Source organism: Xyrauchen texanus, chromosome 16, assembly GCF_025860055.1.
Source record: "Xyrauchen texanus isolate HMW12.3.18 chromosome 16, RBS_HiC_50CHRs, whole genome shotgun sequence".
In the NCBI taxonomy this organism is placed as follows: Eukaryota; Metazoa; Chordata; class Actinopteri; order Cypriniformes; family Catostomidae; genus Xyrauchen; species Xyrauchen texanus.
The window spans coordinates 12716219-12788307 of NC_068291.1; the positions used below are offsets into that span (position 1 = coordinate 12716219).

A 72089-nucleotide genomic window follows, 5' to 3' on the forward strand; every position below is an offset into this window, starting at 1 on the left:
GGCCCACACGGACTTGGTTCTCAGATCTCACGTTCCTTACGACAGCCCCTCCCCCAAGGGGAGGCTGTCCCACTCCACCTTGAAGGTTTGTGTTGCCGCCATATCGGCTCAACACGACGCAGTGGACTGTAAGTCCCCAGGGACTCACCATCTGATTATCAGATTCCATAGGTGCCCGGAGGCTGAACCCTCCCTGGCCATGCCTGTTCCCCTCATGGGATCTCTCTGTGGTCCTTTCAGGCCTTCAGAGACCCCCCTTTGAGCCGCTAGAATCAGTCTGTAAGCGACACTTGCCTGGAGTTTGGTCCGGCAGACACCCATGTCGTCTTAAGATCCACCCTTTCGTTGCTGTGTCCAGTGCATGCTTTGCGTACCTATGTAGACCGCACGCAGAGCTGTAGATGTTCTGAGCAGCTCTTTGTCTGCTTTGGTGGCAGTGGAAAGGGAACGCTTTCTCCAAACAGAGGCTTTCCCACTGGGTCGTTGACACAATTGCATTGGCCTATCACACCCAGGCCGTGCCCGCCCCCTTGCGGGTTCGAGCACACTTGATGAGAAGTGTGGCACCCTTGTGGGCACTGGCAAACGGCACCTCAGAGCAGCGGGCTGGGCAATACCCAATACCTTCACGAGATTTTACAATCTAAGTATTGAGTTGGTCTTGTCCCGTGTTCTCTCAGGTCCGAGCATGTAGAACTCGGGAATGCGGAACGTCTGACCGGGTGTTCCGCTTGCACATAGTGCGGTTCTCCACTGAGGTGATCACGTGCGCTCTTTTTGCCCAGGAGAGTCCACTCACGTTCCCTGGATGTTCTTCCTCCCTAGACCTCTGGTCCATGAATTCAGCAAAGTAATTCCCCGACCAGACCCACTATGGGTACTACAATTACTCTGTACTGGAATAGGTGCTCCACAGGATGGGCCTTTGTGGATTCATCCCCCTGTGTGTATTTTCTGTCTCCCTTGGGCAGTCCCTGCGTGTTTGTAGCAACTCTTCCCTCGCCGCAGCTAGAATCTACCACCGCACCATTTTCACATGTGGCCTGAAAACCCATGTGACTTATCTCGCCACACTTTACCTCCCCCTAGCCTGGGCAGGTTGTGGTCTCCACGGGGTCTTTTCCCCCTGAGAGCATAAGAGTTGGAAAAGAATGTGTGATTTTCGCCTATGCGAGAAACATAGAGAGAGAAAAGGCGCGGCTGGCATGGAATGCTCCCATGCTTGGCACATCCCTACAGGATGCTGGGAACCTAAAAAGTTTATGACAATTTTTTATGGGGCGTTGGGGAAGGGAACATGCAGTCTGACGCAGCCTGTTGCTTTGGCACGCAACTGCCTGCCCGCACTTGCGTCAGCAGCTCACGTACATGGTTCAGCGTATGGCTTGATTGAATAGGGACCCCTAGTGTCACTTCATTCGACACAACGTCAAAGTAAGCGACAGACGAAGAATGCCTAGGTTACTGTTGTAACCTCCGTTCCCTGATGGAGGGAACGAGACGTTGTGTCCCCCCGGCCACAATGCTGAACCGAGCCACTGTAATGGCCGAACCTTATTCTCGGCTCCTCAGTGCAAATCCTGAATTAACAGATGAACGATTCCCTCCTTTTATACCCATATGTCCGGTGGAGGGACATGCAAATTCTGTCTGCCAAATTCTCATTCATGCCTTTTCTCAAGTTCAGAGGTAACCAAGGCGTTCAAGAAAGTCCCCTAGTGTCGCTTCATTCGACACAATGTCTCGTTCCCACCATCAGGGAACGGAGGTTACAACAGTAACCTAGACAATTTTCACACACAACCATCTCTAGGGTTTACTAGAGATGGTTTACTAGCCAAAAACAAAAATCATCCAGTGAGCGGAAATTCTGCAGATGGAAGCACCTTGTTGATGAGAGAGGTCGACGGAGAATGGCCAGACAGGTTTGAGCTGACAGAAAGGCTACGGTAACTCATATAACCACTCTGTACAATTAAAGTGAGCAGAATAGCATCTCAGAATGCACAACAAGTTGAACCTTGAGGTGGATAGGCTCCAACAGCAGAAGGCCATGTCGGGTTTCACTTCTGTCTGCCAAGAACAGGAAACTGAATCTGCAGTGGGTACAGGCTCACCAAAACTGGACATTAAAGACTGGAAAAACATACTGGTCTGATGAATCTGGATTTATGCTGAGGTACACAGATGGAAGGCCCACTGCAGCCTCAGTTTTTTGTACACCTTTACACCTACTTATTAATGCGATATTGAACATGCAATAGAGAACAAAATATCGAACAAATGGCATTTATTGTAAAAGAAAATAACATAAGCAACATTTTCGGTGGATTTTAAGTGGATGTATAAAGTGAAGTTCACACAGGTGTCCAAGCAAAGTACCACAGATTTAGTTCATCACATGTTCCACTTACATTGTATTTTTAGACAATTTTTGTTTGTCAACAGTTTATCTATTGTTTTTTCCTTCCATTTAAAACCTAACAAACTTCTTTTTGTGAAATGTTTTGCATTAAATGTGTGCTCATGCAAACTTTCTTTACAATAAATGACACTTTGTTTGATATTTTGTTCTCTAGATCAATGGAAATCATATATGTATAAAATTTCATATTGTTGCAGTTTACAAATTTATTTCCTAACTGTGATTTCTAACAATGCTTCAAAGTCTTTAGATAGTTCCTAATTGTGATATATATGAAGAAATTGGCAGTCAGCACCCTGTGATTTCCTATTGAAAAAAATAAAATACAAATATGTTCACTCTGTAGGGATGTATAAAAAAACGGGTCGCATAATGGTCTGTCCTCTCTGTTGTTTGCAACACCAGGGCGTAACCTTCAGAGACCAAAGAATTGTGGGGTGATCTGAATAGTAACTAAGGGTGCATGAGGTCATGCAGGCAGATGGGGTTAGTTTCCAGTCCTTCTGAGCAAATGACTGACAGGTCGTTCAGCCACCAAACAAATTTGAGCTGTATGCAAGTTTTGCATAAGATGTGGACTAGCCACAAAATGTAAACAAAATTGCAGTTGATTTAGCAGATTCTCAGGGGCCAAGCCTCTAAAAAACAATGTAAACTTAGCTCAGGGCAATTTTGAATCTATCCAGCAACACCACCCTCACATTGCATGCCTTGTACTCAAGTTAGTTGCCGGCTTCCCAGCCGGTCATTTCTTTTAAGTTTTTTGATGAAACTGGAGTGTATCCATAAAACAATCCACATGCAGGACAAGGCAAAAGAACATATGTCAAAATGTCAGGGTGTAGCTAGTGTAATCTTATAGCGGCTCTTGGCTTTAGGTTCATGTATGGTGTTAGGCAACTAAATTTAAAGCTAATTGCTATGACAGAGATGAAAGCAGGCATCCCCCCATCCCTCACCATATACAAATAAACATGAATATTTTCAAGCTGTCATTATCATCAAAACTGTAATTACAAGGTTTCAGTCTCTTTAATAGGAGATCTTGGGCAGGACCCCACAAAAATGGCATTCCTGTGGCATGCTGTTTTAATGTATTTGTAAGATTACTTCACAAAGACAGGGAGTCATGCTATGTGTAAATGTAACAACAACATGCAGTCTTTATTATCTTTGGGAAATGTGTGTATTGCATTGAACAAAAGGCATTAACTGATATTTACATATACAACCCTTTATTAAAAATGTTTATTAGTATATGTTGAAATTAACATTGACCAATATTAATAAACGCTGTGAAAGTATTATTCTTTGCTAGCTAATATTAATGAACACAACCTTATTGTATAGTGTTAAAAAATAATAAATAACACATTTAATTTCAGTTCATTTTGAGCATGGTCAAACCTCATAGTTTTGTTGTCATTTTTGTTTTATGCACTGGAAAAGTAGTCTATTTTTTTCTAACTGTTTGTTTCGCTATAAAGTAGATTAAAGGATACATTGTACATTTGAATGGGTTGGCAACAAATTCTTTCGTTGTGGCGAAAAATGTTAGGCTATATTGCACAAATGGTTTTAAATGTGTCAGGATTTGACTCTCATCCTGGGTCATTTTGCATTGCATCAGTTAAGCAGTGTACTGTAATTGCCTTGCGTTATGCCATAAATACTGTTTATGATGTATTGTGATAATCCCATGGATGTACAAACTGCCTTGTCAGTAATTGTCTCCAGTTATGTGTGAACATAATTATATATTTTCATTCTTTCATAACAAAAGGGTATTTAAAACAAGGCAGCATTTTACTGCAGCACTAACATACCACCATATTATCTAGTGCCATATAGACCTGTCCAATCTGCATACAATCTGCAAAATAGAAATCCACATGAAGAATTCCAGACTGGATATAATGATCCTTTGCAACAGGGTGAGTAATTGTTTATGACACTTGAGTAGCCAGCCATTTTTTAAATTAGCTCATTGACAGTGCAAAACACTGTTGCTATGGCACAGCTGAAAGTGTTCTCTTAAATTGTCAGAAGTCAATATGAGGGCCTGCACATGCATGCTTGGCACAGGAGAAAAGACCATAATGGGGTACCGCATTTTGAAAAAAGAGGAAAGAACGTGTAATATTTTTAGTTCCAAATTACAATGTTGGAACTGTTGCTTTGCTCAGCCGACTGTCCGGGGACTGGAATGGCATGATGGGAGCTGCCAAACTCCACCCAGGCTCCGTCCCTCTGCCCTCTCCATGCTTCTTGTCTCCGCTCTCTGCACTAAAATCGCAGACTGGTCTCCACCACCCCTTATTTCTGCTCTTCCCTATGCCTGAGCTGGGTCTCACCAGCAGTGGCAGAGAGAGCCATTCTTAACTCAATGTGTGGCAAACCACTTTCATTAGTTACAAATGAGAGAGAAAAGATATGTCATGGTAATGAAACCCCTCTATTAGCACTACATTTTTGTGAATTACACAAAAGCAACCCTCTTCTAGTTGCATGGCCAACGCTCACAGAGTGGAGAAAACTCCTCTCTAACTGTTCACCGTTCAAATTCATATTAGGTCTTCAACAGTGTCTGCTCCTTGCAATACTGATCACCTACGTGCTTTTCATATGTCAAAACCAACAAAGAAAATGCTGATTGAAGCCAAATAGTTGGTTAAAAATTCTACCTCTCATGAAGAGTGAAAATACAACCACTCATAGTACAACCACACATGCTTTCGTCGTTTATAATCCTAAAAACATGTCCTGCCTAGATGAAAATCTAATAGTCTTTGCAGAGATGTAATGTTTCACTTGCCTTCAGCTCATATTAAAGCATTTAAAATGTTACATTTTACTTTAAAAATAAACTTTTACATTTTTACAAGCCAATTTATTCATTTACTTAACAAGAACTGTGCAACAGTTGGAGTCCAAAGTCTGACACCACGTGTCCAGGGTACAGGATCTTCCACTACTCTGTGGTCACCAAAAGTACACGGACACTGGAGTTTACAATCAGCTGTGCCAAAATATCTGGCGACTGATGCGAAAACAACCCAAGTGATCGCTTGTCCTAATTCGTACTCCGTTATTCAGCTCTGAAGTTTTTAATGACAATAATGCCCTTTTATATCCTAGCCACAAAGTCCTACAATAAATTAGATAATGTCTACATCTCTTTACACCTCTTTTAAAAAGAACAAAGAAGGGAAAAGCCCTATATTAAAAGTTAAGACATAAATAACTCATATTAACTACAGGACAATTAGCTGTTGTAACATGTAATACCAAATCTCAAGATTCCCTTTAAATGGTCATTTAAGATTCTTTTGGAGCCAGTTCATGATATCACTACTATACTTGGAGAGGAAGCTAGCTTGCAGCAATTGGAAGCTTGCATGAGTAAGTTTAAATGCTTGTTAGGAAAAAGAAAAAGTGGTGAAGTAACAAGACTGGCTTTAAGTAGAAAGTAAAGCTGTAAGTTTTAATTAAGTGCACTCATAAAATGTATTTTTAAACCAATGCATGAACTCTTAGCAATCCCTCTGGTTTTGAAGTCTTAATATATACTCTCTTTTGTTCTTCTGAAGACATTTTTGCTGCAGTTAAGCCACTTCATATGATCGGGGAGGGTACAAGGGGCTTTTGCCAGTTAGACCGTCTTGTATGTAATTGAAGAGTAGAAAACTGCACGGTTTAGCAGGTATTCCATGTCCATTTTTATAAGCAAGGGGAGGGGATGGTGGAGGATGGATTTTAGAGGGCTTGCAATGGAAAGGCTCAGGATTGGTGGATGGCCTTGTTTGAGATGGCTCTCAGCCAAGCACTTATGTCTTTATATACTGTAAACAGATGACCAACCAGTCCCGAGTGTGTCTCTGCATTCACCCTCTCTTTCTGGCTCTGTCCTCCATCACTATCTTCCCTTCTTCATCTCTTGTGTAGATCTCCACATCTGCATCTTTACATCCTCAAGACTTTCTCTCAACAAGACCAGGCAAAATCAGCAAACACATCCTCTTCCATAAAAAGTCTTGAGTAATTTTTTAGAGAAACCACCAGTCAAGCCTTCAGCTTTTCGCAGTGCCGGCGTGGGAGAAAGAAAGCATGTCTCAGCAGATGTTGCACTTGACGGTGGTGTCCATGTGGCTTTTTGCCGGGTACTTCCTGGGAGAGGCAACGTATTACAACCACCATATGTACAACCGCTACCGAGCTTTCAATTACCATGCCAATCAGAATGCCAACATGGACAATCAGCTTCCTCCAGAGGTACCTGTCACATCGAAGGTAGTGGTCCCTCACCCAGTCAACTTCAGTCGCACCTTTTATGGGATCATGTTTGACGCTGGCAGCTCTGGCACACGAATCCATATCTACAGGTTCATTCAAAAAGACCCAGGTAAGTGTCTTCATGTTCTGTTTCCATGTCCCTTTCTTTGAATTAACATACACAAAATGTGCCACGCAGATGCCTGGATAACTTACTTAGTTTCTTCTTTAGCCAAATTTTCATTATATATCAGCTGCTCCACTAGTCCTGACATCCATGCTTCAGTGTAGCCTACACCATGAACTCAAAATTATCTTGAAGAGTCCCGCCTTGTTCACTTTGTGAATGGCTGCCCTCTCCATCTCTCTCTCTCTCTCTCTCTCTCTCCCTCTTTCTCTGGCTCACAGCACCGTCTGCTTAGTGTGTCTGTGTTTGCCGAGGGTTCATTCACTGCTTGGTGTAAAGGCAAACAGAAACACAGGGGTGGTCATAGAAAAGAAGGAAGAGGATTAAAAGACAGCTGCAGTTTCAATAAAAAATGGCAACCATGAGCAATCTGTTAAAGATTATGGGTTTGAGTTGATAATGCAGTAATCGGTCCTCCTAAATACACATCAAATGGAGACATGGCATAATTCCTGATGAGGTAAACTCTGAGCCTGGAGAAACTCTTAATTTTACTGTCTGGAAAAATGTTGGTGCTCACCATTTGTGGTAAACACACAATAAACAAATGTTTCTGCTCATGCACTATAACTTTTGAGGAGATGGAGTCAAACTGCCCACAACCCATCGCTAATGTGCATCTTCTAATGGAAGACATCTTCAATTGTCCCCTCATTTCTGGCTGACTTTTGTCCCACAGTTGAGCTGCCAGTGCTCGACAATGAGATGTACCATGCAGTGAAGCCTGGATTGTCAGCGTATGCGGATATGCCTGAAGTGGTAAGCCATTGATTTTCTCATAACATCATCAAGGAACATGCTATTTCTATTAAATTATAATGGCTTTGACATTTTCCAGAGTCTCGTCTTAATTTGCAGCATATACTTTTAATGATATTTCCACTGAAGTTATTATGGTGAACACCAGTAATACCATACTCAGTAATATGGAATTTGAATTCCAGACTGTGCAATGATACATTACTTTTGTGTGTTACCATATAGTTTTTTCCATCTTGGCATATGTAATTTTAAAGTTTGCTGTTATCCTTTTTAAGAGCAAACATATTTGCTTTATGCCAGTAGTTAACTGGTATGTTAGTTGCCCTGTCCTCAACTGTGTAGCTCTTTGTCAAGACACATTGAACTCAACACAGTTAACAATTCTCCTCTTCGTTGACATTCTCCTCTAGTTGTTGGTAGACTAATCAAATGCAAATTCAGCTGTTCAAAGATCATACTAATGTCATATAATCTTCATTTATTATAATTGTTTGACTAGGAATAGGACAAGGGTGGTTCCCATGAGTTCACTTTGAGGAATTGTTCTATACGTGTAATTAATATGTACCATTTTTCATTTCTAGGGTGGAGAATCCATTAGGCAGCTGCTGAAGGTGGCAAAGAAGACCATTCCTAAAGAGGAATGGATACAGACACCTGTGGTTCTGAAAGCCACCGCCGGCTTGCGCGCGCTACCTCAAGAAAAAGCCAAAGCCTTGCTGGATGAGGTAAGGCTTGCTCTCTTTCTCACATCGTTGCTTTCTTTCTCAGAAAAGTTGGTAGAGAAACCAACATCCCAAAGGGATACAAACCACGTTGTGTGGAAGACAGTGAAATGAAATGACAGGAAGTTAGAGAGAAGAGAAACCAATACTGTGCAAAAGCAGTTGTTCTGAGGCTGTCTGGAGTAGAAGGGACCCAAATGGCTTCTGAATTATCGTATTTTACGCCACCACACCAGCCAAGCGTGTGGTTTTTAGCTTTCCCAGTTTCAGACAAATTTGCCGAAGACTGATTCAGTGCACCTCCCATTGACTCCAGATAAAAAAAGAGCCATCTTGAATTTTCATGTTGTAACAACCAAATGCCCCCCCCATTTTTATGTTGTCTATATTACAGAGGAACACATGACTCATTAACTTTTAGAACGTGTTATGTTTTTTTTGTTGTTGTTCTGAAACTGAAATTGTACAATTGTACAATGACATTTCTGTTTTTTGTTCGTAGGTGAAAGAAGTTTTTGATGACTCTCCTTTCTTTGTGCCAAACAACAGTGTCACTATCATGAATGGAAGCAATGAGGGTAACCTAAAATTTCTCAAGCAAGTCAAACAAGTTAATGAAGCCCAAATGAGAATTAAATCTATGATGTATTGCATAGAGAGTGAATCATACCTTTTGAAACCAGTTTTTTGAGTGGTTCTTTGTGTGTCTTTAATATGGCAGTCTAAATTCACCTTGTCTAGAAGCATCCCACGCTCAATATAAAATAATCCACCACATTTTTAATTTAAGTTGACATTGGCTTTCATGCAAACTCAGACATTCACATCTTTTTCATGTGGGTTTATGAGGTGTGACTAATTCAACATCTCAGACATGTCTAATTACCTGGGCTTGTCCTTGAAGATCTATATTTCTCAAGATTAGAAATTACATCATAAAAAAAGAAACAAGCAGTACGTTGTCTGCCTTGCTCCTAGGAGCAATGCAAAGAATTTTCAGGTGTCAGAGTTATAAAAAGTGCAACAGTTTCATATACTGGATAATATTCTTAGTCTGATTGGTTATTGATGTTTAATAAAAGCATTATTGTGACTTCTGCATCTAACAATGGACTTTCTCTCATACAGGGGTCTTGGCATGGGTCACAGTAAACTTCCTAACAGGTAAAGTATTGCTCATTTTGAAAAGGATTTGTTCAACAGTTCTGATTAACCTATTTAAGAACCATTTACCCTAAGTGCAAGCTAGGACTTAACCCCTACCATGTGCTCACAGATTGTGCTAACCTAAATTTTTGGTGTAACTCTAATGTTTAAGGTCAAGCCCTCTTTTTATAGAAGCAGAAATGTATTTGCTGTAAGACTTAATTAATGTACTAAATAAGTTCATGCAGCAATAAGACAATAAAATAGGCCATATTGGCATAAATAAAATGTTATGAATGAATTAATATTACTGATTAATAATAAAACTATACATTTGTATTGCAGGTCATTTGTATGCTAGAACAAGGAAAACCGTTGGGATCTTGGATTTGGGTGGAGGTTCAACTCAGATTACTTTCCTCCCAAAATATAAGGTTGGCACATGACAAAAATGTAAAACCACATTTGATATACTGGGCAATATTTCCAACATTGAAACTGTTGAACTCTCTTTTACAGAAAACTGTAATGACCGCTCCTCCAAATCACATTGCCAAAATCAACATGTTTAACAGCACTTATGAGCTGTACACTCACAGGTAACACAATTTGATAAAACACCTGCTGTTGTGTCCCTATTCAAAGATCTATAATGTGTTCAGGGAAAATATGCCTTTTCTACACCTCTTGTCATTTGTAGTTACCTTGGAAATGGACTTTTTGCAGCCCGACTGGCAACTCTTGGCGCTCATTATACTGATGGTAATGACAGTTAAAATGCATATAGATTTTCTATAAAGATAAATATATTTAATAATGGATGATAATTGATTGTAATGGATGTTAAAGTATCCTAATGGTCTTTTAATCTTTCATTCCAGGTCTTGACTGGAAAGTTTTCAGAAGTTCTTGCTTACCCAAAAAATTCAAAGATGACTGGACCTTTGATGGACACACCTACAAAGTCAGTGGAATCCCAGATGGTGAGTATTTTGACATTGGGAATAGAACATATCAAGCTACAAATTTACAGTCTGAAGAAACTGGCTTGAAGATGTTTATTTAACTGTACGCTAGCTAACTCTTTACAGTCTTGCCTATTTTGCACAATTCTCAGCTCCCTAGTAATAATAACATAACAAACACAGTATTTAAGAGAGAAAATAGTCAGTTCACTCTTCAAATGATTCAACACTGTTTTACCACAGACGTGTAGGCAAAAGAAAGTAGATTAGTCACACGCTTGGCATTAAGCCTACTCCTTTCTGCGTGTTGCTTCTATCTTGATCTTGGGGCTTTGTTAGTCCACATGGTTTCCAACTGGTAAACCTGAGCAGCCAGTTAGTTTGCCCAGGTGAAAGTTGCCTATTTGGAGTTTCCTGTTAGGAAACCTCTCCCTGAAGAGTTTGTGGCAAACCCTAAATCTGACCTCATTATGTAGCAAGGAGACACTCTCCTGAAATGCACTTTCCCATTCAACATGCCAAAGATATTAGTTTGCTTGAGAAAAGTTAGACATTTCTAACTGTAAATCTAGAAATAGCAACATGCACAAAAACTATAGGTTAAGGGTTAGGTTTGACTAAAAGAGTACACCCATGGACCGCCCACTGTATGATGCATATTGCACACATAAATGGCAAGTTCCAGTCAGATTGGCTGGTGCTACGCAACTTTCAGGAGTTGGGAGGGGCACTAGTCCAACTGGAAATGTTGTATTTACAAGAACTGGGTTAACATGGGCCCAGCACTGGGGTGGTCTATTGTTCTTGTATCAACTATTTCACATAAACCCACACCTATACGGCATTTAAAAACAAAAAAAAACTGATTGGCCATGTTACAAGTTAGGCAGACCTAGTAGCGGTGTTAATTGCATGGGGCCCCAGATGTTGGACTGCAACATTTTCAAAAGTCAGACCCCCTCCCCTAGTCAGCAAACCTTTCAGGGGGCCCTTTGGGCGGATGTTAAATCGTAACATCACCCCTTGCCAGATAGACCCTTCCAGTCTAAGTGGTCAGTTATTGGCTAGAATAGCTGCAAAGTAGAACAGACCTAAAGCTAGCTTTAGTCTGGCTAAACAAAATGATTGTTAGGTTTAAAGGCAATAGAAAATTACTGCAGTTGCTTTCTAAGCGGCCAATAAGATGAGTAGCCTGTAAATAAAGCTGCTCTTCTATTCTCAGGTTTTGCAGGGTACAAGCTGTGCTACCATGAGGTGATGCGGGTGGTGAAAGGGATTGTGCACCAGCCCTTTGAGGTGAAAGGAAGCAGCATCTTCTATGCCGTCTCCTATTACTATGACAGAGCTGTGGAGTCTGGCCTCATTGGTGAGTGGGGTACTTCCTTTTCACCCTCTAAAGTTCTGATAACTCAATGACAAATTGTTAACAAGAGCACTGTTATCTCTTAGATGGATCCCGTAGTGGTACTGTGGAGGTCAGGGATTTCAAAAAGAGAGCTAAAGAAGGTAAGTCTTTGGATGTTCTCCCATTCTTCAAAGCACATTCAGGTCAAAGTCCTGCCGCACACATTGAACAAACATAAACCCTTGATGCTTATTTGCAGTTGAGGCTTTCAACAATCACACTGGCTTCATAAAATGATAGCTCTGCCACCACAAAAACACAGGTTTCACTTCTCCCACATAAATACTTTTGACTGTGTGTGTCCATCTTTTTTTGCACCTCTCCAAACCGCTATCTCAGCTTTTCCATGCCCTTTGGTTAGAAGATGTTGTCGTATTGTATAGAACGTGATGCAAATGCTTCTCAATGCAATGACCACATATTGGTCAGTTTGACACCTGAGACTGATTCATGGAATCTGGCTCACTTGGTAGATTGTGTCAAACAATAAATGTCTGCAGAGATTAATTACTAAGGGGAATGAGTTGGTGTCCTCTTTAAGACTTTTATTTGTATGATGAGACTGTCGCATGGTCTCGATGAACCACAGTTGGCACATTGATTATCCCTGGCAGCAGCCCTGTGGGCACCCCCTCCTCTCCAACTGTGAGACAACACCTAATGCCCAATATCTAACTGGAGGCAGGCAGGGATAATGTCACACCCTTTGCGGGAACACTTGGCATTGCTTGTCCCCCCTCGTGGTTTGGCGCACAATCAGCACATGTGCACAACCTTGGTTATGAAATAGTTCTTTCACACTTTCCCCCTTTCCTTCCCCTCTTCCCAAACTTTCACAAATCACTTTGTCAGCTAGAGGAAAAACAAAACATTGTGAAGGCCTGTTTCGCAAAGGTGTGGCAGACGGTTGTAGCAAACAAAGTACTGGTGCCTCAATGTCTTACGTAATTTTCCTAGACTCTGACACACCGTGGCCTGACAATCAACAGTTTGACAATCTGGACCTCACTGGATAATGTGTACACTATGCTTATCTTCTCACTTCCAAATGACTTGTGTCAAGACTTCAAGCACTGCTTTGACCTCATGATTGGCCTTCAAAAACTTGATGCATCTGCTTACATACAGTATCAGTATTTTTTCATCTCATTTTGATTATTGCACAGACACCATTTGCCATGCAAATTGTCTGGTAATGACTGGCTGTGCTTTCAAAGGTCAGCAACACAAGGGGCCAAGTCTAAATTGTTTGAAATTTGAGCATCACAGTACAATGTTTGACCTGCGCCAAATGCAGAACCAGTAGTGATGCTATAGCTTAACGCTTTGCTCCATAGAGTGAAATGGATTGGGGAATATTGACATGACTCAAGTGAAAAGGCTTTAATAGCGAAGACACTCTGGGAAACTTTAATCTTGATTGTCTTTTATGATTGTCTTGTTTAATTCAATACAAAATACAGGATTTAAAATGATTTCCTTTTTATATTCAAGTGTGCAACAAGATGACCAAATACCGACCCATCAGCCCATTCTTGTGCATGGACATGACCTACATCACATGCCTACTGAAAGAGGGATTCGGCTTCAAGGACAGCACCGTTCTGCTGGTGAGTGGGAAATTTGTAGATAAAACTAGACAATTTAAGAAACTGCAGGGGAGGATCTAAATTGGTCTCATTCCTGTTTGCTATTTTTTGTGTACATAAGTAAATTATGGGCCTAAATTAATATCCCCTGGCAGATGAAGGTCAATATTTATGGCCCGGTACAGTACTACAAATTAGACAGCATAATGACTTAATAGACTACTGATCTAACTTGTTTCTCCGCAGCTTACTAAAAAGGTGAATAACGTGGAGACAAGCTGGGCACTTGGTGCCATCTTCGATCACTTCCACAATTTTAACATTAATTAAGTCTTCAGTTTTAATTGTACCAGCATGAGGAGCCAGACAGGTAGAAATCTCACCTGATCAAGCAGCCCCTCTTTTTCCTCCACCCCCAAACTCTTTTGAGTTTCAGACCTGCCCATCACTGCAGCCCTGTACCACCACACTCCCCAACCAAACGGCCAAAGAACTACTCACAAAGAAATCACTATATTTTTGTAAAGACCATGCCAGCCTGCTATTTCTACTGTATGTTTACATTTTTCAGCTCTCGTCTCACCTGAGACGCTGTCTGTCTACTTTGGCAGTTATAAAGATTTTAATGTTTAATGCAACCATTCAGAGCTCTCTAAGAAGCTTGATTCAAGCAGTTGTGCAGGATATTGTGCAGTGGGATGCTTTTAAAACATTGTTTTGAATAGTGTAGCTTCCGAATACTCTCGATTGTGGTATTTGCTTTAGGTTATGGTAAATTATATAATAAATTCACAATGCGTTAAGTGGCCCTCAATCTAGCACGTAACACTTTAATGTAGCTGGTAGAACTACAGCCATCTGTATGTTTTGAAATGTGGTTTGGGTCTACCAGCTCAAAATGGGAATGACTGGATCAGTAAGGATAGGAGCAAATTATGGTGTCACTGAAATTGATGACTATTTGAAAGTTTTTGTATGTATTAATGAATGCATTTATTTACGTATGTCTAGTTGTATATTGAGAAGGTTTGCATAGTTAAGCAGTAGAGTTGGAACATTTTCAGAAGGACATTGCTCTTGGTGAAATGCTACAGATGCTTTTTTAAACCAAGGTCTATCAAGCCATGTTTTTTTTTTTCCACACTGAATGGCATGCAGTTATCAAATAATTCAACAGGTATATAAACACTTACCTTACATGGCTAGATCCTATCAAAATATAACTCAAAGAACTACTGGTTGGAAGTTAATAAGACTTTGTTACTGTATCTTATGCTAAATTCACATTGTCAAAAGCCATTCGGCAACATAGAAACAATACCTTCAACCTCATATGTCTTAAAACTTTGGTTTGGTTTTTGTGGATGTTATTCAATAGTTTTTATGGAGTTCTTATGTGGAGCAGAGGTAAAGCATTACTGTTAAGTGTAGGCAAAGATGCTCAGGTGCAAAGTTTAGCGATCTATTAGGCAATTCAGAGATTTTAACGCAATATTGAAGGGTAACTTGTTACAGGTTAATACTGCTACAGATAACCTGACCGATCAGACATTTTTTGCGAATTATTGTACAAATATTTATTACAAAAAGATACTTACAGTATATGTAGTGTTACATTGTTGTTAGATTTATTTTTAATCCAACAGCTTCTTTAAACCATCTTCAGTATACCTTTACATGTATATTTACTATGACTGTATATATCAGTAAACAACTTTGCTACCAGTTGCCACCATAGACAAACTTATGATCTGAAAAAAATGACTATGTATTGCTTTGTCATTTTTTAGCTTTTCTTTGCAGCAAATGCTATAAATATGCTTTGCAAATTATGTGATTTTATTGTATATGTATAAATAAATAAATAAAAAAACAAAAACATCTGTTGTTAAATAGCTTCACTTGACACAAAGTGGATATTGAAGATAGAATACATTTACAAACTTACTTTTCTCTTAAAGCTTTCACCTCAACTACTGATGATCTAAGAGACATGTAGATAGATTTATCTTGAGATATCCTTGAGCTCTCAATGTTTCTATTATTCTTATCTCAAACATTTAAATTAGAATCATGTCCAGCCTAATGATAAAAGCAAAATGGAAAATCTTATATGTAAATGGATTAACGACTACCAAAAACAACTTGTGTTCATGAATGTTGTGTATCAGAAACACAACTTTTAACGGTCGGCACAATTCAAGTATATGGCTGGTGCTGCTTATCTCCTCATAGAGATGAAGGGTCTTAAATGCTTGTTTTCCAGAATTAGGAGTAATGGACATTTTAACTATTAAGTCCTGCTTATTTTATCATCAATTTTCTTGAGTGACTCGATATCTAATGCAGGCTAAATAACTGTCGGATCAATTCTGAAAATATGCAGAGCTAATTCACGATCATCGCTTGTGTTCGTAGATTATCGCAAGATGATAGGGTTGATAATTTGGTGCTGTTGTTTGATCAGTTGATTTTATTTTATTGCCTCCCATCTGTATAAAATAGTTTAAAATTCTGACAGGATTAATTCACAAATAAACTTTTTTCTCTCTCTTTAAGATTAGAAAATGCAGCTTTGAACACTAATCACAATAATTTTCCAGAATAGGTCACATTTTGTACTCCTGAAAAATCAATTAAGTGTCTCAGTTTTTATATACAAAGTTCAAGATAGACTTCTCTAAGATTAATAAGATACAATGTTCTACCTGAAATGTATTTGGTGATAAATAGACATTTCATAGGAGTAGGTTTATATATTTGGCCAACCATTATGCAAAGGCATGTGCTGTATAAAGGTAGAAGTTTCCTATAAACATACAGGAAATATATTTTTGTTCCCATTACAATGCCTACATTGTTCTTATAATAGTTACATAGAAATCATACAGGTCTGTATTTATCTTTTACAGGTTACATGCCTTGAAATGGGCAGCTTTCATAGAATGAAGCCTACAATAAATGAAATATCAAGGCATAGAAAAGACTGCCAGTGTAGAATAAGAGATAAAATATTTATTAATTTACAATTTTACATTGCATGACCACAGTTTTGACATGTCTAAAGAGATCCTGCGAACATCCAGTATGCAGCTAGTCATCACTTGCTAGCATAAGCCATGATCTGCTCCTGTTGATACAAAACAAAATATAACTAAAAAGGCAAGTATGGCTGGTGAACAACATTCATAAGCCATTCATAAACAGTGATTTTCGAAGATTTGACCATGAAGGGTGACATTAGTTCTCCTTGTAGTTCTCTTATATCTGAGAAATGCACACAAGACCATCTATAATAGAAACGGAATGTAGGAGATATTCCTCCAGGCTATGAAGACAGTGAAAACCCTTTTTAGTTATGGGCCCTCTGGTCAGAATCGCTTAGTTAAGGAATGAAGCCATTTCTTAAGAGTGGCCTGTAATAAAAGGAGTGTGAAAACACAAGCCAACACCACCATGGGCAGCCCTACAACCCCACCCACACACTTTCGGTAACAGTAAATTTAGGACTAAACATAGCCATAGTAGTAGCTCCTGACCATGTAAATTACAGGCACGGAGAAGAGTAGAAAGGCATGTAATCAGAGGACAAGATGGGGGGATGGGGTTGAAGAGTGAAAGAGGGAGCAAAAGTTGGAGATGTAAAAGAAGGTTAAGGGAAGCTGGAAGTAGAACAGAGAGAAGAGGAAGGCATGGATGACGGGGAGGAAGGAGTGCACGAGAGGACTGCTATTGTGCTGAGGAAAAGAACATGATGCATCGGAAGGAAATATGGTTGAATAAGGTAACAAAATGGCAATAATTTCAGAGTGGCAAATAAAACGAAATGTTTACATTCTCTAAGAAAATGTGTGCGGTGCTTGCTTATGCAAAATAAAGCCACCACGCTGCTAACACCCTATCTACACAAGACGCGAGTGAAACATCGCGTCAAAAGCTCTGGAACCCATTATGATCAATGATGCCGTCTACACTGGAAGCATCCATTGTGGCGCATTGCGTCGTGTAGACAGGGTGTAAGGTGTTGAGGGTGGTTGCCAAGGCAATGTCATGCAGTTGCTAAGGTGTTCCGAGTGTTTTTTTAGGCAAGTTGTTATGCAATTGCTAGGCTATTCTGAGTGGTTGCTAACTGGCCAATGTCAAAAGAGCCCACCTCCAAGAGTCTATGATATTTTACTTCCTGATCCCTCTTTCAATATAAGTCTAAGGTAGCTTTATCGTCTGAGATTCAAATATCGCAAGTCTGATCACTTACAATAAGTAAAAGCAAGTACAACTCATTTGAAATAATGGAATTAAAAAACATCCACAGGAGTAGCAGCTAAAAAGCAGAAGGTGTGAAGAGATGTGATAAGTACTTTAAGAGGTGGCAGTGCATTTGTAGCTTGAAGGCCAAGGGTACGAAGCAGAACCATGGGTGCAGCATTAGTTGAGTAGAGCCGCTTCATGAGGTCAATGGCTGCCATCATGGGAAGATTGTGTCGTTGGCGCTCAGTCTCAAACTCCAACAGGTGCTGCATGGCTCCTAGAGTTTAAAGCGCAAACGGTTAAACTATATGGATTTAAAGTACATTTCCAATGCATCGTTATTTTCTTTAAAAAGCTGCCCTTTGTGATCTAAAAAGTACATTTTATATATATATATATATATATATATATATATATATATATATATATAAAAACATATACATACAGTATCTCACCAAAGTGAGTACACCCCTCACATTTTTGTAAATATTTGATTATATCTTTGCATGTGACAACACTGAAGAAATAACACTTTGCTACAATGTAAAGTAGTGAGTGTACAGCTTGTATAACAGTGTACATTTTCTGTCCCCTCAAAATAACTCAACACACAGCCATTAATGTCTAAACCGCTGGCAACAAAAGTGAGTACACCCCATAAGTGAAAATGTCCAAATTGGGCCCAAAGTGTCAATATTTTGTGTGGCCACCATTATTTTCCAGCACTGCTTTAACCCTCTTGGGCATGGAGTTCACCAGAGCTTCACAGGTTGCCACTGGAGTCCTCTTCCACTCCTCCATGACGACATCACGGAGCTGGTGGATGTTAGAGACCTTGTGCTCAGATGCTCAGTAGGGTTTAGGTCTGGAGACATGCTTGGCCAGTCCATCACCTTCACCCTCAGCTTCTTTAGCAAGGCAGTGGTCATCTTGGAGGTGTGATTAGGGTCGTTATCATGCTGGAATACTGCCCTGCGGCCCAGTCTCCAAAGGGAGGGGATCATGCTCTGCTTCAGTATGTCACAGTACATGTTGGCATTCATGGTTCCCTCAATGAACTGTAGTTCCCCAGTGCTGGCAGCACTCATGCAGCCCCAGACCATGACACTCACACCACCATACTTGACTGCAGGCAAGACACACTTGTCTTTGTACTCCTCACCTGGTTTCCGCCACACACGCTTGACACCATCTGAACCAAATAAGTTTATCTTTATATCTATAAGTTATTACTTATTCCAGTAATCCATATCCTTAGTCTGCTTGTCTTCAGCAAACGGTTTGAGGGCTTTCTTGTGCATCATCTTTAGAAGAGGCTTCCTTCTGGGACGACAGCCGTGCAGACCAATGTACACTGTTATACAAGCTGTACACTCACTACTTTACTTTGTAGCAAAGTGTCATTTCTTCATTGTTGTCACATGAAAAGATATAATCAAATATTTACAAAAATGTGAGGGGTGTACTCACTTTTGTGAGATGCTGTATGTATATATATATATATATATATATATATATATATATATATATATATATATAAAACATTCACTGAAAGTAAATAGTGACTCAGGCAAACATTCTGTCTAATATCTCCTTATTGTGTTGCATGGAAGAAAGAAAGTCATACAGGTTTGGAACAAAATGATGGTGAATGATGACAGAATTTCCATTAATAATAATAACAATAATAATTCTGTAGTACATGTTCAATGTGTATTATGTAATGGAATATAGGGGAGTAAACGTATATTATGTAATTTGTGAAAGTAACGAGTTACTCACTACTGTTACTTTTAATTGGATACTTTCTTACTCAAGTAATTATTTATGTTAGTACTTTTACTTCTACTTGAGTAATTATGTTTTTGAAGTAATTGTGCTTTTAATTGAATACAGTTTTTGGCTACTCTACCCACCTCTGCTGCAATGTCATCTATTGAATATTTTGGTTAATCTGAAAATGCTTTCAGTTGTTCAGATTTCCCCCAAATCAGTGCAGAACATGCAAAAAGTATGCCGATTCTGTGTAGGTTACAAAAAATGTCCACGGCATAGGAAAAATATAATTTCACTTTTTTACAAGATTGGATTTTCTATTAAACTGATGTCAACCATTCATAATAATGTAATTTCCATTTGTGGTTGCCAAAATATATGTGGGCAGTTCTTGGCAGGGAGTGACAGTCAAAAACATTGCATACTGTATATGGTTATTTGTATAATAAAGATAAACCCAGTTAGACGTGGTTAGGGAAATGGAAAACATGTCATGAAAAATAAAAGTGGCTTCAATGAGATCTAAACAACAACAAGCCCGGTACCCTCAGGTATGAAATAAGACATTTAGGATCCTTCAAGTTTCTTAAACGTGAGGTGGTTCTTCACAATTTGGCTTATATGTGAGTGTCTGAATATGATCCTCTTGTCAACATTTGATTACCCACAGTATTCCAAGTATTAGCTTAAATATTCACCCCATCCATGAAGCTGTGACAAAATACAATTTGCTTATGCTTATTAAATGAAAATATTTGATGTCTATATTTAAAAATGTGCATATAAGACAACACATCTTATGTATGGGTCCATTCAGTTAACTGTTCTTGAATTTGGAATGCTTACCAAGGTCTTTTCCATTAAATGCTGCTTGGCTAAGAACTTGCGTGAGACAAGCAACATCGCCAAAGCCTAGATTGGCACCTTGGCCTGCTAACGGATGGACTCTGTGTGCAGCATCTCTGAAATTAGAAAGATCAGAAAACAAAGAGAGGAAACCTTGAGTCCGGAGCCATATTTCAATAAACTGACCAAACCTGGGGGAATTTCCTCCATATGGATACTATATTACCTTAGATCCACAGAAATATCTCCAAGAAAAATAAACCTAAATACATCATCACTCCTTCAGTGGATGATTGTAAAGCCTCAGAAAACCACAAACATTATGGCTGCACTAAAAACTTAGCATATTGAGAGATTTCTCCTTTATACATACATAAACCTCTTTATTTACTGACATATGGAAAAACAGTAAATTCTGAATCAAAAATTGTCACAAAACCAAAAACTGGTTTATACACCAAGTTCAATATAGACCCTTTCTATATACCTGACCTACCCAATAAGGGCCACTCTGTGGCGGATGTACTCTGTGGCATGACCCATACCCAGCGGAAACATGACCCTGCTTTTTGGGCCAATTCCTGACACACTAGGTGGAAGCTGACGTGCAGAGCCGCTGTCGGGCATGAGGACAGACAGGGCAGTCCGGAACAAAGAGCCGGCAGTCTCCACCAGCTCAGAATGGTTCTCATTACTCCACTAAAGAAAAAGCAAAACAAGGAGAACTGAACAGAGGTGTTGATGGCAACAGACGACTGAACAGATGGTGTTGATGGCAAGAAACTACACATAATAGAGTTGTTAAGTTCAAAGTGGATGGAAAGACAGCCAGAGTAGAAATAAAAAATGACATAAGTGGAGAGGCCTGTTAAATTATTTCATCATTTACTCACCCCCATGTCATTCCAAACCCATATGACTTTCTTTATGTGGAACATGAAAGGACATATTTTGAAGAACTCAGCTCTTTACCATCCACTGAAATAGGGCTGCATGATATGTAGGGAAAATGCTGTAGGCAATAAGTTGTTGGATAATGCTATAATTTCATAACTGCATACAGACTGTGTACTATATATACACTTTTACCAATAGCTACATTTCCACCAATGTGAAGGGCTTCATCATTTGAGTCGGAATTAGTTTTTGGAGAAACACAATTTTAGCCTCAGCTTTGAAATTATGCAAATTTCTCTCTAACGCTTTCTGTGACTGATCACGGTGGCTGCTAGGGATATTATCTTGCTGCATGTCACGTCTTGTCCGCATTATAGAAGAACCACAATCATTGTGGGTCATGTCTAGAAGGGATCCCTCTTCAACTTCTCGCGCATGCGCAGTCGGTTATAAGTATATAAGTAACGGTCTAAGTGTGCATAATTTCGTTCATCAGTTCACCGTTTATCAAAAGAACAACATATAAAGTTAAAGATCAGTTCAAGATGGCTAGCAAAATAACAACGGTATGCTCATGAACTGCTTTTAATTTTGAAATGGCATAAGCGTTAATTATACAGTATTAAGAAGATAGCAACATATGTGCCGCAGCGAAGTACTTGAGGAATCGAGAATGGGTGGCAATCCCGCCTCGTTGCTGCGAGTTACCCGGGCTTCTGCTCTTTTGCAGTCGAATCCCACAGAAAAATGCAAACAAATGTGTGCTTACTCAAGATATACATTCACTGCGGTGCGGATGCAAACTTTGTAAAATAAAATATAAACTTTCTTATGGGTGGATTAGAACCCTAATGGTGCATTCAGACCAGAGGCGTCGAGAGCGTCAAATCGACAGGAAGTCATTCATTTTCTATTGAAGCCACGTCTCTCGGCGGTGAGGAGCGTTTTGGGCGTCAAAGGAAAGTTCAAGTTTGGGCAACATTACGGTAATGAGCTTTGACGCGGTTCAGTGACAACCTATTGGAATATAGAAGTGCTCCACTCTAGCAAAATCTAGAGAACACAACAGTGTAAACTTTGGTTCCTACCAAACAATATAGTTCCAAAGGCAATGCTTACAGGGATATATGTATTTTATTTTGTTTATTTTAGTAACAAAAAAACATAATTTTTATTACTTTCTGCCAATCAATCAATTTCTTACTTTCACATTTAAAAGATTTCATGAGGATATGCTACTTGTGATAGGTCACAAAAAGATACCGTTCGACATGTCTGGATGTTTTGCGGCCCCTTTAAATATAGTTCACAAAACCAAGCATTCCGAACGAACGATGCCGCCTATTTCAACTACAACAGAGCATCCACGAATCTTTGATAACGTTGTTGGCAGGGCAGCAAGAGCAAATTTTTATGCTCTTGCCTCCTCTGGTCTGAACGCATGGTTAGCCTCTTATGCACGGGGCAAATTAGTTAACACTAGACCACCCAGATGGGCTCCTACTACCAGCGCTGATTGATGTACTTCTCCAATGACTTACAATATCTCATGACTGACAGTAGTACAAATAGAGATGAAGTTATAAAATTTATTAAGTGAAATATTTATTTTAGAGCTTAAATTGATCATCAGAAATGACTATTTATCCAACAGACAATTGAAAATAATCTTTTCCTAGTGCTCATTGCTGCTATGTGAATCTGTAGAACCTCGCAAGATTGACGAAAAAGGGATCCCTTCTAGAAACGACCATCAGTGTGAGACTTCTATAAATAAACATTATGTTTGCTGCCTACACTGTGATAGCGTGTTCAACATAACAAACGTGCTGATCTTTTTCTTTTTAAACAAAACTGGGGATATAGAATACCATCTTCCTTTATACACTTAAGCCTTTGAGAAAGAACATTTATTTAAGCAGAGATGCAATAAGCATACCTAATTAAAGTAAAATGCTGACCAGGCCACAAATTTGCCTTTGGTCTGCAGAAAAAACATTCCATAGAGTAATGACCAACAGTGGCAAACCTTGGGTTTAATTAGAAAACCATTTTTCATGGCAAGCGTGACTCAGATGCAAAGGCCTGTGACCAGTAAGGCCATTAAAAATAGCCAGCTTGGGAAAAGAGGTGTTTTTGACGGAAACGCAAACTAAAAGAAAAAAGGGTGTGAGGGTCAGTATGAGGCCACTCAGTCAAAATGAAGAGACATCAGGGCAAAAATATGATATTTAAATAAAAAAACCAATGCTTTATAATGTTCTACTTACATAATTATATGGACTTGTGCTAACAGATAATTTAATAATCATGTGTATGCAACTACTTGACAGTAAAACCTAACAAATTCCGATTCATCTATATTATTATGCTATTATTATTAATTATTCAGTGCAATTAAATATATAAAAATAATGCTTTAAAAAAGTTAACGCAATTAATGTCTCCGGACATATTTAAGAAAATTACTACCATCTGAGCGATTCAAGCTAGAAGTACCACCTGTTTACAGAAGGGGGAAGTAAGCAAAACTCCAGCTGTATAGGCAATGGGCAGCTCTACAGAGAACAAACCAGCCACAGGCTTGCTTAACCGAGCGACAGCACAAGATGAGGAAGTGTTTTTGCATTCAAACATAAAGCACAATTTTGAATGTAGTGATCTTGAAATGTGTTTACCTAAGTTTCAAGGTATATTTAAGTTGGCACAGTGGCCTAGAAATGCAATGTTTATGACGCAACACAACCAAAGTGAGATGTCCCAAAGCGTCTGTCTGACGCATGTGTATATTGACACTTAGTGTCCTTATAATACATCTATCTCAGACAGATTCAATTGCAAAATGGATGGCTGTGGACTGTAGGCCAATGATAGGCTTATGTTTAGGAATATGGAAATAAACAATATATTGCCATATAAAGCCACTTTTGTATTGCCTTATCAATGCTTTACTCATCTGCTGCAATTTTGTAATTCATTTTAATTATCCATCCATCCATCAATCCATCTTCAACCGCTTATCCGAAGTCGGGTCACGGGGGCAGCTGCTCCAGCAGGGGGCCCCAAACTTCCCTATCCCGAGCCATATTAACCAGCTCTGACTGGGGGACCCCGAGGCGTTCCCAGGCCAGTGTGGAGATGTAATCTCTCCACCTAATCCTGGGTCTTCCCCGAGGCCTCCTCCCAGCTGGACGTACCTGAAACACCTCCCTAGGGAGGTGGCCAGGTGGCATCCTTACCAGATGCCCAAACCACCTCAACTAACTCAATTTTAATTATCTGCATTATAATTGTTATAATATATATTATATTTATAATTATTTATTAATTATATAATGAATTATATAATCATTTTGATATTATTTGAGGGGCTTTCTTAGCAAATATTTATATATGATATTAATTGGATTTATGAATTGGCACATCATGTAATTCATTTGATTAAATTCGATTGACATCCCAAATTATTATATTATATACAACAATATTATCATTAGCAATTGAATAACTAAATGACCCCACAATAAGTCATCAAAAATTATGTCCGTTACAGCCTGATCTGGGTTCTTCATTAAAATGCAGCCAATTACGTGAAGTCTAGGGCTACATAAAAAGTGTTTATAGTGTTTCAAGTGGTTTTGAGAACAGTAAACTTCCCTTTACTCAAAGATCTTGTCAGGCGAGATCGCAATTTTAGAGAGTGCAAGGATAACGGCAAAGAGTGACGAAAGGCTGTACAGTGGAAGTTGTGGAAAAAGTCCTTACTTAGGCAAGGGCGGGTTTACAAATTCTGAAGCCCCAAGCAACCGAACAACCTCGGGCCCCATTTTTAAATGTATGTTCAATCATCATTTTAAATTCATCCTATCAGCCATTGTAGCCAAGTACAATCAAAATGTTTATTGACATAAAAATCTAGTACAAAACAATGAAAAACAGAGCAGACACATGCAAAAACACTTTTGGCGTGAACGGCCCCCAACTCATCTGTTTGTGCGTATCTGTATGAGTGAAAGCATGTTGGCGAAACACGTTTGGTTGTCCTGTATATTTTTGTGTCGATGTCAGGGGCCCCATGCAATTGCATGGTGGTTAAAACCGCTACTGTATATAGGGACAGTTTGGGTGTGTTTTATGCAAATTACTAACAGCGGACACACTCTAACATTATTAACATACTCATTAACATTAGAATGAAAGTGAGAAAAAATGTAGCAGCTGCTGTGAATCTGACAGAAATTTTGTGTGAGCTCTTTTTCTGCACAACTTGTATGCAATTATTAATGAATGAGATGTGACAGCACAGCACTATAAAGGTGTGTAGTTGCTCATAGCCCATGCTAAAGAACAAAGACCAGAAGTGTGGAAACAGTCTTAGTGTTTACTCACAAATGCAGAGTTAATGGCATCCACAAAGCTCTCCTCATCCAGCTCTAGAAGTTCTTCAGCATGCTGTAGACTGGTTGACCAGACCAGTGAGCTCTCAGTGTCTGACAACTGCACAGCAGACACATAACATAGACGGGCTTTGAGTACCATTACAAACACATTTGACCACTAAGCGATATCACAATAAGACAATGAAAATAATTACGAAAAAATGACATAATTTACAACACTGAAGGTCAGCTCACAGGAAGCATTGCAATGGGTCCAGTTGGGAGGAACCTCTGCCAGGCCACGTTATTTTCTGTGGGCTAAAAAAACAGAAATGCAAGTTAACAAAATCAAAGCACTGAAATGGCATTTGCGAGCCATTGTACTTCCATAATGTTCTCCAAATGTCTTTCAGAATATAAAAAAAAAATCGACAGGAAGTTGTTGGGTGGTACTTCATTTATCAATCGGGAACTGATTGGATCATGAAAAGTTTTACTTTTGGAAGTGGCTTTTTGAATGGTAGGTCGATGTTTCTTTATTACATTAACGTTAACCAGTATTAAATTACTGTTTAACTATTGGCAAGTGGTTTAAAAGGCTGCATTACTTACAACAGTATCTTAAAACAATGCCAAACTGCTATTTGGCTAGCAGTAAAGTAATTTCACAGTCAGAGCAAGTTATTACATTTTGATAAAAGATTACAAAAATAAAACTTTTTGTTTTCTTTAGAATAATGTGCAATGATGAATCATATGCAATAAAAACAGGAATGTCTATAAAAAAGTCAATGGGGTCAGTTTCTATTTCATGTTGACTTAACAAGAACTCACAATAAGACACAGTATCATGTGAACTTTGTCATCAGGATCACCATACCTCAGATAAATGCAAAATGGCAACAACAGCTGATTGGTTGTAATTCCATTTAACAGTAGGGATGCCGGACTCTCTTCGCACCATTGAGTTCGGCCCATCAGCTCCAATCTGAAAGAGTCCCTTTAGGTTTTAGTGAACTCCTTGTTTGAGCTGCATTATAAGCATTACAGAATGATGCACTGAATACATTCTACTTACTAAAAGTTTGGTGTGGAGAGTCTTTCCATTACCCAGTGTCACTTCAACCCAAGGGATGGACTCTGCAACGTGGTATGGCCTGGGCCAGGTATATTTCAGCACTTTTGTTTGGTACTGCACGTCAACACGGTCTGGTTGAGGAATGACAGGTAATAATCACAGACAACTTTTGTTAAAATCAAAGAACACAAGCAGCATGGCAAGATCTTGTTCTACTTGGAAAAATGGCCTGGGGGGTTGTGGTTGGCTGTGATAAAGTCCAAAATTATGGATCTGCAAACCACCGAGTAAAACACAAGCTGTTTCCCTTTCTCTAGTTGAGGCCTGCTAACATTGACAATTCTCTTAACGGCTTTGGCAAGCCTCCCAGGTCTGACAAATACGGTTTATCTACAAGCAAACCATGCAATACATATGACGAGCTGCCAGTACCCTACACACAACAAAGAAAGTAGAAAGTCAACTTTTCTTAGAATCACTGGTGGTCAGTCATCTAGCAAATGAAAAGATCCGGAATTACGCCTACGTTTGCAGACTTGGGAGACCATTCTGTCCACAAAATTGAACACTAGTACATGAAGAAGGGTGAGACTTGAATATTGTCATGCATGTGCGTTATTTGCATGTTCTTTTAGTCTAGTCCTTCGGCAGAAGATCGAAAGAAAGAAAAACATGTTAAAGCCTAACGCTCACGTGAATATGCATGTGCTACCACACATCTGTTAAATGCAAGATGTTTTAAAAATGGCTTTTTAAAAAAAAATATGCACTTTTACAGAGCATGGCATGGAAAAGACTAAGATTTCAAACACGGAGCCTTAGAATGGTTTAGTTAATTACAACAACAAAATGTTAAAGTAAAACACTGTCCGGGCTTGTGCACCCAGAGCAAGAAGGTTTGGCTGGAAAGGAATGTGGTTTTCTTAAATGGGTCAATAGACCAATGCACGTGTCCGAACAGGGTGGCAATTCTCGTGGGGCTTCTAACTCCCACCAAAAGTAATCTGCCAGATGATCGAAATAGCAGGAAAAACATGGATGTATCCAAAGAAGTGGAATCTCTAAAAAAAGGGGGAAGAAAGATATTCAAAAGGAGCGAGTACAAATAAACAAAACACCAAGACAGGAAGGAATGGCTTGTGGTGACATAATTTGCCAAGCCATCCCTAAAACTAATTAGCTGAGTGTCCGAGTGTACAGTCCACTGCTGGGAAGAGCAGAGCAAAAGCAGCAGCAAATGAAATATAACTGAATGATAAATTAATCCATACATCAAACATTAAAGTGTGTCCTTTACCAGAGAGGGTCTGCAGCTGTTTAGTAAGGGAGGCCAAAATGATATCGTTCTCAACGATGTAAGCCATCTCATCCTGCAGATTCTCCTTATCAAATGTAATCAGGGCATCTGAACAAGCATCCCAAACCTAAAGGAAAGGGACAAATTATTGCTGTGGTTTACAACTCTATCCTTAAGTCACCGCTCAAGCTCTACTTACGGATTTCCAAAAGAGCATGTGCCTCACTGAACTTGAACACATCAAAGCTGTTCTACTGAGCAAAGAGTTTTGCCAGATACTCTAACCAAAAATCAAACTAGGTTCGGCAAAAGCTACTAACTGCTCTTGAGGTTGCACGGTTGACTTTGTAAATGCATTGGGGCGAGGGAGAAATGCCATTCTTTGTGGCGATTTATGCCTGTTTTTATAGTTAAGCCCAGGGACTAAAAAGGTTTTCGTTCTGGTTCTACAGTTCCTACAAAATATAAGAACGGTTAAAAGCGTTCCTTTTTAAATTACAGTACTCTGCGCTAAGGGGTGGGTGAAATACCAATTTCAGCATTGCCAGATCTCACAAGAGGTCTGGAAAAGGTTTGGAAATCAAGTTCAAAATAAGCCACATGCTTTAAAATAAACAACAACAAAAAAATTGCGATTTATTACGAAATCGTAACAAGCATACAGTTAAGTAACAGTTAAGTAAAATTTTAATTAAAGATCTGCTTCTGAGTTAAAACCTGGCAGCATCAAATCTGTATTAATGTTAACAATATCTAACAATAATTGAGTGAAGACTTGGAAAAATTACTTTTTACATCAAATAATGTTTCTCTTGTATCTGAATTAGCCGTGGATGTACATGTAGTAATTACAGGTGAAACTCGAAAAATTTGAATATCGTGCAAAAGTTCATTAATTTCAGTAATTCAACTTAAAAGGTGAAACTAATATATTATATAGACTCATTACAAGCAAAGTAAGATATTTCAAGCCTTTATTTGATATAATTTTGATGATTATGAAAACCCCAAATTCAGAATCTCAGAAAATTAGAATATTGTGAAAAGGTTCAGTATTGTAGGCTCAAAGTGTCACACTCTAATCAGCTAAACACCTGCAAAGGGTTCCTGAGCCTTTAAATGGTCTCTCTGTCTGGTTCAGTTGAATTCACAATCATGGGGAAGACTGCTGACCTGACAGTTGTGCAGAAAACCATCATTGACACCCTCCACAAGGAGGGAAAGCCTCAAAAGGTAATTGCAAAAGAAGTCGGATGTTCTGAAAGTGCTGTATCAAAGCACATTAATAGAAAGTTAAATGGAAGGGAAAAGTGTGGAAGAAAAAGGTGCACAAGCAGCAGGGATGACCGTAGCCTGGAGAGGATTGTCAGGAAAAGGCCATTCAAATGTGTGGGGGAGCTTCACAAGGAGTGGACTGAGGCTGGAGTTACTGCATCAATAGCCACCACACACAGACGGGTCCTGGACATGGGCTTCAAATGTCAAACGTCTTACCTGGGCTAAAGAAAAAAGAACTGGTCTGTTGCTCAGTGGTCCAAAGTCCTCTTTTCTGATGAGAGCAAATTTTGCATCTCATTTGGAAACCAAGGTCCCAGAGTCTGGAGGAAGAATGGAGAGGCACACAATCCAAGATGCTTAAAGTCCAGTGTGAAGTTTCCAGCAGGACTTGGCACCTGCCCACACTGCCAAAAGTACCAAAACCTGGTTCAATGACCATGGTATTACTGTGCTTGATTGGCCAGCAAACTCGCCTGACCAGAACCCCATAGAGAATCTATGGGGCATTGCCAATAGAAAGATGAGAGACATGAGACCAAACAATGCAGAAGAGCTGAAGGCCGCTATTGAAGCATCTTGGTCTTCCATAACACCTCAGCAGTGCCACAGGCTGATAGCATCCATGCCACGCGCATTGAGGCAGTAATTAATGCAAAAGGGGCCCAAATCAAGTACTGAGTACATATGCATGATTATACTTTTCAGAGGGCCGACATTTCTGTATTTAAAATCCTTTTTTTTATTGATTTCATGTAATATTCTAATTTTCTGAGATTCTGAATTTGGGGTTTTCATAAGCTGTAAACCATAATCATAAAAATTATATCAAATAAAGGCTTGAAATATCTTACTTTGCTTGTAATGAGTCTATATAATATATTAGTTTCACCTTTTAAGTTGAATTACTGAAATTAATGAACTTTTGCACGATATTCTAATTTTTCGAGTTTCACCTGTATACGTATTCATTCACAGAATACGACATCCACAACAGACAATTAGGCAAAGAAATGTGTGATGCAGAAGTTTCCTTCAGGTTCAAAGCACATGAAGTGGTGTAATTCCAAAAATATGCTGTGATAAACCCTTTTTAATTTAGGCTTTTAAAAATAATGTTTTCACTCCAGAACAAAAGAAAATCACATTGTTCCGGTTTTTGGTTTTGTTCTGCTAAAAATTACGTTCGCGTTTGGTTGTTGTTTGCATTCCTTGAACTGTTTTTAGTCCATGGATAAGCCAAAAGTAAATAACAAATGTGCAAACATTACTGTCAAACAAAAATTTTCTGTTGGTTGTTTCAAAATTTGAAAGCCAAGTTTTTGGTTGCATTGCAACTTTAAAGTTAATTCAGCTAATTTGACATTACAAAAATGTCTTGGCGATTGACTATTTTTTGAAAACCTACAATGACTTGTAACCAGAGGTGGGTAGTAACGTGCTACATTAACTTTTTGGAGAAAATGTACTTTTAAGAGTAGGGTACTTTTTACTCTTACTCAAGTAAATTTCAAATGATTTTTTAAAAATTTGCTCTGGCTACCCTGCCAACAACGCTATCGAAAATTCGTGGACGCTCTGTTGTAGTTGAAATAGGCGGCATCGTTCATTCAGAATGCTTAGTTTTGTGAACTACATTTAAAGGGGCCGCAAAACATCCAGACATGTCGACCGGTATCTTTTTGCTGACCTATCACAAGTAGCAAGCATATCCTCATGAAATCTTTTAAATGTTAAAGAAATTGATCGATGGCAGAAAGTAATTCAAATTATGGTCATTTGTTACCAAAATAAAATACATTTGTAATAATAACTGTGGTCCTGGTTGTGTAGTGCAATGGGTCAAAATCAGTGTTTTATTACGGGAAAACCCACCACAGCAATAATTTGTTTCTCTAATTTTGCCTTTGGAACTATATTGTTTGGTGGGAACCAAAGTTTACACTGTTGTGTTCTCTAGAATTCGCTAGAGTGGAGCACTTCTATATTCCAATAGGTTGCTGCCAAACTGTGTCAAAGCTCATTGCCACAATGTTGCCCGCACTTTAACTTTCCTCTAACTCCCAAGCCACGTCGGCCATGGACGCGCCACTTCTCACCATGAGAGAGGCTTGCTGCCATAGAAAATGAATGACTTCCGGTCGATTTGACACTCTCGATGCCTCTGGTTTGAACGCACCATTACTCTTAATCTAGTAATTATTTACATCCTTACTTTTATTTCTATTTGAGTAATTATTTATTCAAGTAATTGTATCTTTCCTGGGGTACGGTTTTTGGCTGCTCTACCCACCTCTGCTTGTAACAGGACAAACAATTGTACCCACGAGCAACATATTGCAAAAAATACTATCCTACTTGTTATATTCCCATGCTAAAACCACTAATAGTAGTGGTTTTGCAATTTTTGATACATGGTTACTTGTACGTTTTAAAATGACCAACCCACAATTATGAGGATTTTACACATAGGAAAAACACTGCTGTTGATACGTTTTGGAGTTGCTATGTATGTTCAGTCACTGCCAAATTAAAGTGTCTTGCCAAAATGACCCATTTTTGAGATACCAGAAAAGGATCCGACCACGGGAAAGAAATCTAGCTAATAACACTTTAGGGAACCTCCATGCTTTTAAAAACTCCTTTTCAGCTACATGGCATTTCTTAAAACCTGTTTTAGTTACTTTCCTCTAAATGCTTGAATTTAATTGGAGAGAGAAGGAACCTAGCTAGTTCTTTTGCTATTTCTTTACTTTCTTGGACACAAATGCACACATGAACGAGAAAAAAAAAAATGTAAAGAGTACAGAAAAGGTATAATGGATGAGGTATTTCACTATAAAGTTCACGCTGATGACATATTTTAGTTTGCACAGAAACCACAGGATTTCATTTTGGGAGTGAAAAGGCCACAGCTTCTCCACAGTTTTTAACTTCTCTCCCTGCTTTTCACATGAATCTTCATAATTAGTAGACAGGCACATGAGTTAGATTCCAATTTGAAAGAGATGCAGAGATTTATGTCATCCAGCTAAATCAGACTCTAATACATAAACACTAAGCTCTGTCGTCAAGAGCAAAACCAAGCTTAACTGTCACTTTGCATTGAGAAGTTTGAGGTTCTGTGTCTTTAACATATGCTTTGTATTCTGAGGTTGTGGTTTTGTAGCATTAATTTATGAATGGCAGCTTATGGTGAGATAACACGACGCAGCTGTTTGTAATGGAGATGCTTTACGCCCTCTGGAAAATGAGCAGGTGAGTAAATGACTGTGCTACATGGTGGTTGATCACAAATGTGTTTTGCTTTAGTGTGGGAGAATCATTTTACATGATCTGAAATGTATCAAGGGTGATATCTGATTACTTTATTTACATATTCAATAACATGATTTTTTTTTGCAATTACTTTTAACCAACTGGTCCCAAGATAATTTTTAGTGGACGCACGAATTAAGTCAGTACACTTAGGTGTAGTTTATCACATTAAAGGTACTGTAACTTATTTTAGTTGTTCTGGAACTTACACAAGATTGTGCCATTAAAATAAACACTCTTTTCACTGATTTGCTGATCAAAGAATGTGTCCGCAATAGATTAATTGATTATTAATTTCCATGATGATTGGTTATTAAAATGTCTGAAAATTGACATCCCTAAAAGGAACAAGCAAAAATGTAACAATGACCGTTAACTAAATGACCATTAAGTCGTGATTAATGCTAGGAAATATCTGCAGCGTTTTTCTCGTTCACATTTGATGCTCTTGCAACCCAATGGAGAAACTGCACCAAATAGTGACAGGGCCCTTGATGCCTTTTGGCTTACTTTTTTGTTTTGTTGATTAATTGTGTCGTTAAAGTTGTAAAGGCTATGCTTTGGTATTATGGTTAAAATGTGCTTGATATTCATATACACAATTTGGGTGGTATTTTATACATTTGGTCGGATTTTGAACAATTATTGGGCTGTAAATCATCGAACTAACTGGCAACATTGGTGTTGTCGAGCTGTTGGATAATTGAAGAAGATATGATGGGGTCTGTGCTTTTGAATGTAAAAGCCTATATAGTGTAGCACTAGCAATACTTGTAATATTTTGATTCTCTTTGAATTCCATTCTATTGATATTCATTTCTTGTTGAAGTCAGGGAAACCAATGGAGGAGGATCTGCTTTTATGGTGGAAAGAAACTGCGAAGCAGTACGAGAAACTCGGAAGCTTTTCACACCATAATGTGTGTATGTGTGGTTAAATCTCTAAACACCGGCAGAGAGCATTTAAAGAGCACATACACTCAACTAAAGGATTAATAGGAACACCTGATCAATTTCTCATTAATGCAATTATCTAATCAACCAATCACATAGCAGTTGCTTCAATGCATTTAGGGGTGTGGTTCTGGTCAAGACAATCTCCTGAACTCCAAACTGAATGTCAGAATGCGAAAGAAAGGTGATTTAAGCAATTTTGAGCGTGGCATGGTTGTTGGTGCCAGACGGGCCGGTCTGAGTATATCACAATCTGCTCAGTTACTGGGATTTTCACGCACAACCATTTCTAGGTTGAACAAAGAATGGTGTGAAAAGGGAAAAACATCCAGTATGCGGCAGTCCTGTGGGCGAAAGTGCCTTGTTGATGCTAGAGGTCAGAGGAGAATGGGCCGACTGATTCAAGCTGATAGAAGAGCAACTTTGACTGAAATAACCACTCGTTACAACCGAGGTATGCAGCAAAGCATTTGTGAAGCCACAACACGCACAACCTTGAGGCGGATGGGCTACAACAGCAGAAGACCCCACCGGGTACCACTCATCTCCACTACAAATAGGAAAAAGAGGCTACAATTTGCAAGAGCTCACCAAAATTGGACAGTTGAAGACTGGAAAAATGTTGCCTGGTCTGATGAGTCTCGATTTCTGTCGAGACATTCAGATGGTAGAGTCAGAATTTGGCGTAAACAGAATGAGAACATGGATCCATCATGCCTTGTTACCACTGTGCAGGCTGGTGGTGGTGGTGTAATGGTGTGGGGGATGTTTTCTTGGCACACTTTAGGCCCCTTAGTGCCAACTGGGCATCGCTTAAATGCCACGGCCTACCTGAGCATTGTTTCTGACCATGTCCATCCCTTTATGGCCACCATGTACCCATCCTCTGATGGCTACTTCCAGCAGGATAATGCACCATGTCACAAAGCTCGAATCATTTCAAATTGGTTTCTTGAACATGACAATGAGTTCACTGTACTAAAATGGCCCCCACAGTCACCAGATCTCAACCCAATAGAGCATCTTTGGGATGTGGTGGAACGGGAGCTTCGTGCCCTGGATGTGCATCCCACAAATCTCCATCAACTGCAAGATGCTATCCTATCAATATGGGCCAACATTTCTAAAGAATGCTTTCAGCACCTTGTTGAATCAATGCCACGTAAAATTAAGGCAGTTCTGAAGGCGAAAGGGGGTCAAACACAGTATTAGTATGGTGTTCCTAATAATCCTTTAGGTGAGTGTATGTTTTTTAAATGTGCCTAATTTTGTTTTAAAGGTCTCATCCAATAGATTTGCATGCATCCAAGGTCAAAAAACACTTTAATTTGCATATAATTTAAACTGCAGCATTACCTTTTGTTCCCCAGTGTCAATGACTTGTTCAATGATCCATGCTAAATCATTCATTCTAAACTCTTCCTTTCAGAGAGCCTACTCTACTCTGATTGGTCAGATGTCCCAGTCTGTTGTGATTGGTCTACCGCTTACAGCACATGTCGGAAAGGAAATGCCCACTACATATCAGAGTTTCAGAAACAAATTCTGTTTTACCTTACCAACTTGAGTCCGATAGTACTACATCGGAAGACCAACCCGGACCACCATCGAAAGCACGACGAGAACAGGACGTTTCTCAGTGGAATGTGTATATGTAGTTTGACAATAACGTGAGTTAGCCGGTTAGCAGAGGCTCACAGGCTAACAGTGTGCACTGGCTGTACATGTAAACAGACCAGAAGCCGGTTTTTTGTAACCAAATTACATAGGTTAGTACAGAAAATAAGTCTGGAATTACTAACGACTCATTTCAGGTGTTCATAATCGGTTCTTTCTTTTGGGTGTCAATAGCTCCATATTTCATGCACTTTGATTTTTGAAACTGCAGACTTTTTTTTACAATCACAAACAGCTATATAACACACTACATGAATAGGTGCTCTTTAAGAAATATCCAACTTCCAAGTGTTTATCTGAATAATAACATGTAAAATGATAAAAATTTGAAAGCCTTTGTGTAGACTCAATGGGGTTCAAAGTGTAAGCAATGGGGTTTTTTAAGCTCCGGGTGAGAGCAAATGTTTTTTACTTTTAAATCTTTTTTTTTTTACTATTTCATTTTTATTAATGCGTATTATTAAAAAAAATTCCTAAGAGAAAAGCATGGTTTGTTGAAGTTACCTGAAACCATTCTTGATAATGTTTTTGAATAAAATAAATTTCACGTGCATGTCATCATTGTTTTCAAAACCTAAATAAAATAAATACAAAATAATTTACGAGTAATGGATTTCTTGTTTTTGGCTTAGAGTACTCGACAACATAATAACTCAAATGCCCATCCCTACTGTGTATATTACTGTATCATGATACCACCACTGTCCTTTTTGGTAAAGGTTGAGAAAATACCGAAAGACTTCACAAAATGTTTCAACATTACAACATGCTAATTTTACTGACCTGCATTTTATTATATGGCTTGCACCTCATATTGACAACATGGCCCCATGCACCAATACCTGTAACATAAAAGGATGAAATTAGGCCAGAACAAAAAACTAAATTTAATGGACTCATCCTTAACCTGCCTATAAACTGTAAATTAAACTGTTCCTACAGTACAAGTGTACCTATAATTTCCCATTTTATGAAACCACTTTTTACTGCAAACTCAGAATGTTTCTAGACCAAACTTGACAACATAAGTAGTACATATGGACATGCCACACAGCAGGGCCAAGATACATGAATATAGTACAGAAAAGAATTATAGAGAATGCACATGCCAGCACAACCCCTGACCTACTGTGCATGAAAGAGAGAAAACTACCTACTGACCTACTTCCTGGTGAGTCTTTCATATACAAACATTGCTGTAAATAGACTTAATGACAAGGAGCGTTGTATTTCGGAGATCTGATTGGAACAGATGTAATTGTACTCACCACAAGTCTTTTGATTTGATTGTGCCACTAAACTGGCCAAAGTGCTGGTTCTAAAAGTTGTTTATTGTCCATAATGCAAACATGCATTCTAGGGAAAGTTGAGGAGGCATTCAAAGGCATATGTTTCAAAACAGCACACAGTACAGCCAGGCAAAGGATGAGAGGACAGCATTACATAGACCTTGGCATCAAATCTTCCACGTTTTTGGGGAAGAACAGATAAGGTCAAGCCCATTTTATACTTTTTCATTTTGGATTTTGAGCAAACAGAGCATTAAACACAGGGGTATATCATCAGAAAATGGTGAAAATTGAACTGCCTTTTTCAGCCAATGCTTACGGCAAATTCCTCAAAACAAGAACATTTTGTCACTCTTTCATTATTATTATGTAGGTATTGACCTATTTTAGCTCAGTTTTCTACAGCATTTGTGGTAAAATAGACCCTCATTAATAACAACAAAAAAAATATAGCGATTACAGTGAGGCACTTACAATGGAAGTAAAGGGGCCAGGCCATGAACACTAAAATACATACTGTTTCAAAAGAATATCTGTGTAAAGATTTTTTTTAAAGGTTTTTATTTTTTAAAGGTTTACAGGACTTAATCATGGCATCAAAAATGTAATATTGGACATAACTTTACACATATAATGTAATCACATTTTTCCAATAAAATTATATTAACACATAATGTTTGTCTAGTGGCTATACATTTGAAACAGTGTCTTTTAGTGTTCATGGGCTGGCCCCATTCACTTCCATTGTAAATGAATAGTACACCCAATAATGAAAATATAGAAAAAATTAATACAGTTTATTTTATTTAAATTTTGAAGCTCCAAAAGCACATAAAGGCTGCATAAAAGTAATCCATAAGAATCCAGTGGTTAAATTCATATCTTCAGAAGCGATAGTGATATGATAGATGTGAGTGAGATACACATCAATATTTAAGTTCTTTTTTTATATACATTCTCCTCCCTACACAGTAGGTGGCGATATGCACAACGAAAGTGAATAGCCAAAAGCAAAAGAAGAATAATGTGGAAATTTATAGTAAAAAAGGGATTAATTATTGATCTCTCACACACGCATTGTTTTTGATCAGCAGAAGAAAGGCATACACATCTGGGATGTCATAAGGGCGAGAGTAAATGATGAGAGAATTTTTATTTTTGGGTGAACTATTCCTTTAAGTACCTTACTGTAACCGCAATTTTTGCTACTTCTTTTATTTTTTGAATAAATAAATATGGGACAAAAGAAAATAATTTTTTGTGGAAATCAACATTATGCCACAAATACTGTTAATTGAGCTTAACTTGTATTGAACCTGGACCATTCCTTTAACTGCCATGTCATTCTTTTATTTCTTATAATTTCTTCCTTTTGATTTTGGGATAAACTATGACTTGGATGTGTTCCTGAAAGGTTTAGTGAAACAACAAATTTACCATATATGAAAAAAAAAAAGAAAAGAAAGAAATAAAAAAAAAAACTTTAAAATAAGTTTGTACCACTAAGAAGTGTTGCTGAGCCTGGGCTGATGGAGCTGACCCTTGTACTGTATGTCTCTGGTACCCTGTCTGTCTCTTTTTTGTGACCAGCTTCCAGCAAAAGAATCTTCTTTCCTGCCAAATTTGGATCAAGTCCTAAAAGAGAAGAGATAACAGAAAAAAAGAGAGAGATGTCTTATGAGGACGTATATTTGCAAAAGATAGACTTTAGCTCAGCATTCAATACGATCATCTCTCAGAACCTTTCAGTGAAACTGAGCATGCTTAACATCAACATCTCCCTCTGTAACTGGATTCTGGACTTCCTGACTGGGAGACCTCAGGCAGTCCGGATAGGCAGCAACCAATTTAGCACCATCACACTGAGGACCAGAACCCCACAAGGCTGTGTGCTCAGCCCACTGCTGTTCACCCTGCTGACCCACGACTGTACAAATCATCAAATTCGTAGATGATACCACGGTAGTGGGGCTCATCAGCAATGGAGATGAATCACCATACATAGATGAGGTGAAGCGTCTAATGGTTTGGGGTGAGAACATCTATCTGTCTCTGAATGTTGAAAAAACAAAGGAAATAATCATTGACTTCAGGAAATCACGTGCCAACCACCCCCACTGCTCATCAATGGGTCTCTTGTGGAGAGAGTAAGAAGCACAAAGTTTCTGTGTCTAAACATCACAGACAATCTGACTTGGTCCCTCAGTACCTCTTCACCCACTAAGAAAGCACAGCAACATCTTCACTTTCTACGGTGACTGAAGTAGCCATCTTAAAAGAGATATTGCAGCATACAGGCCAAAACACAAAGACTCTGCAACAGCTTTATCCATCAGGCTGTCAGACTGCTCAACACCCTGACACCACCTACCACCTCCATGGCAAGAACTTAAACTTAAATTAAAGAAAAATGTTGCACTACTTTCAGCCTTTTGCACAACACTTTACTGAATATCATACACTGGTATATTTACCATATGCTGCTACTGCTGCCACCAACACCAGAATTTGAGTGGACACTGTGTGTTCCCCCTCTATTTTCTTTGTCTTTATTTTGTTTTAATGTATATTGTCTAGAGAGTGTGGATAGTTCTTACAGTATAGGATAGTTTTTAGTTAGAATAATGCACAGATTTTGCTCTTATGGAAAGAAAATGGTACTTCTATACACCAAAGTGGCATTCAACTGATCACAATGTATATTCAGGACATTAATAATGTGAAAAATTATTATTATAATTTGAAAAAAGTTCATAACTTCTTAAACTACTCTAAAGAGTTCTAATCAAAAAATCCTCCACGTGCAGCAATGACAGCTTTGCAGATCTTTGGCATTCCAGCTGTCAGTTTGTCCAGATCCTCAGGTGACATTTGACCCCACACTTCCTGTAGCACTTGCCATAGATGTGGCTGTCTTGTCGGGCACTTCTCACGCACCTTACAGTCTAACTGATCCCACAAATGCTCAATGGGGTTAAGATCCAGAACACTCTTTTCCAATTATCTGTTGTCCAATGTCTGTGTTTCTTTGCCCACTCTAAACTTTTCCTTTTGTTTTTCTGTTTAAAAAGTGTTTTTTCTTCCCATAAGGCCTGCACTCTTGATACAACAAAGTCGTTCAAATATAGAAAGGGATTCAAAAACATTTACAAAAAAATAAAATTCACAGTTTCACTCTAGAGTCTTCTCTCTTCCTTACTATTGTACATTAATCTGGTGTTGAGCGGGTAGAATTTAACGAAGCTGTCAGCTGAGGACATGTGAGGTTTCTACATCTGGACTTCCACATCTCTTTCTGTCCTTGATAGAGCCAGTTGGTCTTTGAAGACTGTAGTGTACACCTTTGTATGAAATCTTTTCATTTTCATACAAAGATCTCTCCCAGGCAATTTCAAGCATTGTATATCCTTCAATCCTCACAATGATTGACTGATGATTTTCTAGAGAAAGATTTTTTTTTGTTGCCATTTTGACCTAATATTGAACTTAATACATGCCACTGTATTGCATACTGTGGCAACTCAAAATCAAACACAAAGACAATGTTACGGTTCATATAATGTGTTTGATATAATGGCAAGTGATTTTCTAGTACCAAATTAGCAATTTAGCATGAATACTCAAGGATAAGGTGTTGGAGTGATGGCTGCTAGAAATGGGGCCTGTAGATTTGATCATAAAATGACTTTTTTCAAATAGTGATGGTGCTGTTTTTTACATCAGTAATGTCCTGACTATACTTTGTGATCAGTTGAATGCCACTTTGGTGAATTAAAGTACCAATTTCAGATTTGTATGCAAACAAGCTGTGCGTTGATCGCACACTACTTACAATATGAGAGAGTTACATTACACTAAAACCACAGTTGCACCCTTCGGCTCCATCTGAATACTTTCATCAACAAATGACAAATCCATTTTGGGGAAAAACGGGTGAGGGGAACGAATTCATTACGACTAGGAGGTTTGACAGCACTGCAGCGCGGGAGAGTGAGGCTGAGGAGCAAAAGCATGTCAGGGACACTCACCCAGCGAACATGCCATCGCGGTGCCCACCATTCCCCCGCCGGATATTACAATGTCATAGAGCTCATTCACACATGTACTGGATTCATCGTCGGGCGAGTAGGACGTGAATCCTCTGCACGCCGCTCGCGCTCCATTGAGAGCCCTTGCTGAAACGCACTGCCGTCCAATCCCGATTACAGCTAGTCTAACTTTCGTGAAAGTGAACATTTTAGCGATAAGGCTCGAAACAACCTCTAAAAATTACACAGCTTTAAAGAATTAATTGAACAGCCCCCGTTAGATGTGTCTTGTTAGTGACTAACGGTATTCACTGTCACCCAGCCATGTTGTTGACATGAAATACGTAACAGTTCTGATTGCTTATGCTTCTTCCGGGTTTAAAAGTCGTTCAAATATAGAAAGGGATTCAAAAACATTTACAAAAATAATAATAATAATAATAATAAAAAACATATCCTTCGTCTCCACTCTACAAAATGAAACATGTATGCCAAATAGAATGTGCAACTAAAGTTTTTCTTTTAAATTCATTTTACGTCACAGTTCTTCTTTAAAAGTGTAACTGTTGCAGCAGTGTAATCTCTAGCGCCATACACCGCCTCGGAGGCAAAACGAAGTGCATTTGCGTTTCATTTATTTCCAGGATAGTACAGGAAATATTTATCAGCGTCTTGCTGCTTAATAGGTCTGCTATATGCTCTACAAATAATATGCTATTTTGTCCCTGGAGATTAAACGTACTGTTGACAGTCGCGATGAGAGACTCTCATCTTGTTGTTCCTTCCAGGATCCAATGGTTAGGAATAGAGGGTGGGGGCGGGGTTAGGGTATCTGCTGCCTCTCAGGAACAAACTGAGGCACCATCGTACTATCGGTGTGTGCTCAGGCGCTGGTGGGTGGAGATTGCAATCAGCGTAGAGATCATTCAATTCCGAGGAAATGGAGGGTGTCCTGATCGCTCACAGTTAACGGATAAGTGTTTAAATGATGTCCTCATAGCTGGTCTAATCACGCCATGGATCAGATGACACTGGTGAGAAAAAATGCAATTACGGTGGAGAACGTTATTGAATAGAGTTCACGTTGAGCAGGAAAAGAGTGTCTAATGTTTCCAGCAAAAATATTGCGTACACACACACATAAATATCTCTCTCTCTCTCTCTCTCTCTCTCTCTCTCTCTCTCTCATATATATATATATATAGAGTCAGTGTTTTGTAAATACAGTAATTTTTGCATGTTTAGTTTATATTTCTTTCTATTGATTCCGAATCGCTTTCGGCGACGGTGTCCAAAAATAATAGCGCGTTGAATGTGAGCGTTTAGAGTTGCCATGGTAACAACATTTACAGCGCTCCCTTTCCTTATACAAATTAGGAAGAACAGGCTGTCAATATTTCGATCAAATAAAATGTTACGCTCTGCGAAGTTTTATCTACAATCAAAGCAATTTAATGGTCTTAATTGCTAAATAAAATTTCCCAATATTTTGATATACAAAACATGTTGTCTTACAAAAGTGTAAAACACATATTATACAGAAACCTGATATATGGCCATATGTGAACGTATATAATAGTTCATATAGTCTATTTGAGCACATGTGTACATATACAAATTCCACTAGTAGGCTATATGGGAAAATATATTTATTTACATGAATGAAAACTCCCATTTTTGTAGTATTTTGAAAGATATGTTCCATGCATACACAGGTATGTGAATTTTTAAATCAGTGAAAATCATTTATGAACATATTTTTCACATATATTGCCATATATCAGATTTTTGTATGGGAAAGTATATACTATAAGAACCAAACATAATATAAATGTTGTAGCCTACATGAGAAAGATTTCTATCATGCTAAAGGAATGTTCCGGGTTCAATACATGTTAAACTCAATCGACAGCATTTATGACATAATGTTGATTACCACAAAAAAATATTTCGACTCGTCCCTCCCATTTAAAAAAATAAAAAAATAATAATTTACTTACAGTGGAAGTGAACAGGGCCAATTTGTATATGTTGAAATACTCTCTTTCAAAAGTATTGCCACAATTTGTAAGCTATATGAAGTTGACATGATTTTAGTGTGCTAAAATTGCTTTCTAAACTTTTCTGTGAAAGTTATATGCAATTTTACAACTTTGTTGCCATGACAATGTAGCAATAAACACTAAAACCCTAAAACGACTGTAAAAATTACGATTTGAACAACTTTACAGCTCAAATAAGTTTTAATGGAAGAATGGATGAAAAATAGTAAAATTCACTTCCATTTTAAATGCCTCACTGTAACTGATGTTTTCTTTTTTCTTTTTTTTAAGAAAAGAAGGGGCGAGTCAAAATTACTTTTTGTGGTAATCAACATAGTGCCACACATGCTGATGATTGAGCTTAATTTGTTTTGAACCCGGAATATTCTTTTACATTTTTGTCAGGGGTTATTTAACATGACAAATCAAGCAGTGACTTCTAGACTTTCCAGGGTATCATAATTTTCACACCGGCGCGGTGTTCACATTCAAACCGACTAACACTGATGTTACCTCTGGTTGGACACTAAGTGTCACTATGGGGTAATTTTCGTTAAGCAATAGCCTACACAATAATGCAAGGCAGATTGATTTCAAACTTTGCATTTTTTTAATTTTTTGGACTAAAATTTCAAATTAAACTGGAAAAAATATTAAGTGCAATTAAGATGTGTGTTGTTAAACTTTTTGAAAGATGGCTTTACAACAGTTGTGAAGGGCAACATCTCTTTAGCAGTGAACCTACTTCATCCGTGCATTCTCTCTATCATGGGCTACCAGTCGGGTATTTATTTTTCCGGGCAAATACATCACTTATTGTGGGTTGTTGTGGGTTTTATGTTGAAGTTTTTTTAGCTTTCATATCAAGACCAGTTAAGCTGCTTCGTAAGGGTAATGACTTTGAATGTGTGTGAATAAATTACATTTTGTTCCCTCCTAGGGCTGGGCGATACGCAAGAAATATGTTCATGATATTTTTTATAATTAAAAAAATAAATAAATCACAATATCCAAATACATCGTCAACCCGCCGGCTGAGGGATCGGTGAATATTCTTGCTTTAGTGATTTTGTTTTGAAAATTAAATTCATATATTTAAAAAAATGAAAAACTTAAACCAAAGACATTTTTAAATTCAAATTGCACTTCAAACTAAATAAAAAATCAATTAAAATAACAAAGTGGTCAAAAAACATATTTAACCACCTTTCCATTTACTGTCACGCAAGTATCCGTCTATGACAACAGGCGGAAAATTACTGATAAATATTAACATCTAAAAACAATTATATATGTAAACATAATAATTACCAAAAAAATTGCCCTAGATGTGGATGTGGATGTGGAGGTGAGTGTGAGTGTATGTCTGTCTATGTGTGGCCCTGCGATGGACTGGCGACCGGTCCAGGGTGTCCCCCGCCTTTTGCCCAATGTTAGCTGGGATAGGCTCCAGCCCCCCGCGACCCTGTACACAGGATAAGCGGTTGACGATGGATGGATGGATGGAACATAATAATTATAATGATAATAATCACTGAAATGAAATCATGGTTCGATGTGAACATGTTTTTGTATTATTTGATGATTTAATCATAATCACAGCTGTATAGGCTGTATATAAAGTGACCTGCAGAATTGTGGTCACAATGACCTGCTCTGTGGAAATAAAATGAACTGAACTCAAAGCACCTCTGATGGTCTGAGGTCATTTGCAGCATTCTCATAGACGATACAATTCTTGCAAAAAAAGATCAGAAGACTTAAACAAAGAAAGAATGAGAACCCTTTACATACGCCAGTTCCACGAGATTGCACGCCTCCAAACATACAGTGCGTCAGATATGCATAGACGGCTTTTCTGTTTGTTCAAGCATGTGTCTGTGTATCTAACAGCATTTCTTGTGTCATTCCAAATCCAAGACGTCTTACTATTGCCCACCATGCACTTTATATTCGCTACCTGCATTTAAACATCTTCTGTCAGTGAGCGTACTTTTCTTCCTGTGTAATTTGATACGTTGGTAAAGAATATCTGGCTTTCAATATGTTATTTAGGTTCATTTATCATGGGTCACAAACTCTTCATTTGGCAACTATTCTTTATTTAAGGCTATTCAATTCATAAGGCTACTGTATTGATATTGGAAGTTCCATTTATAATGTTTTCCCCCTTAATTCTTAATTCTTATATCATTGTCAATCATGCAATCTTAAGACTTTATATTAATTGAAAGTATACATGGAAGAAAAAAACACAACAATCCACATAACAACAGTAAGGGTTTCTATAAGAGTTTATTCAGTCAGTCAATCAATCCAACATTCATACTAAATAAATATTCTTTCTACAGATCTCTCCCACTTTAGATTTCACCAAATCTTTAGAGGGAGGCAGTGTGGAAGTTTCCAAAAGCCATTTGTCCTTTTCTGAGGAAATAAAAGACTGATCCATCTCTCGAGATGCATTTGGAGGCTCTAAAGACCACAAACAAGCAGCAGCTGGAGAATTTAGAGCTTCAGCACCAGATGGGCTTGGAGAAGAGGGTTCTGCAGAACTCGCTGCTCTCCACAAGCACTGAATGGATACTAAAAACCAACTTACTACAGGAGTGCATCAGTAACCATCCTGGCCGAGACGCTGAGAAACATCGAAGGTATTTCCAGTCTTAGATGTGGAAAAAGTACTAGTTTACTTACTTTTTCTTGTACTTAAATAAGCCTGTAGAAACCAAACTTACACTATAATGATGTAATAAAACACAAAGTAGAGCTTTTTGAAGAATTGTTACTCAGCTCTTGCCATAAAACAAGTTCCATAAATTCCAACAAAGTAGTCCATACAATTTGTGTGCTATATTCCAAGTCTTTTGAAGCCATACAATAGGTTTGTGTGAGAAACATACCAAAATTTAAGTAACTATTCACTGATAATCACCCTCAATGCAGGCTAGACACAGTCAACTCAGTTACTAATGACATACATTTCGGCTTGTTCCTCGCACAAACCTATTGGCTTCAGAAGCCTTCAGATATAGCGCATGATACATGGGATATGGCATTTTTCTCTAATTTTTGGATCTTGACAGTCACTATGAACTTGACAAGAGCTGCAAAACAATTCTTTAAAAATGTCAACTTTTGTGATCCATGGAAAAATAACAGCATGTGTGTTTGGATCAATATTAAAAGGAAATTTCACCCACAAATGAAAATTGTCTTATTTAATCACCCTCTTTTCATCCCATATGACTTTCTTTCTTCTTAACACAAACTAATTGTTTTTAGAAGAATATCTCAGCTCTGTAGGTCCATACAAAGTGAACCGTGGCCAGAACTTTGAAGGTCCAAAAAGCATCCTTTTTTGCTATACATTTTCCTCCCTGCCCAGTAGGTGGCGATATGCATGAAGAATTCAAAAACAAATTAAGAAAAACTCTTAGGAGAAAAGAGCCTTTAGGAGGGCTGTTTGAAAGTGGAGATTTATAGTATAAAAATAAATTAAATATTGTTTATCTGTTTCTCACCCACACTTATCATATCTCTTCTGAAGACATGGATTAAACCACTGGATTTATTACTTTTATGCTGCATTTATATGCTTTTTGGATCTTCAAAGTTTTGGTCACATTCACTTTATTGTATGGACATACAGAACTGAGATATTCTTCTAAAAATTCTTCGTTTGTGTTCTGCAGACGAAATAAAGTCATACACATCTAGGATGGCATGATGGGGAGTAAATGATGAGAGAATTTAAATTTTTGGGTGAGCTATGCCTTGAAGGGGCCAAAGTAGTCATTCTCCATTCTTATCCTCAGCTCGAAGTTGATTCTTCAGAATTTTACCTCAAATGGGATCAAGTCTTCAAGTATTGTAACCAGTTCTAAGGGAATGGTGAGAGAGAAGCAGAAGAAGCCTCTACCACAAGAAACGAAGGCAGCCAAAGAGGAGGCAGACCTGACGGAGTGTCAGAAACAGTTCTGCGTCATCCCCATCCCTGAGCACATCTCAGAACCTCTTTATGATGACCTCATCCGTGAACAAGAACGCTTGAGGAAAGAAGGTCGCGAGCAGAGGAAAGATTTCCTCTTGACCATGCAGAAGCCCTTCAGGTTCCACAAGAGGGAGGAGAAAAAGCGAGAGAGGCTGAAGGAGATGGCCTCTTCCAATCAAAGTGAAAAAACAAAACCTGTTATTGTGAGGAAACCTATACCGCAAGCAGTGTCAGACCCCAGGTTCTCTGAACAGTTGAAAGGTGCCATGTATTTAAAAAATAGAGAATTTGCATGTTGTACTCACAAAGAATATGTAATAATATGAAATGGATTAACTGATGATAAATCATATTTAAAGGAATAGTTTGCATCAAAAATAAAAAATTCTTTCATTATTTACTAACCCTCATGTGATTCCAAACCTGTATGACTTTCTTTCATCCATGGAACAAAAAAGGAGATGTTTAGCAGACGTTTAGCATGTCTACACTCCAATTTTCCATACAATGAAAGCAGATGGGGATTCAGATTGTTAAGCTGCAAAAAAAGTACAAAATGCAAAATACATGCAAAAGTATTATTAAAGCAGTCCATATGACTCATGTTCTATATTCCAAGTCTTCTGAAGTCATAAGATAAAAATGTAAGTTGTTATTCGCTGAAGATATTCCCCTCTTGAGCAACTCTCAAATTGCATTCATATTCAAGTATGGTGTAAAAAGACCTATTGCGCCAGGTTTGACGTCAATAACACCACATTGCATTGGTTCTTGCATGTCTTGTAATGGCATTATGGCAGTTTGAGTATACACATGCTTAAAAATACATTTGAGAGCTATGGCAAAGGGAAAGATTTTCAGCGAATAACTTTTGGGTCAGTTCCTCACACAATGCTATTGTTTGACTTCAGAAGACTTGGAATATACTGCAAGAGTCATATGAACTATGGTGCTTTTAGGCTTTTTTTATTGGAGCACATCTCTTTCACTGTATGGACAAAAGCACCCGGGGCTTTCTGCTAAATCTCTCGTTTTGTGTTTTACAGTAGAAAGAAAGTCACATGGGTTTGGAACAACAGGAAGGGTTTTTGAACAATTAATGATTTTTCATTTTTGGGTAAACTAAACATTTATGTTAGCACATGGTGGCTGATTCACAATGTAATTTTTTCTCTTGTGATGCTGGTTCAGAACAGGAGCTGCAACGGAAGATTCGTATTCAGAAGAGAGCTCAGGAGACTCTGAAAGCTTCCTCAGCTCCCATTCTAAGGCAGGAACTCAGTGCAGATAGCCAGTCCCGCATTGCTCAAAAGACCAAAAGCAAGATGCTGAGTTACTTGGAGCAGAATCCATCCTTCAGACCGAAGACTAACACTGCAGTACCTGACTTTGATAAGCTGTACCAGGCCTTTCAACAAAAGGCAATGGAGAAAGCACATAGGAGAGATGTCACTCACTGTAAGCCATTTCAGCTGCGCACATCAGCATTACAGCCACGCCACAGGAGCCCAGAAAACTCACTGGTTGGTTATTTTCATGTGTAGCTTTGATTACTTGTTTAGAGGTTTGATGAAATTTCTTTGAAGTTTGTAATTACTTTAAAGGAATAGTTCACCCAATGTCAGCTCCAGAAATATGCATATTTATAGGAGAAGTTTTGCTGATTGTCCAAGCTGCTCTATTCCATAAAGTTATTGTGGATGTTGACATGGGCTGTCAAGCTCCCAAAGTACAAAAGAGAATCACTAAATCACACACTATATTCCAAGTCTTCTGTTGCCATTTGATTGTTTCTTGTGAGGAACAAGCCGAAAGTTGTCATCACTGAAAATCTTGCTTGATAGTTGTAGTCACCATTCACTTTTATTGTATTAAGAAAAACAGCAAGGACATTCTGCAAACCTTCCTTTTTTAAAATTATTTTTTTTCTTTGATTAACAGAAATCAGACACAACAAGTTTAAAGAGGAGCAGTTCATTTGGAGGCTTGACATCACTGTCTCTGGATACTCTTCCAACCTATATAACAGATGCTGCCAGGAAAAGATCTATGGCTGTAAGGTAAGTTTGGAGCTGCATCTAAAAGCATAAAAGAATGACTAGTGACCAAAAAGTTCAAATGAATAAATAAAAAACATGAACAATTTGTCATCGTGTATTCACACTCATATTCATTTCAAAGCCTTATGAATTTAATTTTTTCCTTTAAAGACAGAAAATAAATATTGCAGAATGTCCAGAGTGCTTTTTTCCATAATGCAGACATGGGCTGTCAAGCTCCAAAAATATCAAAAAAGCTTGCGATACTCCAAGTGTTCTGAAGACATAGGATAGCTTTGTAGATTTGTATGAAGAAAAGTCAAATTTAAGTCAACTTAAGTCGATATTTGCTCAAAATCTTCCCCTCCGCCGTTGTTCTCAAATGCCATTCTCACTTGTATTCATATAGTACTATAATGACGCCGCAGATGGCCGCCTCGTGTGGAGCTCTCCAATTATTTTGGTGTTTTTGATTGTTTGTCCCATGTTAATAATTTTTTCCAACAGTTTTACCAGGGAGGAACTGCTAAACATTCGACAGCACATGCCAGATAATCTTTTCCCATTTTTTTGACTATTCTGACATTTTGCTGGACAATTTAGTCAAAGTTGTTTTAGCACACTATGAGACTCCTTGTGCTTCACAGAAACCCGGCGAAGCCATTCCAGAGAGCAAATTACACCTGCCGGGCTTTCAGCTGTTCAGAGCGGATCGCATTGTAGAGTTAATGGGGAAAATGAGAGGCGGAGGAACTTGTTTTTACATTAATAAAAAGATGGACCAATGAAGCAGAGCTGGAACTAAAAGCCTGCTTTGACTGCTCTGATTGGAGTGTTTTTGAAGCCAAAAACCAATCTGGACGAGCTCACAGATACTGTGACATCATATATCAGTTTCTGTGAGTAGATGTGCATTCCTACTAGGACTTATTTAACATTTAACAATGGCAAACCATGGTTTACAGGAAAACTTAGACATCTTTTTCATGCCAAAGAGGATGCTTAGAGAAGCGGGGATAAAATTTTGTATAATCAGGCCAAAAACACATTGCTGCTTCAAATGCTCCACTATCATCCCTGTCCCAAAGAAACCCAATATCAAAGGACTTAATGACTACAAGCCTGTTGCTCTGACATCTGTGGTCATTTGAGACACTTGTGTTGGCCCACCTGAAGGACATCACTGGACCCTTTCTAGATCCCATTCAATTGGCCTATAGAGCAAACAGGTCTGTGGATGATGTAGTCAAAACATCTGGACAGACCAGGGACATATGCAAGGATCCTTTTTGTGGACTTCATTTTGGCTTTCAACACCATCATCCCAGCTCTCCTATGGAATAAATTAACCCAGCTTTCTGTTCCCACGTCTATCTGTCAGTGGAACACCAGCTTTCTGACGGACAGGCAACAGTTTGTGAGACTGGAGAAATTTACTTCCAGCACATGTACGATCAGCACTGGGCCCCTCAGGAATGTGTGCTCTCCTCACTACTCTATACCAACGACTGCACTGTCAAGGACCCCTCTGTCAAGCTCCTGAAGTTTGCAGATGATTGTGGACACCCCAACATTGACCCTGCTCACCATTCTAAGCAGCAGTGGAGTCATTCAGGATCCTGGGCACTACCATCTCACAGGACCTGTAGTGAGAGACCCACAAATGCCCAGCAGAGTTTGTACTTCCTTCACCAGTTGAGGAAGTTCAATCTGCCATAGGTGCTGCTAATCCAGTTCTACTCAGCAACAGTCCATGAGTCTGTCCTCTGCACTTCAATAACTGTCTGGTTTGGTTCAGCAATGAAATTGGACATCAGAAGACTACAAAGGACAGTTCGGACTGCTGAACGGATTATTGTTGGCCCCTACCCTCCCTTCAAGAACTATACACTTCCAAAGTTAGGACAAGGGCTGGTAAAATTACTCTGGACCCCACTCACAAAGTCCACTAACTTTCTGAACTGTTGCCTTCTGGTCGACGCTACAGAGCACTGAGCACCAGAACTGTCAGGCACAAGAACAGTTTTTTTCCCTCAGGCTATCCATCTCATGAACAGTTCAAACTATACTATAATTACACAGGTGGCCAAAAGTTTGGAATAATGTACAGATTTTGCTGTTTTGGAAGGGAATTTGCACTTTAATTCACCAAAGTGGCATTCAACTGATCACAAAGTATAGTCAGGACATTACTGATTTAAAAAACAGCACCATCACTATTTGAAAAAGTCATTTTTGATCAATTCTAGACAGACCCCATTTCCAGCAGCCATCACTCCAATACCTTATCCTTGAGTAATCATGCTAAATTGCTCATTTGGTTCTAGAAAATCACTTGCCATTATATCAAACACATTATATGAACCATATCATTGTCTTTGTGTCCCATCACACATGCATCAATTCAAATTAGAGCTGTCAGATTTAACGCATTAACGCAGGCGATTCATTAAAGAAGTATAATGCTTTAATTTTTCTTTATCGTGATTTACGCATTTACTCACAACACAATTTTTTTTTATCTGCCTGTCATGTAGAAGATCTCTAGAGCTAAAGGACCTCAAGGAGCAGGAAAATACTGAGTGGATGAGACAACACATAATTAAATCTCAAGCTATGAGCAGGGCAGTAGCAATGCGAGCCAAGGCAATGGACCCCCATAAGAGTCTGAAAGAGGTCTACCAGGAGAAACTCAAACAGCACCGGTGACAACTTTAAGAAGAATGACCATTTGTTTATTGATCTGCAGACTTTAAGGGAATGTTCCAGGTTTCATTCCAGCTAAGCTGTATCAACAACATCTGTGACATGCTGTCGAGTACCACAGCAGTCCCTTAGTTTTTTAAAAACAAACAAAAAATGTGTTCACACTATTATGCTCACTATGGAAATCCTTGGGGCAAGGCAATACACAGGAATAAACATAAAAATTATTGACAACGTTTTAAAAGTATAGCCACAAGACAAACTTTATATGTAAGATTAGTGTGATAGAATCAATAAACAGTCTTGCATGTCCAAAGTTACTATCCAAATTTCCAACTCTGTCATGACAATGTAAAGCCAGTAGACCTGGTAACTTTTGAAGTATACATGCTAGGATAAATGAAAAGGACATGACATAACTATCCACAACTATTCACAAGTCAAAATTATTTTATGATTCTAAGTTCAGTCATGAAACACTACATGGTGCAAGCTGTTAGTTCCTCTGTTAGACAATTGGCTTGCATATACTATGTTCCAAGCTGAGAGGTCCTTTGACATCCGTTAGCCAATGAACTTGCATATTTGCATACTCTCTCTTTGTCTCACATTTAAATTGCCTCAGTTGTTTAAAGGTAAGCTGATTTCATTACAGCGCGCTACGAGATTTTCCCTCTTAAAACATTCTCCTACCTAGCACCAAACTTCTAAAGCTGCTTCAAATGTATTTTATGTTTGTCTAGTTGTGCAGCAGCAGCATGGCTGTGTATGTTTTGCCAGTTACGATTCTTCTTACTTGCTCTCCAGCAGCAGCGTAAGCAGATCTAGTCCATCAAGACCAAACCTACAAACTTTTCACATCAATTATAACATAACCCGTGTTCAATACCAGTTAAGTTCAATCAACAGCATTTGTGGCATAATGTTGATTACCACAATAAATTATTTAATTTTACCACATGCAACCCCGTGTCCACATGCTTGGACGTTGTATTTTGGCATTGCCATACGCAACGCATAATTTAATTTAATTTAATCCAGCTGATCTCAGTTCAGGAGACATGTGGCAAAACAACAGAGGAGATTGTGTTTGGTTGAAACGCCAGCAAAACTATCTGGTAAGACACCTAATTACGTTTTTGCATTGACACCTGTTTGAGTCTGTAGTTTCATCTGATGTGCCATTTTTATCATTTGATCGATTTATCGCTAATCGGCACAGTGTTAAACACAATGACCGCATTTGTGGACTGTGTGCTCCGTTTCGGTTAAAATATCTTATATTCCCTGTGTATTATCATATTGAGAATTAATAGATGCATCCAAAAACTGGAAAAGTTTGCTTTCAGAGGCTTTATATTGAGTTAAAAACAAGGTGCATTTCAATCTGTTCTGAGCCCAGGGCAGACAGACAGCACACTGGAGATTGTCATTCACTAAATAGGGAGCAAGGGAGCATTCTGTAGCTCTCTACGCAGCTAAGAGCACTCAATTCAAACTTCCTATTTAAAGTTCAGTTTCTTGCAGTAGATGATGTTTGGACCTCTCAAAATTGTTGGCAGACATGAGACAATGATAATCAGTACATAGATTCGGTATTTTGTATGCACAATTTTATTTTAACATGGTTGGCAGTGATTGGATGATGCTGGCCGTTACTTTGAATCAGAATTATGTATGCTAATTTCTGATGTTATGTCTGTAATGTCTCAAAAACACAAATAACCAACACTTCTGGAAACATCATAAACAATTTTATTACAAAATTATGACTTTCTATAGCTTGGTATTATTTAAAATGTCACATCTAAGTCCCACTGTCCACATATGTGGACATACATTTTTAGGAAAACTTTTAGAAAAAAAAAAGTTTTTTTTCTTCCATGTTTCTCAGGGACTACTAGTTACAAATGAAAAATGGAATGGAAAATGCACACAGGGGTCTCAGGAAGTTAAAAAAGATACAAATTTTAGGTTACAGTGAGGCACTTACAACAGAAGTTAATGGAACCAATTTTTAAGGGTTTAAAGGTAGAATCGCGGAACTCAACATTTTATATATATTTTTTTTATTTTATGCGTTTTACCAGAAATGCATGTTTGCTTGTTTTACACCATTATGTCATCATGTCAACAAAGTTGTAAAATTGGATAAAACTTTACTCAGAAAAGGTTGGTTAGCAGTTGCATCACTAAAATCATGTTAACACACATATTGTTTACGTTTTGTGGCTATACTTTTAAAGTATTTGGAATATTGTAATGTTTGCAGATTCACCCCATTCAGTTCCATTGTAAGTGCCTCAATGTAAACCACATTTATATTTATTTTTTTAAAGAATAGGAGGTTTAATGGCAGCCAGCTGATACGTGATAGCTGTGCAGTGTGTAAACCTCACTCCCCTGGCATTAAGAGACACACTAGCAACTGAGGCTAGATGACTTTATAGCCCCCTTGCTAGCGCATCCAACTCCTATGCCGGGGATCGAATCTCACTTGGGGTGGGTCAAGTAGGACCGGTGACAGAGGGATGAGTCAAAATTATTTCAAGATTATGCCAGAAAAGCTGTCGATTGAGCTTAATTTGTATTAAACCAAGAATATTCCTTTAAATATATTCCAAGAGTTGTCATGACTGAACTGTGGTAATTGACAGCATGTCACAGCTGTTCATATAGGTTAATTAGTTGTGAACTGTAAACATTCCTTTAATGAATGAACAAGCTATCACACATGCAGTGACTAACTGTGAGTTCTTGTGTATGTAGGCAAGCTGATCTAGAGAGGGTAAAATATTATCAAAAAGAACTTAAAGAAATAAGAACTCGAGTGACAGCCCGTCCGTACCTCTTTGAGCAGGTGTCCCAGGTACACTACCAGCTGTTTAAACAGTTTTTAATTTTTTATTTCAGAATTCAATGTTTAATTATTCAAAATCTGCATACTGTATGCAAATGCTTCAGAGCACTAAACTTCTTAACAAGTACTCGTGTTCTAATTTACAGAAAAATGCCAAAAATAATGCAGAACGCAGATACAGGACTACTTTGGAACAAGCAGGTTTGGATGAAAATTTTGTGAGATCAAAGGGAGAAACTGATAAGCTCATCCATGGATCAAAAAGCGTGGCTGATGAATCTGAAGATGAGGAGCATAACAGCAATGAGAGTGATTGATGAAGTGGGTGGTATTTAAATGAAGAATCGCAGATTACCACTTTTGCATTGTATGTGTGTATTATGTTTATGAGTGTCACTGAGTTGAATAAATCTGTTCAGTGCAAAGATTTATCAGTGTGCTGTAAAGTAATTATGACAGTTTCACTCTGAACTTTATGGGTTACAAGAGATGAAGTATCTCAAACCAAAAATAATCAAGAGAGTCTTACTGGAAATAGAGCAACATGGTTATTACATATGGAATGATCTATATATTTTTAAAACAAAATGTGTGATTGCAAGGCTTTATTGTCATTGGCATTAAAGTAACCATACAGATATTATGATGTTGTGGTCATATGCATACATGGTGATCTAATATGCTATTATTTACATTTTAGGAAGTGGGGAAGATATGTAAGGAAAGATGAGAAAAAAGAGGGGAATGTGGAAACCAAAGAGGAAGAGTTGTGCTGACAAAAGACATGTTTGATGAGCTGTTGTATTCCAAAATCCACATGTGCAAGGAAGAACATCAAAGCACTGGCAGACTGTTCCTCAAATCATTTCAGTGTTTGAAACATTGTGTGTTGTGTTATACTTATTTTGATCAGTTGATTAGTTCACTATTACTATTGCTCAAAACCGCTTACCCAATGAAAGAAATTCTCTCTTAGCTAATACTGTTATTTATACAGGGGACCTTTTAACCTGGTACATTATAAAAATATGAATTTGACACATTGACATTTTAGCTTTTGTAAAAATGTACTAATTCCATGTATTCCAGCAATAAATGTCTTAAAAGTTGTATGTATATATATATATATATATATATATATATATATATATATGTATATATATACATTTACAATGTGTATATATATATCCATATAACTTAAAAGGCTAAGTAGTAGCCAGGTGCTGCTAATCAAATGCCCTTGATTAATTGATCATCAGCAAGTGTGACCACCTCTATAAAAGCTGAAGTTTTAGGAATTTGCTGGTCTGGAGCATTCAGGTGTGTGTTAACACAATGCCAAGAAGGAAAGACATCAGCAATGATCTTAGAGAAGAAATTGTTGCTGCCCAACAGCCATTTCCAAACAATTTAATGCAAGAAAGATTATTTACAAGTGGAAAACATTCAAGACAGGAGGAAGATCGGCAAATCTATAACAGAATGGCTTAAACAGAAAAGCATCAATGTGTTGCAATGGCCCAGTCAATGTCCAGACCTGATTGCAATGCTGTGGGGGGACCATAAGAGAGCTGTGCATAAACAAATGCCCGTAAACCTCAATGAACTGAAGCAATGTTGTAAAGAAGAGGGAGCCAAAATCCCTCCACAACGATGTGAGAGACTGATAAAATCATACAGAAAATGATTACTTGAAGTTATTGCTGCAAAAAGTGGTTCAACAAGCTAATGAATCACAAGGTGTGCTTAATTTTTCACACATGGCTTCTCCATTTTGGCTTTATTCTTGTTAAATAAAGCATGACACAGTGTAATATGTCATGTGTTGTTGTTCATCTGAGGTTGTAGTTACCTCATTTTAAGACCTGCTAAGGACCAGATGTTTTTTTATTATGTCCTGATACATAAAACCATAGAATTCTAGTAGGGTGTACTTTCATTTTCACATGACTGTATGTATATGTATATATATGTGTGTATATATATATATACATATGTGTATATATATATTAGCTTTACTTTTATGAGCTTGCTTTTCCACTGCAGTTTAGTGCAGCCTCAACGCGGGTGGCATTATAGGCTGATCATCATAGTTGCGCCGCCTCTACTGCTGTATCTTAAATGTGACACAAACACAATGAAGGAGCAATGAGTAAATGGTATTTTTGATTCTCGGCATGTGCCTGTTTTTCACAGCAAGATGACAAACTTTGTTTCAAAAGAGGTTGACGGCAGCAAGAAAAAATACAGCTAAAAAACAGGAGAATTTGGGAAATCATACACCAAAGCACAGACAAGGACATCACTGTGATAGCTCAATGATGATGCACGAGGGCAAGTTAACTTGCCATCTATCTTATAGCAATGATGGTGGTAGTGATGATTTTTTCTGACCAATCAGTGATCTGCAGGGTTTTGTCGTCACATTTAGTATCGGCTTGGCTCGCTTGCAACCTCGACAGAGGTGGTACTAAAAAAGGTACCAGGTACTATCCACAGTGGAATCCCTAAAAAGCGAGTAGAGTAGAGTTGAGTCGAGCCGTACCATGCAGTAGAAAAGCCCCATTAGACAGTGTGCGGGTACCTAATTAAGTCGGTGCTCGGTACTAACGTTACTGTAGAAACACTGGTATTGTTACATCTTTATTATTTTAATAACAAACTTGGTACTGAAGTACAGGCACTTTTGACAACACACATATATACAGTATCTCAATAAAGTGAGTACACCCCTCACATTTTTGTAAATATTTGATTATATCTTTTCATGTGACAATACTGAAGAAATGACACTTTGCTACAATGTAAAGTAGTGAGTGTACAACTTGTAAAACAGTGTAAATTTGCAGTCCCCTCAAAATAACTCAACACAGCCATTAATGTCTAAACCGCTGGCAACAAAAGTGAGTACACCCCTAAGTGAAAATGTCCAAATTGGGCCCAAAGTGTCAATATTTTGTGTGGCCACCATTATTTTCCAGCACTGCTTTAACCCTCTTGGGCATGGAGTTCACCAGAGCTTCACAGGTTGCCACTGGAGTCCTCTTCCACTCCACCATGATGACATCACAGAGCTGGTGGATGTTAGAGACCTTGTGCTCCTCCACCTTCCATTTGAGGATGCCCGACAGATGCTCAATAGGGTTTAGGTCTGGAGACAGGTTTGGCCAATCCATTACCTTCAACCTCAGCTTCTTCAGCAAGAGAGTGGTCATCTTGGAGGTGTGTTTGGTGTCGTTATCATGCTGGAATACTGCCCTGCGGCCCAGTCTCCGAAGGGAGGAGATCATGCTCTGCTTCAGTATGTCACAGTACATGTTGGCATTCATGATTCCCTCAATGAACTGTAGCTCCCCAGTGCCGGCAGCACTCATGCAGCCCCAGACCATGACACTCCCACCACCATGCTTGACTGTAGGCAAGACACACTTGTCTTTGTACTCCTCACCTGGTTTCCGCCACACACGCTTGACACCATCTGAACCAAATACGTTTATCTTGGTCTCATCAGACCACAGGACATGGTTCCAGTAACCCATGTCCTTAGTCTGCTTGTCTTCAGCAAACTGTTTGCAGGCTTTCTTGTGCATCATCTATAGAAGAGGCTTCCTTCTGGGACGACAGCCATGCAGATCAATTTGATGCAGTGTGCGGCATATGGTCGGAGAACAGACAGGCTGACCCCCCCACACCTTCAACCTCTGCAGCAATGCTGGCAGCACTCATACGTCTATTTCCCAAAGACAGCCTCTGGATATGACGCTGAGCATATGCACTCAACTTCTATGGTCGACCATGGCTAGGCCTGTTCTGAGTGGAACCTGTCCTGTTAAATCGCTGTTTTGGTTGAACACATTAACGAGATGTGTTTTTAGAATTAAATGTTTCTTTTGTGTGTGTGTGTGTGTGTGTGTGTGTGTGTGTTTGATCCACAACTGACTATAAAGAATAGAAAGTGTACTAAAAACACATTATTCAATGACAAATAAATTGCATGGATCTCATCTTTGGACACATTGCACAGAATGAGTCAAGCCAAACTTTTACACTCAACACACAGTGAAAGGATCTCTGTTTTGAACTTCTTCACCACTATTCTACTCTATCACTGGCAAAATTGATAGACATTTAGTCGCACTGTGTGAAATTTGGCCATGTATGCGGGTGTTTTACTTGCATTGTAGAAGGTTGTGCATAGAGTAATCGAATCGACCTTTGATTTTCAAAATCGGCATCGAGATTTTTTAAATTAAGATAGCAATTATTCAGATTTTTATAAAGCGCTTCTAGCAACCATACAGCCGTGACCAATGTATTGGCAGTGACATAAATTTTGTGTTTTGCAAAGATTGCTGCTTCAGTATTTGTAGATTACTTTTTCACATGTTTCTATGGTATAATGGAAAACAATTAGTGCTCGGAGTTGATCACAATTTGTGGGCTTCTGCTTGTCCACTCGCCTTTTGAGGATTGAACACAGGTTCTCTATGGCATTAAGATCCGGGGAGTTGTCTGGCCTCAGATCCAAAATTTCAATGTAATGATCTCCAAGCCACTTCATTATCACTCTTGCCTTGTGACATGGTGCTCCATCATATTGGTAAATACACGGATCATCACCAATTTGTCCTGGATCGTTGGGAGAAGTTGCTCTTGCAGAACGTTTTGATACCATTATTTATTCAGTGCAGTGTTTTTGGGCAGAATTTTGAGAGAGCCCACTCTCTTGGATGAAAAGCAACCCCACACATGGATGGTCTCAGGATGCTTCGCTGTTGGCACGGCACAGGATTCATGGTAGCGTTCACCTTTTCTTCTCCAGACTATCGATTTTCCAGATGTCCCAAACTGTCGGAAGTGGGCTTCATCAGAGAACATAGCTTTGCACCAGTCTTCTGCTGTCCAATCCTTGTACTTCCTGCAGAATTTCAGTCTGTCCTTGATGTTTTTCTTGGAGAGAAGTGGCTTCTTTGCAGCCCTTCTTGACACCAGGCCATTGTACAAAAGTCTTCGCTCTCACTATGTGTGCAGATGCGCTCACACTAAACTGCTGCCAATATTGAGCAAGCTCTGCACTGGTGGTGACACAATTCCGTAGCTGACTCCTCAGGAAGAGAAGGTCCTTGCATTTGCTGTACACTCTGGTATGTCCTGAAGCCTTTTTCACTGCAGTTGAACCTCTCTCCTTGAAGTTTTGATGCTCCAGTATATGGTTCTTTCAGGTGCAATATTCTTTGCAGCAATTTTCTTGCATGTGAGGCCATTTTGATGCAAAGCAATGATGGCTGCACATCTTTCTTTAGAGGTAACCATTGTGAACAAGAACACAATGATTGGAAGCAATTCTTCTTTCCTTTTATAGCAATCAGTCTGCTCTTATAATCCAGTCAGAATGATAGAGTGATTTCACCTGACTAGTACTTGTTCACACTTACCCAGGTGCTGCTGATATGATTAGTGAAATGGAGTGTGATGCTCTTGGCAATGTTCTGCTGGGAAACCCTGGGTCCAGCCATTCATGTGGACGTCAATTTGACACGTGCCACCTACCTTAACATTGTTGCAGACCTAGTATACCCCTTCATGGCAGTGGTATTCCCTGATGGCAGTTACCTCTTTCAGCAGGATAATGCACCCTGCACATATTGTTCAGGAATGTTTTGAGGAACATGATGAAGAGTTCAAGGTGTTTCCCTGGCATCCAATTCCCCAGATCTCAATTTGAAAGAGCATCTGTGGAATGTGCTGGACCAACAAGTCCAATACATGGTGTCTCCAGCTCACAACTTACAGTACTTGAAGGATCTGATGCCAATGGCTTGGTGCCAGTTAACACAGGACCACCAGCAGACATAAGGCAGGTGGTCATAATGTTTTGGCTCATCAGTGTAAATCTATTTAATCTTTTAAATCTTTTTTCTTTTGAAAGGACATTGCAACATAAATATTATAGTTTTATTTTGTTTTACAAATTGTGTTGGTGAAGCAACTTAGGTTTTTATACGGCTGAGTCTTGTATAATGTTTTTACAGTACACAGAGGATTATGAATGTTCAAGAAATTCCATCTGGGTGTCATAAAATATTTATTAAAATAGAAAATCAAATGCAGTTGCAATTGTAAAAATGTTAGGGGGCAACCAACCCAACAAAAAATAAAAACAAAAAATAAATAAATATAACCAGAGGAACTGCATATTAAAAGTAGTATATTTGCTTGAGCTCTACTCCCTCTTCATTAAATCATTTTGTAAACCACAGAAATGGTAAGTGGGCCTAATGCTGAGCTCCCTAAAAGTTTGCAGATGATAAACTAGGGATGCCTTGTCTTGGCACAAACACACCATCCACCTAGAGTTTGTCAAATGTGGTTATTGACTGACTGCTATGATTGTGGACTATAACTGTCACAGAGACTAGCTTTATTCACAAAAGTCCATTAGAATAATACACAAATATAACTCTATGACAACTCTCCTTTAGCTCAAGGGCCAACTGACATTCTCATTCTGAAGTCAAGCTTTTTTTAGAGCCATAGAATTAGTTGAGTAAACAGCTCTGGACATTTCTCTTCTATCGGGGCATTATGACCTGTCTTTGGCCACATCAAGAACATTTTAATCCAACTGGCCAGTGAACATTTCTTTAGGTCTGGCTGGATTTTCAGGAATTGAAGGAATTCATATTTCTGTGTAATGATGAAAAGTTCCAGTGTTTTGAGATATTTAAAAAATATAAACTGTGGAGTTACAGAGACATAATTTGCACTTTTGCTTGAACATGATAATCTTGAGCTGAAACATAATTGCTTTAAATGAGCCATGCAGGATCCAGTGCACTTTAAGGCTTAAATCTGACTAAACAAAATATGATTTCCAGTGCTGTCCAATTCAGGATTGCATTTTATATTCTGCGGTTGAAGGAGTTTCGCTGAAACATAATTGCTTTAAATGAGCCATGCAGGATCCAGTGCACTTTAAGGCTTAAATCTGACTAAACAAAATATGATTTCCAGTGCTGTCCAATTCAGGATTGCATTTTATATTCTGCGGTTGAAGGAGTTGCGACTCTGAAAATCCTTGGGCTTGTTGGGCTAAAATCTAAAGCTAGACAATGATTCAGTCTGTGGCAAGTAAGCTAACCACACATCTAAAACTGACAGCCCAGTTTCACCTGATACCTGTTTTGTTTAATTTGGATGTACTACTTTGTCTTGGATAAATTAACTTTAGAGTACACTTTATACACTATGTGATATGTTTTTCAATGCATTTATAATCTCTCTCTGCAATTGTCATATCTTATCTTGGTATGTCTCACTTCTGTTCTTTCCCTCTACTCTGCCGCCCTCTGTTGATCGTTATATGTTACCTTCCCTCTCCTTCCCTCCTCTTCCAGCTGTTTCTCATCTCCCCTGTATTCCTCGTTAATCCTCTTCCCACCTGTTCCCTCTCTCCTCTGATTAAGCTCTCTATTTCTCCCCTTGCTCTCGCTGCATTCTTTGTCGGATTCTCACTAAGTGTTACTCTCCGCTTACCCTGTCTGTTGCCCATGGACTTGCTCGGGATCTAAGGAAGCACTTGTTTTGTTCAGTTTTTTATCGCCCTCTCTGCGGGCTGTTTGTTTGTATTCCTCTCAAGGAGAAGACTTTGTGTTTGACATTATTCCCTGAGCTTCATTAAAAGACTCTGTTTTGCTACATCGCTTTTGGGTCCTCACTTACCATCATAACAGCAATGTTCCCCATGTCACTCACTCGAAGTTGTGTTGATGTAGTGACACTATTGGTCGCTCCTGGGAGCCCCAGACTTTTCTGATATTTAAATTGGCGAGTGGAATTTGCATGCCACTCCCCCGGACATATGGGTATATAAGGATCTGGAATGCAAACACTCATTCAGGCTTCGCACTGAGGAGCCGAGACAAGGTCCCGGACATTTCAGCAGGTAGTTCAGTGTTGTGGCAGGAGGGACACAACGTCTTGTTCCCTCCATCAGGGAACGGAGGTTACATTAGTAACCATGACGGGTCCCTATGGAAAATGCTACAACTACTGAACTGTGTTACGTGGACTGGCGGTTTTTTCTCCCCTAAAGGAATGAAATCGTTCAGCTGGGGGGCATATAAGGTCCACGTCGGGGGGTGTCCCTCCAAAGAGAAGGACACCACGGACACCACCCCATGCCAGGAGAGGGGGAGCTTTAGAGTGTGAATACGTCACATGGTCTTACCGAGTCCAGATGGAAGCACGTCATGTGGAGGGGTCCCGTGGTAGATCATACCCGAAGGGGAGGAGTTACTACAAACACTGTGACAGGGGTCAAAGAGGCCTCTGCCCAAGGAAGAAGTGGTTTACCTACGGGGAAACTCTTTTGCAGAAAATACATCACATGGGGTTATCAATGGGATAACCAGAACATGTGGAGCACCTACCCCAGTACAGGGCCTAATTGACACACGTACTGGGCCAGTGGCGAATTTCTCAGAAACCCACCAGCCACAGGGCTAAGGAGGAAGGACATCCAGGGTCCACACTTTTATGAACGTGACTGGGAGTAGGCAAGCATGTCTTTGCCTCAAGGGAGGGGAAAGGCAATATACGCAAGTGGTACACCTGGCCAGCTGTCCTGAGACTTGCTTGTTTGAACCTGACAAAACAAGTGATGAAACCAGCTCAACCTAGAGATTGTTAAACCTCACAAAGGTGGTGCTAGGTGTTGCCCAGCCCACTGCTCTGTAGATGTCTGCTAAAGAGGCGCCATTGGTCAGAGCCCAGGAGGCCGCAACGCCCTTGGTAGAATGGGCGTGCAGCCCCGCAGGGGGCAGCAGGTCCTGGCCGTGATATGCCATAGCAATGGTGTCAATGACCCAGTGGGCGATCCTCTGTTTGGAGACGCTTCCTTTCTGCTGCCCACCAAAGCAGATAAAGAGCTGCTCTGAGCTTCTAAAGCTCTGCGTATGATCCAAGTAAATGTGCAAAGCATGCTCCGGACACAGCAACGCCAAGGCTGGGTCTGCCTCCTCCTGGGGCAGCGCTTGCAGGTTCACCACCTGATCTCTGAACGGAGTTGTAGTCGCCATCAGGAGGGCAGTCTTCAAGGAGAGCACCTTTAACTCAGCTGACTCTAGGGGCTCAAATGGAGCTAAAGAGAACCATGGAGAGAACCATGAGGGAACAAAGCACGGTATGGGGGTTTTAACCTTCTAGCGCCTCTCAGGAACCTGACGATCAAGTATTTCCCTAAATACTTACTGTTTACTGCATCATGATGTGCCAATATAGCGGCAACATACACTTTCAAGGTGGAGGGGGACAGCCGCCCCTCCAGCCTTTCTTGCAGAAAGGAAAGCACTGATCCGACTGTGCATCTCTGGGGATCTTTGCGTCAGGAAGAACACCACTTAGCGAACAGATGCCACTTCAGGTCATACAGGTGCCTCATATAGGGAGCCCTGGCCTGAGTGATCGTGTCTACGAGCACAGGCCACCATGGCAGTTGATGTACACAATTGTCACGGATCAATGGCAATAGCCTCCGCAGGGCAAGCAATACCGCCAGCAACTTGAGGCAGTTGATGTGCCAACGCAGTCATGGGCAAGTTCATTGACCGGCAGCTGCGTGCCTGTTGCACACAGTGCCACAGCCATTCTTGGAGGTGTCCATCGTAACCACGATGTGCCTGGAGACCTGGCCTAAGGGAACTCCTGGCCGTAGGAACACTATGTCGGAACAAGGGCTGAACAGACGGCAGCAGACCTGCGTGACGAGAAAGCGGTGTGTGCCGTGGCTTCATGCCCATCTCATGACTCAGGTCTGAAGCCAGTGCTGAAGCGGTTTCATATGCATATGCACGCCGAGCGGCGTGATAGCCGCTGAAGATGCCATATGCCCCAGGAGCCTCTCAAAAGATTTCAGTGGGGCCGATGTGCAGGCAGTTCAGCACCGAACATATATGCAGGCAGTTCAGCACCGACTGTGCATGCTTGTTTGTGAGAAGTGCCTTCATTGAGACCGAGTCAAACTCCATTACGAGAAAAGAGATGCTCTGAACTGGGAAGGGCTTGCTCTTTTCCAAATTGTCACTGCTGCCCGGACAAGCATGGCCTCCAGCTCTGCATCAGCCTGCGACTGGGCTACCGCACCTGAGGGTGGGAGTCCAGTTGAGTCATTTGTGTCAGACATGACGAACCTGCTCTCTGATGCTGCAATCGACAGCTCATCCTCTTAGCGACCCCGGAATGAAACCACAAACCCATCCTGAGACGGACCCGCGGTCTCATCCCAGAACTCAACATACGAGCGTGCAGGGGAATGGGAGGTCTGTGGGGGGTTTCATGGCAGAGAGGCTCCCATTGAAGTCCCAAGATCACCCCCAGTGCTAACCCCCAGTGCTAACTGCTAACTATTAAAAATATACTACACTATTGCCAATAGGTTCCCCTTACTGATTCACAGTTAAATAAGATAACCAATTGTTTAGGATGAGTTCGGGATTAGAGTCAGTGTAGGAGAGGGGAGAACAGGATAGATCAGTCCTTTAAAATAGTGACACATTTACAAAGTTACTCAACCCAACAGCCCACTATATACAAAATGATAATAATAATAAAAATAATCATGCAAGACAAATCAATAAGAATAGCCAAACCAAAATAAATACAAAGGGTAAAGAAATACACAAACTCAATAAAGCGTCTCAACATTAATTCAAAATAAAAGCGAACATATGAACAAATCATCATATTCAATAGAAAAAAAACTCCAGTCATAACATTAACCTTATAAAAGCTCTACAGGGTCCGCACATGGGGGCTGCGACAGATCCATGTGACATCTTATTACTCCACTTAAATCATTCGTCCTGCTTATCAGATAAGCTATTTTATCGAAATCATTATTCATCGAAAGCTGCCGCATGGCATAATGGCGGCTGCCACTTTAACTGTGGTTTTCTACACTGCCTTTCTTCCTTTTTAATTATTACTCTGTGCATTTTAAGAACTTGTTTAAGTCTATAAGAACTACGGGAGCAGGAGGAATCTGGAAAATTTGAAAAAGCATAAAGATCATAAAGTACTGCCCAATTAAGGGAAATTAAAGTAACTGACCATTTCTTACACACACTTATGTGCTCCATAACATGGAAAATGTTATATATGACATTGCAACAACAATTTGTGTTGTTTGTCTTATCTAAGAAAAACCATATGAATTTTAGTTGCAGTGTTTGATCTTACATTCTCTGTGTTATCTGTGGAAGTGTGTTTTGTTGTCATTTCCCTTAGTAGAGTAGGGTACAAAAAAGCAATGATATGTACAGTACATTTCAACACTTTTAAAAAAAACATATATAAATATTATGGCATCAGCCACTTGCACTTTTCCGTTGTGCAGTAGGCTATATCTCACATCTTAACACCAGCATCAATGGAAAAAAGTACTGCCCCTACATGAGAACATGATTCTGACAATCTGAGGAAAGAATAGAATATACATTTCTTTATTAACCACAAATGGAACATCGTATTTTGCATAGTTCATCTGTGGGTGTGCACTGGTGATATATTTAAAACAATAGATAGTACAAGCAACACTTAACAGTTACACAAAATACAGGTGAACATAAATAACTTACCCGCCATGCAATGGCAATGTGCTGCAATGACTTCTCCATCTTGTTTCGCAATGATCCATGTCTTTAGTGGCGTTTTGGCGGACCTTTGAGAGTGGTTAACCTAATCACGTAAACAACCGTAATGCTAACATCAAGAGGTGCAGTAGCGTTTGATGTTTGTTGCTAGTTTAATCCACAGGACAAAAAAGAAATGCTACTCACCCAGGCGAAAACCAAACGACAGTCATTGTGGAGCACCTTGGTACCGAGGTCGTTGACCCAACCAATAACAAAAAAGTTGTATGCCTCCATACTTTTGTACACTTTAATTTGTTTTCTGGAGTAGAATAATGTCTGGAGGACAAGGTAGTTGCTTATATCTACCGCCTCAATGGCAGGCAAGTATTTCAATTCAGTTGAAAAATCGCTCCTCTTCATAACATAAGGATCACATCCAACATATGTTGTGATTTTCTGTTTAAATCTTTCTCTCGTAATTGCATCTAAACTAGTACAGTACGGACTTTCCTCCATCTCGTCCATTCTGCTTTCACTTCCTTCCCTCCATCTGAATTTCACGCATCATCAGAATCACGTGACTGCAAACAAGCTATTGTCATACACATGTCCTTTAATCTAAACCTTCCACCCAGATCGGGCCCTTACGTGAGGCTGCCTCTATAAACTGGCTGATTAGATGCATTATATCAATGGTACAGCCACTATAGCTGCATCAATGCTCTTCGTCTAAACCTTCCACCCAGAGCAGGCCATTGCATGAGGCTGCCTCTACAAGCTGGCTGCTTCAATGCAGTTTACCAAAATCTAGCTCCTGTAGACCACCCTTTTAGACAACTCCACACCCTATCTACGGGATCAATACTACGAGCCATCTCTCCCAGAACACTCCAAACTTACTGGACAGCTTGAAGATGCTTCAAAAAAATTTCCATAGAGCATACAACTCAGTTTTTCCAGATTTTACCCTCCTCTCCATATCCTCTGTTATGTCCCGCCTCCATAATATCAAATCAGTTCAGCCAAGAACAATCAAAGTGTACCACAGCAGCGTACATTTCTTTTTTAAACTCACCACAGCCAACATTGCCCTTCAATTACAAAACCCCAGATAGCTCTCCTTATCAAGGGCTAACACAAAATGAATCCCATCTGTCCGGCCACCAGACAACCACTAAATAACCATCGACATCCTAAACAAATGCCTTGTTACTTGAACCCTAGACACCACATTCAATTTGGCTTTCTTCAGCTTCCTCAGAGTCTCAGAACTCACCATCAACCCCACCTTCTCCGACCTTCAATTCTTTAACATGACACAATCCGTTTTAAAATAAAACAAAGATAAACCGATCAATTGAAATGTGGATATTCAGTTTTCATTTTCAATCTGCCATCCCCAATTCAACCATAACAGTCCCTGGCGTTTTTCTACTCCAGAGAAACTCTCAAATCATCTCTCCATTCGACCCTCTATTTGTTGATGAAAAAAACCTTCCAGCATCTAGACATTGGTTTCAAAAGCATCTAAAAATTATCCTCAACAGATTCGGCATTCCTACAAACATTTCTCTTCCCATTCCTTCTGCATAGGGGCCGCTACTTCAGCCACCAAACACCAAATTAAAATGCTCGGTTGGTGGTCATCCCACACCTCGAAACATACATTCAATCCAACCTCCATCACACCAGTCAAGCACACCAAACACACATCTTTTTAGGCTCGGAGCATGCCTTCCTACTATTAGGGCCCTCCCGTTCAAGTGCGAGTGAGCTACCATGCCTTGCGTGTACTCTCCCATTCCAATTGCCGTGTGGGCCCTCCCCACCAGATGCAATGCGGGCTCTCCCATTCCAATTGCAGTGTGGACTCCCCTGTTCGATCATCTAGTGAGCTTTCCTGTTTCAGGAGCTCTCCCTTTCGAAGCGCAGCAGGCGCTCTCCCGTTCAAATCGCAGTGTGAGCCCTTCGTTCAGGCACCGTGGGAGCTCTCCCCTTCCGAATCGCATGGTGATCCTTCATGTTCTCAACCATGAGGGATCTCCCATTTGGATCACAGTCTGGGCCCTCCTATCTGAACAGCGGGCTGGAGGTCCCAGGATTTGTTTGTCCCAAAAGTGCAGCGGGCCCCTGTTCTCCTTATGCAATCCAGGCCCTTGCGTCGGAAGGATTGTAGCTCTATATCTTATCAATATACCGTAAACTCCTGTTTCGGATATCATTCGGCCCACTCCACTGGGAACGAGGACCTCCTTCCCCGTCTGTGTCATTTGAGAGCCCATGCACTTTTGACTCATTGGCTCCATGTCATGGACAGTGCGGTGGGACCAACTCCAGCTCTACTACTTTAAACCAGTCCAAACTTCCAGTCCAAATGCTGCTCCCACTGGAGCATTTTTAGAAAGTCACTGCCACAGCAGTCCTCACTCACGACTCTTGGTCGATAAATGCAACAGCAAGATGCATCCCAGCGCTAAGCTTACAAAATCTTAATGCAGCTTCTTGAGCTTCCTGCCTTTCACACTGCCGCAGCAGTACCTCAATCACAGCTTTCGCTGCAAACACATTGCAGGGACATGCTTTCCAAATGTAGCTCCCGCCGGAGCCCCTTTCAAAATTATACAGCTGCAGTAGTACCCAGCTCATAGCTCCACATGGTGGACATAGTAGGGAGATGTCGGTCCAGCCTAAGCAGCAGCAACGCCTGCTCAAGACTCCAGGTCGATAAACACAGTGGCGAGATGCTTTATACTTTCAAATTGATGCATCCCCAGTTGACACTGGCAGCAACTTAATGCGTAAAACTCCATACAGCTCCCCTGCAAATGGAAACTCCTGCAATAACTACCTTAATGCGCAACAATTGCCTCGCTCACAGCTCCCGCAGAAACTAGGCAACCACCATCCCTCATCATATATCTTCATCCCTTTCAATTCACTCATTTTGGTGGGGGTTCTTCCGTACTACCAAGCCTAATGATCATCTACATTAATTCAACCTCTAAGCATTCAACTTGCTGTCCTAAACTCCTCCTGCATCTTTTTGATGGGATAATTCAGAGCTCGAGTTGAAGCTGCTTCATCGAGCCCATAATCCGTTGACAGCAAGCCAAATAAGATTAATCTTATTAGCTTAAAGATTATATGAGCAAACGAACTTGTGAATTACTTAATTTAATTATGCATGGCACAGTGCTAAACAAGCACCTTGTAAGCTAGATTGTGCATGATTATTGAATGAGACCCAAGGTTTTGCCGCAACAAAAGGGCTGCTATTGTCACAGGTGAAAGTCTCGTCCCATGGATGTCACTACTGCTTTTGAACACTGTGCCACTGATACTGGTCTCAAACATGGGTGGATGAGATGGTAACAGCAGAAAGTGACGAGAAACGACACAGATTATTATCTGTAGCATTCTGGCGCTTTCTTTAATTAATTTTGCCTTTTTTTTTTCTCTCTGTTTCTTTTCTTTTTCCAGGTAACAGGTATTACATATTTAACTAATGTTTCAAATTTTTTATGTTTCAAAATCACATTTTCCATTTGCTCGTTACAGCAATATTCAATTTACATTATTCAAAAAACAGTTTAAGGATAAATCTATGTCTAGAAGCATGAAAATGCAATATATTCAAAATATTGCATGCCTATTACACTGAGCAATTTCAATAAACATATAATTATAATTAAAAAGTGTTCTGTCTCATTCACAAATGTAGTGGTATTAGGGAGGCCAGCAGGGGGTGCTCACCCTATGGTCTGTGTGGGTCCTAATGCCCCAGTGTAGTGACGGGGACACTATACTGTAAAAAGGCACCGTCCTTCGGATGAGATGTTAAACCGAGGTCCTGACTCTCTGTGGTCATTAAAATCCCAAACTTTCCCCCCAAATTCCCCCCATTGGCCCCTATCTATCATGGCCTCGTATTAATCTCCATCCCTGAATTGGATACATCACTCTACTCTCTCCTCCCCACCAATAGCTGGTGTGTGGTGGGCGTTCTTGCGCACTATGGCTGCCGTCGCATCATCATCCCTATGCTATGTAAAGCACTTTGAGTGCCTAGAAAAGCGCTATATAAATGTAAGGAATTATTATTCACTTAACAATTCAATCTGTAAACCTTTTCAGTCTAAGAAATACTCAAGTTCAAAACACTTTACAAAAACATAATGTAATCAGAGCAACAGAAATAGTAATACTCTTAAATGTGTTAAACCCCTGCATTGTATCCCTTATAAGAACTAATTCTATAAGCAGACCGCCATTTTAGGCTTCAGCTTTTCCACGTGAACAAATGCATCAAATAAACACAATATAACACATTTTCCAGCTCAACATGTTTATCAGTCACCAAACAGGTATGAAATATATGTATATGCATCACACTTCTTTGTTTTAAATCAAGTTGAAACATTATAATTCATTTTGAACTCTGGTTGTTCTCGAAAGTGGTTTTGATTAAATTGTTAATAAAATAATAAACTTAAGTCTTTACTCTTTAACTCAACTCTTAAGTGTCAATCTGGTTGAATATTGTTAGATTAAACATTATTTACATTCCTGCAGTAAGTGACGAGAAGCAACACAGATTAGGGTCTGCAGCGTTCTGGCGATTGGCGCTTGCTTTGTGCTCTTTAGCAATAGCTGTAGTTTAAATTTAAAATCGCAAGCAATTTGCGGAAGAACGCTAAATGTGATTCGTGTTTTGACAATGCTATTCTTGTTGTGGATGAATCTCAAGATATGAGCTTTGCCTGTGTGTGATTATGACTGGAGATATTCAGAGCCAAGTCATTACATGCTATTTTCATGTATATATAATATTATACGATTCAACTTTTAAAACTGAAATATTTCTTGCTTTGATGAAGATAAACAACACTCGTATTCACATATTTTGAATGAATGAATTTTACACTTCGCATTTTCTGACACTGCACTCATAGCACTTTTACATAGAGAACAGGGGACTCAATCACCTCAATCACTACCAGTATATTTTAATATAATTTTCAAGTGTTTTATCTACTAATAATGTATGTATTGTACTACACTTATAAATTTAAGAGGTGATACTCGTGATATGGCTGATATGAGTTCAATTGAAGACTTTTTTATTTTATATTGTACAGCCTCAGTTGATAATGCAAGTGAACTGCAATACTAAAATAGTATGCCGATGAATGCACACAATAACACAGTAAACCAGCATAAAACAAGGATTCAGTAATGATGGGAATAAAATAAACTTTATTAAACATTCAAATAATATGTTTAAAAATGCTAAATAACAGTTAACAATCAATTTCAGAAGTCATAAATATTAGTAAAAATGTCACTGTTTACTGACACATAGCGATTGGTTAACACACAAGTATTGTTCGATTCATACAAGCATTGCAAGCATTATAAGCTTCAACAACCCAACTAGACAACATATCCATGCATTAAAGCAGGCAAACAACTTCACCAAACAGATAAACATCCATCCAGATTGTTGCGATGCTGTCCAGGACAGTGTGAGTGTGACTGACCTGAACAGTTTATAGTTTCATCCTTCTTTTAAACGTCTACTCGCTAAACTAAAACAGTACTGCCATCTACTGTTTACATGGGAACGAGACAGCCGGTTCTTCTTTCTTATGTTCATGGACATGACAATGAAACAAGGATGTAAGTCATTAGCCAGCAATTTCGCACCAAATCAAACCAGACAGCTCAAAATACAAATAATTTTTATAGGCTTACCTTAGTGAATCGGGGTAAGATAAGATCATTGATTTGAACACGGATTGTTTATGTACTCAAGGGTTCGGCAACCTATGGCACACATGCCAGCATTGGCCCGAGTGGCAAAGCCAAGGGTGGGCAGACCCACCCAGAATATCAGTGTAATGATTTCACTGTGTTGCCTTGTGTTTATCCTCTGTCTTCTGTTTTCTTTCCTATTTCCCAGTTTTGCCTTGTTCCAATGTTTACCTTGTTTTGTATTTTGATTTATTTCTTATTAAATTTCATGCTGCACCTAGATCCTGCTTTTGTACTTCATTCAAACATTATAGAACAACTGACCAAATAGATCTAGCGGCTATGTTCATCCAGTTGAGCTGGGAGGATTTACCCATAAAGGAATACTCCCATCATTTCAGCCATTGCCAGTCAATTTACCGGATCGGACTAACTGCTCACCGGTGGATGGAATTGCCGGAAATGGGAGACTACACATGGGAGGAAAATATGAATTTGACACTAGAAACTCCGGGATCGGGGAT

At 39.3% G+C, this 72089-nt stretch overlaps 3 protein-coding genes across 3 annotated transcripts; 2 read left to right on the forward strand and 1 right to left on the reverse strand.

Annotated features, from left to right (window-relative positions):
• Positions 1-5955: 5955 nt before the first annotated feature.
• On the forward strand, positions 5956-15346 carry entpd5a (ectonucleoside triphosphate diphosphohydrolase 5a). Its single transcript, XM_052145822.1, has 13 exons — positions 5956-6827; positions 7564-7643; positions 8231-8374; positions 8874-8949; positions 9500-9535; positions 9863-9951; positions 10037-10116; positions 10218-10279; positions 10399-10500; positions 11705-11848; positions 11932-11988; positions 13382-13497; positions 13723-15346. Exons 1-13 carry the CDS (start codon positions 6533-6535, stop codon positions 13804-13806), a joined length of 1365 nt encoding a protein of 454 aa, XP_052001782.1. The 5' UTR covers positions 5956-6532; the 3' UTR covers positions 13807-15346.
• A 1124-nt stretch (positions 15347-16470) lies between these two features.
• On the reverse strand, positions 16471-40950 carry coq6 (coenzyme Q6 monooxygenase). Its single transcript, XM_052145819.1, has 12 exons — positions 40538-40950; positions 38010-38144; positions 36004-36062; positions 27998-28124; positions 26701-26831; positions 26503-26610; positions 25878-25940; positions 25633-25740; positions 20843-21045; positions 20347-20462; positions 17835-18001; positions 16471-16606 (listed from the first exon to the last, which is right to left on the reverse strand). The coding sequence occupies exons 1-12, from the start codon at positions 40743-40745 to the stop codon at positions 16577-16579; spliced, it is 1455 nt and encodes a 484-aa protein (XP_052001779.1). The 5' UTR covers positions 40746-40950; the 3' UTR covers positions 16471-16576.
• Positions 40951-41553: 603 nt separating this feature from the next.
• Positions 41554-55981, forward strand: fam161b (FAM161 centrosomal protein B). Its single transcript, XM_052145817.1, is given in 10 exon segments — positions 41554-41571; positions 44931-45016; positions 45018-45233; positions 46398-46834; positions 47765-48096; positions 48515-48633; positions 51150-51317; positions 54088-54187; positions 54325-54499; positions 54879-55981. Coding segments are annotated over 9 exon segments (1647 nt in total). The 3' UTR covers positions 54496-54499; positions 54879-55981.
• Positions 55982-72089: the final 16108 nt, after the last annotated feature.

Excerpts from the sequence above, each read along its gene's own strand:
- entpd5a (XM_052145822.1), top strand. The coding sequence starts at position 6,533 with ATGTCTCAGCAGATGTTGCACTTGACGGTGGTGTCCATGTGGCTTTTT. Across the intron at positions 10,501-11,704 it reads AGTCAGTGGAATCCCAGATG|GTTTTGCAGGGTACAAGCTG; the intron begins GTGAGTATTTTG and ends TTCTATTCTCAG. Across the intron at positions 11,849-11,931 it reads TGTGGAGTCTGGCCTCATTG|ATGGATCCCGTAGTGGTACT; the intron begins GTGAGTGGGGTA and ends GTTATCTCTTAG.
- coq6 (XM_052145819.1), bottom strand. The coding sequence starts at position 40,745 with ATGTTCACTTTCACGAAAGTTAGACTAGCTGTAATCGGGATTGGACGG. Across the intron at positions 25,741-25,877 it reads GACCCATTGCAATGCTTCCT|TTGTCAGACACTGAGAGCTC; the intron begins GTGAGCTGACCT and ends TCTGCTGTGCAG. Across the intron at positions 20,463-20,842 it reads CACAGAGTGGCCCTTATTGG|AGATGCTGCACACAGAGTCC; the intron begins GTAGGTCAGGTA and ends TTCTAATTTCAG.